General features: G+C 42.5%; 1 protein-coding gene and 1 pseudogene across 3 annotated transcripts; one reads left to right on the forward strand and one right to left on the reverse strand.

The window, feature by feature from the left end:
* Positions 1-8,326: 8,326 nt before the first annotated feature.
* Positions 8,327-9,301, reverse strand: LOC112611088 (annotated as a pseudogene).
* An 11,474-nt stretch (positions 9,302-20,775) lies between these two features.
* On the forward strand, positions 20,776-33,045 carry SPERT (spermatid associated). 3 transcript variants are annotated; one of them, XM_025364455.1, is made up of 3 exons: positions 20,776-20,967; positions 21,285-21,365; positions 31,668-33,045. In XM_025364455.1, the coding sequence occupies exons 1-3, from the start codon at positions 20,893-20,895 to the stop codon at positions 32,856-32,858; spliced, it is 1,347 nt and encodes a 448-aa protein (XP_025220240.1). In that variant the 5' UTR covers positions 20,776-20,892; the 3' UTR covers positions 32,859-33,045. The 3 variants fall into 3 exon arrangements, with proteins under 3 accessions (XP_025220240.1, XP_025220241.1, XP_025220242.1); XM_025364457.1 differs by lacking the exons at positions 20,776-20,967; positions 21,285-21,365 and adding exons at positions 20,977-21,013; positions 22,015-22,095; XM_025364456.1 differs by lacking the exon at positions 21,285-21,365.
* Positions 33,046-70,837: the final 37,792 nt, after the last annotated feature.

Below are 70,837 nucleotides of genomic sequence, written 5' to 3' on the forward strand. Positions count from 1 at the left end.
AGCAACATAGCATTCATACATGGATTAAATTAGCACCAAACTTTAAGAAATGAAGAAAGAAGTACATAGGAGGTTGCCAACCCATCACGCTAATTCCTTACCTAAATAGCTAAAACAATCAATAGCAAAGACAATCTGGAAGCCCACTTGGGAAACTAAGGTGATAAATGTGTTGTAGTCCCATAATGGAGGGGATGGGGCTGGCAAATGGAAGCCCTTCTCAAGGGGGTCGTTGGGGGGCTGCCATGGTAACCTCGGCATTGAACTCCTTGTATCTCTTGCTGGTAGGTCTGGAATGTATTGGGCTAATTGGTTGGAACAAGCAAAAGGAAGGGTTCACAGGAGGGTTGTCTGAGGTTCTTCTACAGTGGGTCACATGATCTGAAATCCATATGTGTTCAGGCCACATAAATTTTTCATTGATAGCAATAGCGTGTTGAGAGAGAGTCCCTGGTGGGCAAATGTGTATCAGGCTTGATTCAAACATGAATCGGATACATCCAAAGCCTTATTTCTATCTCCATTTTGGTCACTCATTATTTAGAGTGCCCTGAGTTTATGGCATGTTTTTAGCAGTATTGGACATTAAGGGTTCAAGTTTGCATGATTAATTGCATTGAATTTGGTTTCTACTAACTAATCAATCCATGCCGGCTGGCATGACACCTGGCAGTGGCCAGTTACACAAGGATAATAGAGGACAGATGGTCGGACCCTGTAGCCTATGCATTCATGTAGATCAAACAATTTAGAAAGAACTTTTCTTTTTCCTCAGAATCTTAGTAAGCTGCCCCTTAGAGACAGGTGGCTTACAATTTGTCATCCTTGGATTTTGCATTGAATGCCTAAGGTTGAGTGTGACAGCGATGGAGAGCTAGGGGTTCCTTTGAGCACACTGTCCAGAAAAGGAAGCTGTGAAGCGGTGTGAATATCACTGTATCGAAGCCAGAAACCCTGGTTTCAAACCTCAGTGCTAATGAATTCTATGTGAACATTAGACACATAGAATGTGTTAATTCACTTGCATTAGTCACTTGCATCTTTTTGACCCTAGTTTTCTCCTCTGGTAAGTGGAGATAAGGCTTCCTTTCTTAAAGATGAGATTTTGTGTTTGTATGTGAAAGATCTTGGCATATTGTAGGCCGTCAATCGATGCGTAGCTTGACTTTTAAGGAGGCACATGCCAAGTTTTTGTCAGGGATGCAGTTACACAGATTCTCAGGAGCATGCGATGCTGAAAGACTCAAGGGAAAGGAGGGCCATGTCTATTTTCCTGCATTGACTTAAGGAGTCTCCCTGTTGAATGAAGCATCCTATTCTGTTCCTTGTCTTGCTAATGATCCTGCAGATGGTCCTGAAGAAGCGTGTATCATTTTTACCCACATTGCTTTGGCCAGAACTCAGTCTCATGGCCTCTGCCTAGCTCAAGGTGGGTGGGACAGGCAGTCCGCCCCTGACTGGGCAGTCACTTCCCAGCAACATCTTCACATTATGGTGGCGTGGGAACATGCATCCCTGCTAATCAGTCAACTGTCACTGACACAGTGCTAAATGCAGAAGATCCGGGCACAGAGAGGAGAGGGGTCATGGGATCCTAGGAATTAAGGGGAAAGGAGAAAATATTGGTTAATCTATCAAAAAATTTTTTCTTGTTACAATAAGAAAACAGAACTGTCTGTCTCTAGCACCTGACCTCTTAGCCACTCTTGTGAATGAGTGCTTTAAAGTCACCTGCCTGAGAATAGTTAAAACACCACTTGTCAACCATTTGATTTCTTATTCCTTGTAAGCAGCATTTCAGTGCATTTAGGGACATAATCTACTGGATACAGTGGGACACACCAATACAAAAAGGGATTTTGAATCTGATAGGATTTGAAAGGTAGGTATATTTTTATTTTCATCTATCATGTGGGAAATTGATAGAAGGAGACATTTCAGGGTCTTGGCTCAAGCTTACATGGCAGAATAATAACCTGTCAGGGAACAGGACTCAGGAGTCCAGCAATCCCAGCCACAGCTTGTGGGACCCATATACTACATGGGTAAACCTACACTTTGCAACTCCTGCACTTAAATGCAGTTTTTTTGTTACTCTGGTCATGTAAGGAAATAAATATCTTCTGCTTTAATTCTCCTGCCCCGCAACCTCCTGCCCAAACTTCTTTTCAGGTTGGGTGCATTAACCATAAAACTACTTTTGTGGAAAACAACTTGCCATTTAACTGTGCTGTGTGATTGGAAATTATGACACATCTTCTCCATTTAATTCCCTAGGAAAATGAGCAGTTGCTAGACCTGGAACCTGTAGCAGCAGGCAAAGGCAAGGTCTGGATTAGGTACAGACCTCCTGTTTCGCCTTCCTGGGGTCCCAGTCTTCACAGTGTTTTGTATTCCTGGGCATGATACTTTTCTTCATGTCCTCCCTTTTCAGAGTTGAGTTAAAATGGAATTTTCCTTAATGATGGTAGGTGAAAGCAGTTTTCACAGAATCAATTTCAATTTTAAGAGCACCTTGAGGATTACCAGGAGTTTGTAAGTTTTATTGTATTGAATTGTATTAGATTAATAGGCATTTCTGAAGCCAACTTTCTAGAGTTCAGACTGTCAATTTTTTTTTTCCCTTTTGGCCTCTCTTGAATGATCATAATGGAGAGAATGATCTTTAAGTGAAACTTCTGAACGGCATGCCTTGTCAATGAATGGTCTCTGTGGAAATACAGTCTCCTTTAGCCATTGGAGCCTCATACCATTTCAGGTTGAGAGGTTGGCTTCCTGTGAAGCATTTTCAAGGTCCTTGAACTTGAAGTTTTCAGTTTCAGATAGAGTATTAAATAAAAAAGATAATTTCTAAAAGATAACTTCTAAAAGATAATTAGAAATTACTTAAATAATTTCTAAATCATTTTCTCTTTTTTACATTTGGTGTGAAACTCTCCTCAGGAAAGAAGTTCAGGTTCCTAATCCACCTTGAATAGCCAATTTTACTAAGAAGGCCACAAAGACAGGTAAAAATAAATTTTTTCTTCAGTTAGGTTTGGACCAGCCTACAAAAACAACTTAATAGCAATTGCCCCAGGAAAGAACATTATTAGCACAGTTTCCATTTTTTGCTAGTCTATAGGTAAGCCTTTAAAGTTTAACAAAAGACACTTGTTTTTTAATTTTTTCTTTTTTAAGAGTAGGAACTCAACTTGATCTTTCATTCTTCTGTATCACTGGGGTGTGTGAGAATCAGGGTGTTAATGGGAATTCTGTTCGCCCAGTAGCTGGGGCCAATCCTCATTCTGACATAGTAGCAGCTTTATTTGTCACCTTCTTTGACAGTGAAAAGGACCAGACCAGAGGCTGAGCCCTGAATGTGAGCTCCAAAGGATGCACAAGGTGATTCACTGAGATGTGGAAGAAAATATTGTATCATCTCTACAAAAAGTGAAAAAATTAGCCAGGCGTGGTGGTGCACACCTGTGGTCCCAGCTACTTAGGAGGCTGAGGTGGGAGGATTGCTTGAGCCTGGGATGTTGGGGCTGCAGTGGACCAAGATCATGCCACTGCACTCCAGCATGGGTGACAGAGTAAGACCCTGTTTCCAAAAAAAAAAAAAAAAAAAAGAAATAAAAAAGAAAAAGGAAATATTATAAGTTCTGTTTGTTTATTTTCTCTAAAAAGTTAGAAAGACACTAAGCTCTAAAGTCTGCTCATGTATAACGCATGGACAGGCACTGGGACCTTCATGTGGAGTGAATAGTGGTCACATTTTTGTTAGGGAAGGGGAGCGTCCTGAGAAAAACCAAATTCCTCAAGAGGTTGAGGGTGCCACCTTTCTCTTGTTGCACATTGCAATGAGGGATGGCAGTTTACACGTGTCAGGCAAAGTGGATTTATGGATGATGTCTGGTCTTAACTCAGCAAGTCACTGCAAAATGGACACGTGATTTAAGATGATCTCAGCAAAGAGAGGGTGGGTTGAATGTAATGGTAAGGCAGGCATGAGTATACAAGAGAAAAGGCCGCAGTGACAGTTTTGCTTTCAGAACTATCTCCTTTTCAGTGAAGTTGCTCAGTAGATGTATAAATACAAATTTACAGCCACAATCATTAATGACACCCCTCACCTAACTGTGTGACGTCTTGAGATATTGGCTAACAAGAATTGAAGCCATTATGCATTGAAAAAGACAATAAAAATATCTGCAATATTTTTTTAACTGACCTAAAATCATGTACTATTCAGTGTAGTATCTCTCAAAATGTTAATTAGTGTAATGGAAAGTGCTTAAATGCCTCTTTTGAGGTTTCTTAGTAGTGGGAAAAAAAAAAAAAAGGTACATACGACCACAGGAAATACTTGTTCTTCCTACTACAATAAATACAGCTGAAATAATGCATGAAAAAATATAGTGACGAGGCTTTTAATATACTGACAAGTCCTAAATTTGTATTTCCATTCCAAACGCCTCCCCTGTAATGCCTGACTCTTACAAGGGACTGGTTTCTTGACGCCTTCCTGGGATCTCTAGTCTTCTGCAGCTTCACGCATCCAAACTGAGCTCTTGATTGCTGCTGTTTGTCTCTCCCTCAGTGTCCTCCTCCACAAGTGGCTCCTGCCTTCCTCAAGTGTTTACGTTAAAAACCATGTGTGTCCTATCTTCTTTCTCTCTGATCCTGTATCCAAAGCTGTCAGCTAATTTCATGGGTTCTATGTCAAAATATGTCCAAATCTTTCGATGTCCGACTCTCTCACCACTAGCATTTCAGTTCATCTCTCATCTGGACAATTGAAATTGGTCCCCTGTTCCTGTCCTGCCATGTTGCAGTCTCTTCTCCACAGTAGGCTGGAGAAATCTTCTTAAACCTAAGTCAGACTGTGTTGCGCTCTGCTGAGTCCCCCACCCCGGTTTCCTGTCCTGCTCAGGATGAAATCTATCATCCTTACCCTAGTCCTCAAAGCCCTGCATGACCTCTCCCAGGCTGCCCTCTGTCCTCTGGTCCTCCCACTTCCCCATCCTTTCTGCTTCCAGTCAACTGGCTTCCTGTGGGTCAATCCCACCCAGGAAACTCCTGCCTGGGGGTCCGTCCCCTGCTGCTGCTCCCTCTGCTGGATACAGATAATCTACAGCTTACCCCTCCACATATTCAGGCCTTTGCTCAGACCTCACCTCCTTAGAGTGGTCTTCCTCATCATCTGAAATGTCTTACCCTATCACTCTCTGTCCCCAGAACCAGTTAGCTTTTCTTTGGAACACTCACCCCTGATATAAGTTAGATTTTTTAAAAAATTTGCTCATTGTCTGTTGTCCCTCATAGGAACATAGCTCCATGAAAACTTAATTTTGTTCATTACTTCCTCAGCACCTGTAACAGTGACTAGCTCATACAAAATACTCAAAATATCCTTTTTGAATGATTGAATGAAAATATCTTCAGCCAGCCAATATTGCTGATAGATGCAAAGAAAACTTTAAAGAAACAAGTATGGAAACAAATCAAGTAGTGCTTGCTTTACAGCTGGGTGAAGTACAAATGTAGCTTCTGCTTAGATAATAAAACATAACAAGTGCTGTTATTTGGTGAACCAGTTATAGAAAATATGCCAGAAAAGATGTGTTCTCAATTGTAAATAACTTCTCTACAAGAAACCATGTTCTCATGGAACAATTGTTTCAAATGACATTTGATGGAGTGGTAGCTTTCACTGGAATTAAAAAGAGGATGCTGGATAGCAGTATGGAGATAGCATCACTTGGGAAATTGATTTGCTGGGTGGTAACTCACAGGCAAACTATTGCTGCAGAGCAGTCGAAGTCGGAAGTGCAGAATGAGCTACAGGAGATCACAGATGCAATTAATCTGATTTTAAAAAGCGAGAGAGCTGGCTGGATGTGATGACTCATGCCTGTAATGCCAGCACTTCGGGAGGCCAGGGCAGAGGATCGCCTGAGCTCAGCAGTTTGAGACCAGCCTGGGCAACACAGCAAGATCTCATCTCTACTTAAATTCACAATAGATGTGCTGTTGTTATGCAAAAAATACTTTAAAACATGTAGGATGGAAAGGGTATCAAATATTTTTTACTTTACTCATTCCATTGAATAAATGTATTATTCCTCACCAATAAACAAATAAATAAAATTAATTTAAAAAAATTAACTGGAAGTGGTGGTGCACACCTGTCATCCCAGCTACCTCGGGGACTGGGGAGGGAAGATCACTTGAGTCCGGTAAGTCAAGGCTGCAGTGAATCATGATTATGCCATTGCACTCCAGCCTGGGTGACAGAGTAAGACCCTGTCTCAGGCAACAACAGCAACAACAACAACAACAACAACAGTGAGAGAGTCACATGAGAAGACCTTTGAAATACTTTGCACCAAGATAGAATGATCATGAAGATCTCTTGTTTGCAGTCATCTGTTTTTACAAAAAGACAAGTGTTCTAAATTTGCTGACCTTTTCTTATGGTGCCAAGTGGCTGTTAACAGCCTCTTATTTAGGAGCCATTTTGAAGAGAAAAATAAGGCACATTACTTTTTTTCCTTCCTAGTAAAGATGGTGTTTTAACAATGAGTGAGGGAGTTCGGGTTTTTTTTGGAAGAAACTTATTTAATAACAAGAATGTTTTGAAAATGGATGCTTAGAAACATTTCCATCATTCTATGCATTTATTGCCCAAGTGATATAAGAAGTTAACCTATAAAAGCTTTCATATCTTCATAGTGAAGAAAGTTGGAAAGATAAATTTCTAATCCGTTTTAAAATCTTCTAAAAAAAGTTTCACTGGGTTTTGACCTATTTGTCAAAAATCTTCTGATGATTATTTAAAAAATAGAGATATAATTTGCATATCATAAAATCTCCCCCTTTTCAACACATGCACACGCGTGTTTATAGCGGTACAATTTGCAATTGCAAAGATAGGAAACCAGCCTAAGTGCCCATCAACCAAGTGGGTGAAGAAAATGTGGTAAATATACACCGCGGCATACTGCTCAGCCATACAAAGGAATGAAATAATGTCTTTTGTAGCAACTTGGATGGAGTTGGAGGCCATTATTCTGTCATTATTCTAAGCGAAGTAACTCAGGAATGGAAAACCGAATATTGTATGTTCTCACTTATAAGTGAGGATGCACAGGCATAAGAATGATATAATGGACTTTGGAAACTCACAAGGGAAGGCTGGGAGGAGAGTGAGGGATAAAAGACTACATACTGGGTACACTCCTCGGGCGATGGGTGCACCAAAATCAAAGAAATCACCACTAAAGAACTTATCCGTGTAACCAAACACCACCTGTACCCCAAAAACTATTGAAATATAAAAATTCAAAATACCCCACCTTTTAAAGTATACAACTTAGTGGTTTTTAGTCTATTCACAAATTTGTGCAGCCACTACCACTGTCTAATTCCAGAATGTTTTCAACATCTCAATCAATGAGTATTGAAGAATAACCATTGACAAGAGGAAAGATAGAAATTTTGTGTGGAAATTTTAGCAAAAACCTTTGCATTGTTTGAGGAGGGGACTTAGAAATTGCAGTCAGTAATGTACTTTTCCATTTAAATCTACAGATCTCTGTGAGGTACCCTTTTCAGTGATAACAGACAGTCATTAAATCCAAAAATCCAGGTAAATTGAACTTAGAAGCTGACTTTTGCTTCACTGGGTTAAATTAAGATTTTAAGAGAGAACCACAGTTAATGACACTGTGTTCATTACAAATAGTACTACTGATAATTAATTTTTGTGAAAGCAAAAGATTTTGTATTATTAATGAATAAGATAACATTCTAAGATTATTTCATCTTTGTTTATTCTGTTAAAATTTCATTTTTGAGTATGCTTTATAATATGTGTACTATAATAATAATAGGAAAAGCATCAAATTTTTTAATTAAGAAATATACCTGTAGGAAGCTGTGCTCAAAATGTTGTGTTTTTTTTTTTTTTTTTTTTCACAAGAGCATTTTTATTTGAGGCAAAGAGAAGTCTTGCTGAAAGGATTACAGTTCCAAGCATCAAAACTCTACTATTAGTGGCACTATTTTGACTTTGTAGATCTTGCTTTTCCTTGGTCAGAAAAGGTTATTCAAGTTGTATTTTCCCCAGCTGGGCAAAAATAAGGGCAAAGAAAACTGGAAGAGACTTCTGCTCTGTGCGTACTGCTCTCCAAACCCAACATCAAGCTAGGCAAGCCCTCAATGGTCTGTCTTCAGGTTGCTGTTCCACCTCTGAGTGACACAGGCCATATATATTTGCAAGAAAAAATGAGGCAGGAAAAACAGGTGTAGGTCACTTGTGGACAAGCAAGCATCCACAGCCTCAAAATTCTTCATGGAAGAGGTAATCCTTGTGGGAGGCTCAGCTCACCAAGGCACAGAGCCTCCAGTTCCTGCTGTAGCTGAGTAAGGTGGTCATATCCTGGCTGCTCAGTTCAAAGTCGAAGACCTTGAAGTTCCCAGCGATGCATTTTGGTGTCACAGACTTGGGGATCACCACCAAGCTCCTCTGCATGGGGAACCGGATCAGAATCTGGGCTCCAAGCTCAGAATCTGGAATCCAAGCTCCTCTGCATGGGGAACTGGATCAGAATCTTTTATTGTGGTTGACTGTGATTGCCTTGATCCTGGGATCCTCCAGTAGGGAAGTGTCCTTGGGCTTGGCCCAGGGCCTGTCTGGAGAGCCAAGGCAGCTACAGGCAGTCACTGTGATACCTTTGGACCAGCAGAACTGGATTAACTTCTGAGTTAGGTATGGTTGACACTGAATCTGGTTAACTGCCAGCTTATACTTTGAGCCAAGCTTGTTTAAGATCCTCTCGACCTGCTGATGGTTAAAGCTGGAGATGCCAAAAGCTTTCGCCAGCTCCTCCATGGCTGCCCATGTGTCCATATGTCAGTGTCACTGGGAACCATGTTGCCTGATTCATCCAATGGGAAAAATTCCTTCCCAGGCTTAAAGCCAGTTGGCCAGTGAATAAGAGAGAGGGTCATATAGTCCAGCTTTAGGTCGCTGAATATCTTCTGGGAGGCTCCTTTCACCAGCCCCTTCTCATGGTATGTGCACCACAGCTTGTGACGATGAAGAGGTCCTCACCCTTCACCACCTGCTCCCTGAGCTTCTCCTGGGCCACTTGCACCTCATGCTCATTCTGGTGTAGGTGCAGTCAGTGTGGTGGTACCCAGTGCCGATTGCCACCCTCACAACCCCGGTGACCTGGCCTGGAGGGGACTCCCAGGTGCCCAGCCTCAGGATGGGCATTTTGGCAGTGTTGTTGGGCATGAGGTGGCTGGCCATGGCTGCTAAGCTTCCCAGACCCCCGCCTGGAACCATGCCCAAAATGTTTCACTGGTAAAATGTGTTATGAAAACATTTTATAGCCCACTGATTGTAGATTACCTTTGCTCATATACCTTTGCTCATATGTAATTCCCTGATGCAGTGTTTGAAATACACTGCAGGTCAATCCATTGCAGAGAGGGTCTGAAGCACATTCAGTGTCCAGGTTTTACCCAGAGAGCTCGGGGCATTTTTAGCTGGCAGAAGCTCTGGTATAAAGGGCAAGGCAGATTCAGACGCATCTAAACTTTATTACATGCACAGCACATGCCAGCCATAATGCAAAGTACTCTTACTCAACTTATTTCATGATTACCATAAACTGTGCTGTGGGGAATGTGAACTCGCTTTATAGATGAGGAGTGTCTGAATCTGAGGGGTAAGGTGATTTGCCTAGGGCTGCCTAGATAGTATCAATGATTCAAATCCAGGACTTCTGATTCCCCCTTCCCCTCCATACAACGGGCAATATTAAGGGTGCAGAATTGAGGCTCATATCCTAGCTCTGGCACTTAATGAGTGACCTTAGGCAAGTTACTTAACTTGGTGCCTCAGTTTCTATCTGTAAAATAGGGCTAAAAGGAATAGTCCTCTCTTATAGGATTGTGAGGAGTTTAAATAATGCCTAAAGAGCTTATGCTAGTGCCTGACACATAGGAAAAAACAATAAATATTGGCTATTGTTACCACGATACCTGTTTCCCCCAACTTTTGCTGTCTAATTAGATTATAGTCCTTTTGAGTGCAAGGGATGGTATCTGGTTTCTTTTCCTCTCCTCGTCTCTGCTACTTCCTTTTCTTCCCTTTCCTTCTTTATCTCCACCCCCAAGCATAGTGCCTTGCTCAAAGACAATGCTCAAACGCTTATTAATAATGATACAGTTCAGGCTGGGTGTGGTGGCTCATGCCTGTAATCCTAGCACGTTGGGAGGCCGAGGCGGATAGATTGCCTGAGCTCAGGAGTTCATAGACCAGCCTGGGCAACATGGTGATACCCCGTCTCTACTAAAATACAAAAAATTAGCTGGGCATGGTGGCACGTGCCTGTGGTCCCTGCTATTTGGGAGGCTGAGGCACGAAAATTTCTTAAACCTGGCAAGCGGAGGTTGCAGTGAGCTGAGATCATGCCACTGCACTCCAGCCTGAGCAATAGAGCGAGATTCCATCTCAAAAAAGAAAAAAAAAGGTAATAATGATAGAGTTCACCTAAAGTTTTCAATCAATCAATATTTATTGACTATCTTGTGGGTGAGGCCTGCCTGCCACAGCTCTAAAGTCCTTCATTTCCTGTGTTATTTCATTTAGTCCTCACCACAACCTAAAATTGGAAAAACTATCATGCCCATTTAATCACCAAGAAACTGAGGCTTAGCAGAGGTCACACAGCTAGCTGGGGTTGGCAACAGGATTCCAGCGTAGGCACCTTGACTTAGATTCTGTGTCTTTTCAACTACCTCTGCAATGGGGTCCGGGTGCGGAGGTGCGCATTCCTCTGACCTGGTCACCTGGACAGTTTGTCCTTCCTTAGCATAACGCAAGTCCAATCTCAGACCCATTTTTCAAAGTCCTGACCATACTATAACTCATCAAGGACACTGAGCAAATGGGACCCTTGTTAGTTCTTGAGGAAATGTTTTAATCAATTTATTTGGCACTATTCAGAGATCATATGCTATTTGGTAAGCATTTCATTATCATTAGGGAGCAACTAATTGACAATTAATTTACAGGATTACACACTTAACTAATCTGGTAATTTTTAATTTTGGTTAAATTGAAATGTACAGATGTGCATAAATCATTATTAGAGTTGTCCTAATAAACAATGCCTTTGAGTTTGCTGCTATTGGTCAAAATGAAGTGGAGACCCACCTGGCTCTTAATTTGGAAGTGTCCAATTCACTTCCATGGCTCCTGCCCTGCTAGGGACACAAGGCCAGTTATCATCTCAGGATGGGGGAGTGTGGAGGGGGTAGTGGAGGGGGCAGAGACCTCCCTAGTCACCTCTTTTGCCTTTTTTTCCAAAATAAAAGACCATTTTTTAGAGACTGAATATCTTTTTCATTGGCTGTCTTTTGATAGAGCCTCAATCTTGGATCAAGTAAACAAATTACCTAATATTGGGAGAATGTCAGAGCTTCGGGGCAATTTCTAGTGGCTCCTGGATTCAGAAGGAAAAGTTTTGCAAGGTCTTTCCTGACTTCACCAAAAGAGATTTACTCTCCTGATTACCTCTGGAACTTGGGAGGGCCAACTGCCCTACTTTCTGGCACCTTCCACCTCCATTGTTTCTTCCGATATTCCTGCAAATGTGAGTGACTCTTCTGTCTTATAACAACCACTCACCTTGGCCATGCTCCTGAGAGCTGCCATTCTATTTTTCTGCTTCCTTCCACTCTCAGACTCTTCCAACAGCTGGTCTTTCTTTGTTGCCTGATAGACTCACCAGCATCCTCTCTTGCGTTTTGCTGACTCCTGCTTCCTCAGAAGGCAAGAGCTATCGCCAGTCCTAACAGCAGCTTCGCCCAAGACCTTGCTGTACTTGGGCTGCCCCTGCGGCTCCAGGGTAGAGCTACCCTCTGCCCTATGTAGCAAAAATGACCTATGTTTTCAATTGCATCCTGCAATTTGGAGATGACAGGCATCCTGAGAATTTGCTACACCCACCCACCGTCCCATCCCCCTTTCCACAATGAGAATGAGAGAAGAGCCAGAACATAGAGCCCACATCCACCTCTGACTCCTGCACCAAGAGCCACAGTTTCTGTGATTTTTCTAGGGAAGGGCAGGGAACCCTGCACTCTGGAATGGGCCCTCCTGCTTGTTGAATTTCCCCTTGTGATTCATCATCAGACAGTTGCGGGCGGGAGAAGCCTGGAGAATCTCGATGCAGGCTTGCCCTTTCCTTTGTCTCTGCTCTACCTGTCTGTTCAGATGAGAAACCTGCGAGGCATGTCTACCTCCCTGCTCTGTGTAGTGCCCAATTGCAGATGCTCATGGAACGTGGATGATTGATGATGGTGTTAATCTCAGTAATAACAGGCATTTTGGGCATGATCTCAGGGAAACTTCTCAGTACTGAATTACAGATGTGCACCCTACAGAGGAGGAAGAAACCCAGCTGATGGGCAACTGCTGAGGTTGGGACCAGGTTGGCCCAGTTTAAGATGCTCCTCCCTTTGAAAACAAAAAGGAAATTAATCAAGCAAGTGAACAAGCCCTTACAGAAGCTGTAGTTTCAAGCCTTTTTAACAGAAGCACCAGTTGTGTGTCAGCTGCCAGAGATTTTGAGTCAAAGGGTAATTTTGTACGAGGGAGTCAAAACAATGAGTATTTGTCGAGAGGTTACTGTCAGCTTCTATTAGAATGTTGTGTCAACTTAGATATAATTTCCCCACTTTGGAGAGGAGGGAGATGAGCTTTTGAGAGGTGGGGTGACTTGCTCAAATCATAAACTACTATGGATTGAATGTTTGTGTCCTCCTAAAACGTATATGTTGAGCCCTAACTCTCAATGTGATAAATGTGAAGGTGTAGTCTTTAGGAGGTGATTAGGTTTTAGATGAGGTCGTGAGGGGCCCTCATCATGGGATTAGTGTCCTTATAAGAAGTGGAAAAGAAACCAGAACTCTTTCTCCCCACCATGTGAGACACAGTGAGAAGACATCATCTGCAAGTTAGGAAGTGAGCCTGGGAGTGATGGCGTCTTGATCTTGAACTTCGCAGTCTCCAGAGCTGTGAGAAATACATTTCTGTGGTTTAAGTTACCCAGTCTGTGACATTTTGATATAGCAGCTGAGCTGATGAAGATATATAATAAGTAACTATTTCTTGGTTTCCAGCTTTGCACATGGGTCTGCTGATGTACAGTGGCCATGACCTTGCTCTCTGTAGCCTCATTTATTCTTTTTTTATTCTTCAACTTTTAAGTTCTGAAGTCATGTGCAGGATGTGCAGATTTGTTACATGTTTTCTGCACCGATCAACCCATCACGCAGAAATTAAGCCCAGCATCCACGAGCTATTCTTCCTGGTGGGATTGTGGAACTGAGCCCCTAACTTATGGGATCTGATGCTAACGTTATTGAGCAAAAGGGGCTTGATGCCTCATGCGCTAGAAGCCAATACTATGACCTTCGGCTTTTGACAAAAGAAAAGCTTTATATTGAAAGTGAACTCCAAGAGATAGACCAGGGTCAGCAGATCCAGAGACACTATCACTTCCTGCTTGCAGTCCCACACCCACATTGCAAGCCAGCTTTGACTGAAGAAAATCCACTTATGGTAAAACAAAGAAGATGATTAATTACATTACCAAAGATTTTTAAATTTGAGTCAAGGAGTCTCTCTGTGCTGTCCTTAAGGTAGTATTTTTACTAGAAAAAGTTCAAGGGGTGGATTCTGAGATTAGCAGGTGATTGGTGCATGGGAAGTGGAGGTCTGGAAAGTCCTTGGGCATGCACAGTTATTTCTTCATGTTAGCTCCTGAGTTGCATGTGCAAATTCAGGGGGAGTTAGTATAAAACGACTCAGGCTATGACATCAGCAAGCTTATTCTGTGCAAACTCCAGTCAGCCATTTTGGTTCTAACCAATTTTAGCCAGGTTTTTCTTGATCTTAAAAGTGGAGGGAGTTCCAGCAGCTTGTTTCTTTTCTTATCTGTTATCTGGCAAACTCAAGAATTTTTGTTAGTTACTGGTTTCTTATGCTTTGGGGCACAGCTTCAGTTTCAGCTTTTCAGCAAGCTATTTTCTTATCTGTTATCCTGTAAGTCCAAGAATTTAACCGCTGATTTCTTTAACTCTTTGGGGCATGGTTTCAATCCCCCCTGTTCTATGTAAATTCCTCAATTGTGAGGGATGAGGGGTGACAACCACTCTAACTTCTTCCTGCTGACTAGGGATACAAGTCTGGGCCTCAGAAATGAAATTGTTTTGCATTAGATTGAAGATGTTCTTTAATATCTGGTTTAATATTAACATTTTGTATTACTAGTACGTTGGTTTCTTTTTTTTTTTGAGATGGAGTCTTGCTCTGTCGCCCAGGCTGGAGTGCAGTGGCACCATCTCGGCTCACTGCAAGCTCGGCCTCTCAGGTTCACGATATTCTCCTGCCTCAGCCTCCCAAGTAGCTGGGACTACAGGCGCCTGCCACCACGCCCAGCTAATTTTTGTATTTTTAGTAGAGACGGGGTTTCACCGTGTTAGCTAGGATGGCCTCGATCTCCTGACCTCATGATCTGCCCGCCTCATAGCATTGGAGGCAGAATTTGATTACCAGATATCCAACAGTAAGTGTTAGAAATAGAGAAAGTCTCATTTTTAGTATAAACCTGCAGCATATATTGGATTCAGTGTGTGATCCAGGAAACTAAACCTAAGAGTTGGCACCTGGTTCTTCTCTAGAAATTTGCTGTAACCAGTCAACTTGTTATCTTATTTTTCTACATATATTTCAACTTCAAGAGATGTATTCATGTAAATACAACATGATATGTTAGCTACTATCCAAACTTGTCCGTGCCCCATCAATATGTATTCTAAGGTTATTCTGTTATCTATTATGATCCTGGCTGAAGAGGCTAAAGATTTTTGTTGGTTGCCTGTGGCTTCAACTGCTTCATTTGCTAAGTTACCTAGAGTGATTGACAGATTTCTAATCATATATTCATGATTGTCTACTCCCCACCATGGCAAGAGAGTCCTGCCAAACATAGGCCAAACTCCATCTCCTTGGTTTGCAGGTAGGGTTTGTCTAGTCCTGGAAAATAATTTTAAGGAAATAGTCCTGTGTTGAGTAACACTGGCAATATAAATAGAAAGGAGAGTAGCTAGATAACCTAACAGACAAATGCCTCTCATGCACCAGCTGTCAGCACGTTCATAAGCCCGTGGGTGGTTGACACACTGAAAAAAAAAGTATATCCAGGAGGTGCACAGAGGGTCCCTGACAAATTATAGAAGTTAAAGCTTTGGCCCACTGGTCAGAGACAGGTGTGTTATAGTTTTCTTTTGAACATAATTTCTCTCTCTCCAGTCCCCCGTTTTTACCAAAGACAAATCACTGTAGGATCAATTTGTATGTAAAATAAGTTCTAGTCTCATTATACCTGACCTGATTATTTGCATAAAGTACAGCAAGAATAATGATTCACCATATAGGCTTTTGTTTTCGAATGGGCTTTGCTGGACCTTTTAAAATAAGGAATTTCTGACTTTTAAAAGCCTTGAGATCAGTCAATCCAAGGATTTGCCGTCAGATTGTGCCTGTAATATCTGCATGAATGGATGTGTTATTCCTCTTTTCTCAGGGTCCCAAAATAGGTTGCTGGACCTATCAGAAAGTGACATTTTTTACTTACTGCGAGGACAGAAACTTTGTAAAGGAAACTTACAGACCAGTTACCAGGCCAGTCTTTTTAAGGAGCTTTTTTTTGTTGGTGCTCTAAAGTTAACCTCCATTCTGGTCATACCTAAAAACATGTCATTCCAGTCAAAGCCTTAGTAAAATAACCAGTGTCTCCAATTGTGTTCTATTACCAAAGAAAATAGGTTTTTATTGAAAACTAATGCAAATAATATATTGCCATAAACTGAGAATACTCACAAACAGCTTCCAAGTTCTGGAGAGAGCAGAGAGAAAGGTAAATGCCTCAAAGTTTTGTTCACAAAGGTATATTTTATCTAATGTGTTGTAAGTTAAAAATAGTTCAAAAGGAAAATGTTTTCTTGACTCAGGAAAACAAAACATAAGAGATCATCAATGTTTCAAATAAAAATGTCATAAAAGATCTTTTTAGTCCTCTATCAGTTCAGTCCCATGTAGCTAGTTCTTGTTCTGTTTGATGTTGGGTTAGCAATTCTCATGCAACTTTTTTTTTTTTTTTTTTTTTTTTGAGACGGAGTCTCGCTCTGCCGCCCAGGCTGGAGTGCAGTGGCCGGATCTCAGCTCACTGCAAGCTTCGCCTCCCGGGTTCACGCCATTCTCCTGCCTCAGCCTCCCGAGTAGCTGGGACTACAGGCGCCCGCCACCGCGCCCGGCTAGTTTTTTTTTGTATTTTTTAGTAGAGACGGGGTTTCACTGTGTTAGCCAGGATGGTCTCGATCTCCTGACCTCGTGATCCGCCTGTCTCGGCCTCCCAAAGTGCTGGGATTACAGGCTTGAGCCACCGCGCCCGGCCCTCATGCAACTTTTTAATCAGAGCCCTGGAAGACTTTTCCTAGTCTGATGGCATTATCTCCAAAGTTATCAGAAATCTGTGTTTAAGAGTACTTATCAGAGTCCTTTCCATGAAAAGTAATTTCGGTTGTAACTGATTGGAAAGCTTTTTAGAGAAGAATTCAAAACAATAACTGTGGATTACAAAAACTTAGCCATGGCTAAAACCTGATAAAAGTTGTCAATTGTCAGGAAAATTTAGTTATTTCTATTATATGTAGCATTTTAAGATAACAACCAGAACCATGACTGACAGCATCACATCAGGACCACCTGATTTTTATAATAATGTAATCTTAAGAATATTTCTACTAATAATATATCTACACAAATATAACTTTTAAAAAGATTTAACATATCAAAATTACGACTGATAGCATGTGAGCCTTTTATAAATTCATGTAATTTTTAGTACATTTATATCAATAGCGCACCCATAAACATAACCAAAAGAAGATCTAGTATTATTTAGCATTTGATAATGTCTCCCATAGAACTTTACCATATAAATCCTACCAAAGATGTTAAAAGATTCAGAACATTTGATCAAAACAGAACTACAGGTCATTTTAAAAATAATAGTTATTCATTTAACTAGCATGACAGTCAAAGGACCTCAAAAGTAAGTAACAGAAAGTTACATGGGCGGTTTCCTGGTTATACGAAATAATTCAGACATATCATAAAGCCAAGAGTATAAGATTATATTACATTTGAGGAAAACATTGCTTTTCTAAACTTTAAGATAAATATGTTAGCATTATCCCATAAGAACAGCATTAGGGCTGGGGTAAAAAATTGTAGGAGTTCATGAAAAAGTTGAAGGAGAGTTATCAGTCCAGCCAAGCAAAAAGATATGTTTTTTTCAAGGGGAAAAAAACAGAAGATAATGAATGTGATCTGCAACTTATATGTAACAAGGTACAGGAAAAGTTGAACTTCTGAGATATAAATCTGATGTTTTAATTTTATAATTTAAAGTCAATATTTCTTGCAATATCATTGAGAGCAAATCAATACTTCCAAAAATTTTGTGGCTTTAACCAAAATTTTTAGTTTTGTATTAGTGCATTTTTAATATTACAGCTAATTTTAATAAGACCTTATAAACAAATCTATTCAATCTCAGTAAGTTTTGACTGCAAGATAAGGTTTCCGTAAACCTTTTATAACCTCTTCCAATTTGTTATATTTTCATTCTTTCTTAACTTTCTATGTTTATTTAGTTTTATCTATAATTTTTTTATTCCTTCAATTTAAAACAATCCTTTAGCACCTCTAAACTAGGCAAAATTACTTGCCCTTAAATGAAAACTATATTCCTGTCTTCCTATGTGTTTACCAAAAACACATCCATTTTTCTTATACATTCTGCATATAGAATTGTTTCTCTTGTATCTAGTAGTTTCAATTACATACATAAGTCACAATATTAACTCTTAGTAATCCTTATTTTAGGGAAGAACCTAGGAGGTAAGAACTCTTGAATTGTCTGTCATATATCAGTATTTTATAGATAAAATATTTTAATTATTTTATGTATTTTAAAACCATTTTTTAACCTTTAGAAACATTTCCTTATACATTTTCTTAATTGGAAGTGACCCAGCTGCTCAGTAAGTATGATAACTTCAAGATTTTCAAAAACATAAGAATTTCATTTATTACATTTATCTAATTTATTTGTTTTTAACAGTTTATCTAGATTAGTTATGAGAACAGAGATATTAGACAAAGCTAGTCATCATTTTAAGTTTTTTCCTTGTTAACCATTTCACACCTTGTGAATATCAGGTGTTCACCCAAGTAAGAACTTTGAAGTGAAATACATGGATATTTTGCTGATAAATCAGAGGATTTCATTGTTTTCATTAAACCAACAATATTAGCCTTATTTATCAAAAGAATCACGTAAACAAAGATTATTCTGTTTTGGCTAGGTTTATAATTTCATAACTTTTGTGCCAAACCTGGACATCTTAAAATAACTAGCAGATGCACATATCAGCTGACCAGTAAACACAGGCAAAATCACATGCTGACAATTCTGAAGACATATCTATTTTTATTTTATCAATAATTTTAAATTGTTTTTATTTTCCAAAGATTATTAAAGTCACATGAACTTGAAAAGCTTTTGGGCTTATTTATTTAATGTATCAGTACTCTTTTATTTATAAGCTAATTTGATACCATATAGAAACAACATATAACATAATGCATGTATATGCATAAACAAGACAGTTGGATCAAACTTATTTTCCTGATAAAATTAGAACCTGTTCACGTAGCTAAACTTCATTTGCCCTGATGAGCAAAGCAGTTTCCATGGCACTTTGATTTTAAAAGACCTCTTTCATTTTTTTTCTTCAGCCAGTAACCTTAAACTAGTAATACCGTGAACAGTAAGTTTTATCTCAACGCCAGTAGAAAAGTCAGCAGATTCAAAGTAGTCAGGAAGAAAAGACAGGCAAATAACTTAGAAGACTATATGGCAACACTTTAGGGACAGAAGAAGAAAGAGGGTTTGACCGTAATTTTTTCCATGTGCCATTTTTCCTTGGGTTTTCTAGTTTATGGAGTTGCTTTGTTCTAATTGAGTGTGCGGATAAACTAGTCTGGAGCTCTTATAAGGCTTCTGCTGTAGCCATCACAGTCTTTAACCTCTGTTAAGCCAAACATTGATACACAGACCAAAAATACAGACAGATCAACAAAAATCAGAACCAGACTAGATTATCTCAGTGGCTGCAGCTTTTTAGTATTGCCTTAATTCTTTGGGACTTGAATATACACCAGATTTGGGACTCTAACCTGACCAGAATCCCCCTTGGGTAGGACTGAAACCCACAATCCTAGACAAAGGTGGGACTCTCATCCATAATCCTAAACCACAGGGTGGGACTTGAACCCACAGTCCTTATGATGAGTTCAAAGACAATTAAAAGTACAGGTGCGTATTAACAAGGTACTCACCAGAAAGATGTCTAATCCAGAAGCAATTTCTTTTCCCAAAGGAAAAGTGCCAAGGGAGCCTGAAGTGCCATGGTAGAGAAGCAGGAACTCGAGAGTTGAGCCTCTGAACGCACTGGTCTAGGTGGCCACTCAGGATCAGTGCAGGGGGCCTGCACACCACTAGGGTCAACAGTACCTTGACCAGGCTGTTCGTCTCACCTGGGGTTCTAGTTTGTTATCAAGCAAAAGGGGGTCACTGCCCAATGTGCTAGAAGCCAATACTGACACCAAGTTTTTGAAAAAAAGAAAAGCTTTATATTAAAAGTCACCTCTGAAGGAGGCAGGAGTCAAGCTCAAATTTGTCTCTCTGTGCTGGCATTAAAGCAGTATTTTTATTAGAAAAGGTTCAGGGAGTGGATTCTGAGATTAGCAGGTGATTGGTACAAGGAAAAGGGAGGTCTGGAAAGTCCTTGGGCATGCACAGTTATTTCTTCATGTTAACTCCTGAGTTGCATGTGCAAATTCAGGGGGAATTAGTACAAAACATGTGGTGGAAATTCAGGCTACAACATCAGCAAGCTCCAGTCAGCCATTTTGGTTCCAACCAATTTCCGCCAGGTTTTTCCAGATCTCACAAGTGGAGGGAGTTTCAGCAGCTTAAATTTCTTTTCTTATCTGCTATCCCGAAACTCAAAAATTTCTGTTAGTTACTGATTTCTTACTCTTTGGGACTTTCCAGATCTCCCATTTCCATCTACCAATCACCTACTCATCTCGGAATCTACCCCCGGAAACTTTTCTAATAAAGATACTGCCTTAATGTCAGCACCGAGAGACCGGTTTGAGTCTGACTCTTGTCTCCTTGGGAGTTGACTTTGAATATACAAGTTTTTCTTTTTTAAAGAACGTAGTGTTTTAGTATTGGCTTCTATTGCATTGGGCAGTGAGCCCCTTCAGCTCTATCACACTAACTCCAGGTAGATAGCATCAGAATGAAATGGAATTGTAGGGCACACAGTTGATGTCAGAGAATTAAGGAATTGAGTAGTGTCAGAAAACACCTCAGACTACACTTTCTCGCTTGGTGTGGGAAGAGTTCAGTTTGTGTTTCCTTCTTCTTGAGTGACCGAACTCCAAGAAGATGCCACTTCTGGAGAGAAACTAGGGGTCTCAACTTAGCCTGGCAGTGAGAATACAAATGGCAGCTGGGATGACCCAACAGGGGCTAATGTTTGAGCTATTGTATGTCACACTGACCCTGACCAGCCAAGTAGTCACAGCCCCCACAGGCTCTTCCTGCCTGTCAGATGCCTCATTCCCACCTGTGATGCTCAGACAGAAACCATGAGCCCTGAAAAACACCCTATTGTTTTGTGATGTCACCTCTGGAATGTTCTGAGTGTTTTGGTGACCAACTTCTGCATAGGACCTATACCTGGCAACTCACATTGGTATGGCTTTTTACTTGAGATAGAAATAATCATCTTAGGCAAGCAGGTACAGTTATCTCCGCGTCAAAGACTTTCAAAAGTCTTTTACATCAACTATAATATCTAGCTTAATATCTGTTCAGAGATTGATAAACCGTCTTGCCAAATATCGTCTACACATTCTTCCAGACTTTCATAATTGTACATAACTGACAAGAGGGAAATAAATGAGTAGAAAGTTCTATGTTTTTTAGGTGAGCAATTGTTTTTAGGTGAGCAATTGAGGCCCAGAGGATGAGTTGGGAAGCAGCAATCTTCTTCTTTTCTCTTTTCCACAGCACTCAAGGCCAAATTTTACAAGAAAAAGAGATACCAGATCTGAAAGCCTAGAAATTCCAATCAATGTGGTTCTACCTCAGGTAGGGATAATCACAGAGGATGTAACCTGTTGGTGTTAGCCAGAATAACCCCCCACCTCCTCCTTCAAAACTCTAGCAAGATGTTGTAGAATAAGCAGAGATAGGGCTTCAGGTTCTAGTTTGGGTTGGCTGCCAGCAGGCAGCGTGCTGGGGAAGGCCACATAGCCCCTGTGGGCCTTGGGTTCTTTTTCCCACGAATGAGGTGGCTGGGTCAGATGATTTGGTAAGAACTTCCAGTCCTAACATTCCAAGTTTCTATGATACTCTGAAGTAACCCCCCTTCTCAAAACGAGACCTTTTGGTGCTTAGTGTTGTGCATTCACTTTGGATTTCTAGAGGAGAATTAGAACTGGGACTTGGAATCAAATGCATAAGAATGAATCCATGAGAAGAAAACCTCATTCATGGGCAAAGGGGTACAGAGTTATTTGGAGCTGTCAAGAGAATTAAGCCCTGCTATGCACCAAAGACAGATGTAGGGGCCATGGGCATAGATGCTTTTGCGGTCAATGAATTGGTGAAGTCCTCACAGGCTAGAGATTCTCAGGTCTCCTCCTGCCTGAAATCAGCTCTTTCCTTAGTGGAGTCTTCTTGATTGAATTGTGTCTACTGATGCTATGTCACAAAGGGGTGGCTTTGCTTTCTCCAGAGTCACCTAAGGCCTCACTGGAAGACCAGGGCCATGCAACCAGAGGGGTTGAAATGTAGGATGGAGGAATCCAAAGCAGAGGTAACTATCTGAGAGCTCTGTCCAGGGATGTGTAGGAGGAAGATTGACCACTGGTGAGCATTCCAGATATATAATTGTAACAATCTAGGCAAGTATGTTCAGTGGGAGGCAAACATATGGAAGAAGAAAACATCCTGGATGTTTATTTTCACATTATCTTTATAACTTTGTAATGAACAGTCACTTTTCTATGACTTGAATCTTAGCTAGAATATAAGATAACTTCCCCCTGATCATTCGACAGGATAACAAGCTGTAGGAATCTTTTTGGGCCTGATTCTTTCCACCTGAAATACGCAGGGAGTTGTGTTGGCCACTGCTTCCCCAAGAGTGGGTGTTACTGCTGTGTTGCCTCATGGCCCATATAAACCAATATTTTCTTCCAGAATCCTGGGGCTTCTCAACTTTACATGCTTTGAAAGTACCTCAGATGGCTGAATGTTCTCTGATAGTAACCCTCAGTAATGTTGGCAAAGTTGGTGTTTAAGAAACTTGGTCAGGCAGAGGATGCCAACCTAGAGGTGGGTGTGAAGGAGGGGATAGGATTTGAAAGAGTAGTGGTCATGTGATAGAGAAATTGGAATGATGTTTCCATCAACACCTACCATAACTTTCCCTCCCCAGCTCCCAGAAACAGCCCAGCAATCAAGGAGAAGAGAATGTGGTTTAAGACAGCTCAAGCTTGTCTTGGGGCTGCCTGATTACTGTTCTGGAGGACCTGGTGCTGCTGCTGGGGTCCTGTGGGGGCAGAGTGGGTGAAGAATGAGAGGATATCTCCTGTCTGGGCACGTGTACCTCTCACGGGAAGGTGTATACACCTGCCAAGAGGGCACAAGCCATGCACCAGGTTTTGGACACCTGTCAGGATGCTCAAGACTGGCACTCTGGGGACGGGTGTGGGTGTCTACAAGTAGATGATCTGAACCAAAATACCACCAGGGCTGCGAGAGGGACCAATGTGCTCACTCGGCCTCCCTAGATGAGATGGTGCATGGCTTAGGGGACAGGGTTGATCTGGGAAGCAAGGAGAGGAAGAAATATCGACTGAATGTTAGTGCGATCATGTGTTGAGCACGGTGCCAAGTAAGTGTGAGGTAGAGATTTTACAGGTACAGGAACTGGCAACCCCAGGAACCCCACTAGTAATGGCAGAGATGGAGGAAGGGGCTTGAACTCCAATCAGTGCCCATGTTCTCCGCTATACCAGGGCACATGCCACTAAGCTGGGCCACGCTGCATCTTAGCTCTGTGGTTCTTCTTTTGCTCTTTGGAGATGGAGTCTTCTCCCCGCATCTTAACCGCTCATCTCTGGGCTTCTTATTTTGTATTTGCCAAAAGCTACTCTATTCTGGGATGGAATCCACTTTCCATTTGTTTCAGAAAGGACTTGTGGCAGCAGCTCTGTCTCTAGAAAGTGCCTCTGCTTCCCAGCTCCCAGTCCTGCTGTGCGTTTAGGCTTCTCAATTACATTGCAAATGCCTGTGATCACTACTTGTTATCACCCTTAGGTCTTTTCAGGACTCATTGATTTCCCGTTTTTCTTCCTCACGTTAAATATTTCTGTTTTCTGATCTATTTCCCTCCAGCACATTAACTTGCAAGCCATCAATGCCATTTCCAGCCCAAGCTAGCTGATCTCCTGGTTCCTTTTGCACGTAATGATTCAGTTCTCAAAGACTTTCACATTTCCCCAATGAGCATGCTCTGTGAATTTCATTAAGGCATTGTTTACTCCTAGATCATTAATGAACGAGCTACACCAGGTCAGACTGAGCTCCAATAGCACACACCGGTACCACCTTCATCCTTCCCAGTTGCCTTTTCTCCTTCCCCTTTGTTTGGGCTTGTTCCTCAGAAGCAGTGAATTCCTGCTGACAGCAGCCAGATCGCCGCCAATTTGAATAACGGTTCCCAGGAAGATTTCACAAGAGTCTCTGTTAAACAGTATGCAAACATACTACATATGACATCTTCTTTATCCTGTTTGCTGTTAACGTTGTAATTCTATCAACATCGATCACATTTACCTTGTGAATTATCCTTTTACCTGTTAGTATTTATTAAAACCACCACTGACTTTGCTGTGGCACCGGGGAGGTGAATTAATTTAAAATAATGATAATGAGACTCAGCCTTGTCACCTCATATGAAAATCAGTAGCATATTTGGCTTTTCCTTCCAGAATCCTGGGGCCTCTCAACTTTACATGCTTTAAAAGTACTTCAGATGGCTGAATATTCTCTGATAGTAACCCTCAGTAATGTTGGCAAAGTTGCTGTTTAAGAAACTCAGTCACCAGGCTTGGACTCTATCAGCAGTGTTTGGACTTCTCTTCTGGGCTGTGGTAGCCACATTTTTTCAGAGGTAGAGAGGCGGCAGTGTGTCAGCTAAGCTTGGCTAGTTGCTGTTCAATCCCATCCCCAAACCCTTTGGATGGGAGACCACAACTCCAGTAATTCCACCTCAGAAGGTCCCATCCAGAGAGACCTATTGCTACAAGTCCTGTAGCACCAGTAAGGGATTTTGGTCCTTTCACTTCCCCTTTTCCCTTTGCCCTTTGGCCTTTGCTTTTTGCCTCCCTTCTTTCAATTGTCCCCTTCCCCCATGTTCTTCACTTGCCACCAGGTTGATGATCTGACAAAGACACAGTTGTTGGCAGATTTCAGGCATTTTCCTTCCAGGACCACTTACATTTACCAGGGAGGGTGCCAGACCTAATGCTAAGAAAGAATTCTAATCCACAGGTGGGACTTCAGGCTTCTGTGAAGGCAACGTTCGTGCCCAGGGCCCTTCCTGGATCCCTGGCACTAATGCATCATTGGGTTACAGCTGTGAGCATATTTCCCCAGAGGACAGAGTCTCTTGGCACCTTTCTAGCACCCGATGGGAAGGCATGATGAGCCCATTGCCAACTTATTCCCCTTCTGCATCAGCTTCATATCCCATTCTTCCATGAAGAAGCCAATCTTTTTCTTTCCTACCTAATGGATCTCTATGTGAGGGCATTTCCTAGAGACCAGGAAAGAAACAATCTTTTTTCTTTTTCATGGTCAGTTGCACCATGCTACATAGACGGTACCTCCCAGGCTTAGGAGAACATTACTGGGGTGTTCTTGGGGCTTGTATTGGCAAAGACCTCTTGTCAAAGGCTAAAGGATATCAGGGTAGGTTAGCTTGGCCCATGAAACCAATCCAGTAATACCACTGGTCAGGGAGTCCTACTGAGAAGGAACTGGCTTCTAACACAGGCCAAGGAGGTCTGGAATCCTGGAACTGCATATGTTCGCTGAACTCAGATGCTCAGTTTTTGGGTAGCCCTTTTGTAAAGAAATATACTCCATGTTGCATAGCACTTTAGGCTGGGTATGTTTAAACCTTACCAGTAGAACTTCCCATCTGTTTAGTTTTTATGACAGCTTGCCTACCACTTTCTTGTCCTCTTGCAACCCCAGGAAGTAGGCAGAGCGGTCATGTTTAGGCTTATTTTAGAGGTGACATTCAGAGAGGCAAAGTGACTTACTCAAGAGCAGTCAAAGGAGGGACTTTTGAGCCCAAAGTTACTGGAAATTTAGGGCCTTTACCCTCGTTGGATTATATATTCAAGATGATGAAATGGACCACTAGCATGCTTGTGTGCAGGGGGTGATGGGAGCTTCCTCTAAGGGAGTACATGGATGAACCTAGGGGTTTGTGAAATTCACGTGAGGAAAACTCCATGCTTATAGATTTTACATCATACCATAACAGCTTTGCCCTGGGACTATTTTAAAGTCTTAAAGGATGAATGGAAATGAGGACATAGCTTTATCAAATACACTAAATATATTAAGGCAAAAGAAATGGCCATTTTTGTAGGCCAAAAATGGTAAAATGTTAACAGTTTCTTATGGTTCAACCTAGTATTTCCTCCCAATCTTGCAGTGTATTTTGGTTGATTCAGTTATTGCCAAGGAATGTGAAATTTGCTTTCTAATTCCCAAGACTTGGGATGTCACAAAAACAAGGGATAGGTCACTGTGCTTAGATAATTGCAACTTAACTCATATGGGGAGAGGAGAGGCCTGGTTGTAAGAGAGCCATTGCAAAGGAATGATATTAGTACATGCAAAATAAAATGTCTGAGCATTGTGAAGTGCTAGAATAAACATGGAGTTTGGAGTCAAATATCCTGATTTTAAACCCTGGTTCCACTCCTTTACCAGCTATGTAATCTTATGCAGAATCATGCCAGTTCTTTTGGGTAAGATATTACATATGAATACAGAAATCAATTAGCATATAACCTGACACATTATAGTCACTTGGTGTTATTTTTTTTCTGGTTCTATATAATCTTTCTCTAAAGAAATGCTAAGCAATGTCTCTTCTAAAAGCAGTAGTCCTTCTTGCATGTCTGCAGCTCTTTATAAACAAAGAAAATGTTCCAAGTCTCCTTTTATTTCTGAACAATGAACCCTCTGAGAGAAGCAGGTCAGATGTTGATGATGATGTTATAGAGGGGTGTACAGGTTGTGCACTGCAGTAACTAACAGTGAATAGTGCCTTCTAGAGTTGGGCATTTCAAAAATATATGGGTTGGCCCTGATTCATGTCAACATCCACATTTTCTAGGAACTAAGGCACAGAAATGAAGTGACTCTATAAAGGTCATGCACTCATATAGTGCAGAGCCAGAACTCTCTTCAGATGTTATCATTTCTAGTCCCCTATTCCCCACACCTCACTGCCTGCATTAATGCTTCCTGCATTTTGACTTCTCTCATTTGCACCAAGAAATAATTGGTGCTATTCACTGATTCTTCAAATCAACTGGAAATTTCCTGAGGGCAGGGTCTGTGAGCTTGGAACACGTAGATGCCAAATTAATGTTAGTTGATTCACTGACACTAATGTAGGGGAAAAATTGGTGCAATAACATCTTGAATGGGTACATGACTAGGGTGAAGAATGTTCACAAGGCCAAGAGCTTTCCTTTAAGGATTAAATCCAGGTAGCTCTGATCAGAATCAGAGAAATACCATAGGAAAAAACAAGTTTGTTTTGGATCAATGTTTTCCCAAAGTTCAATCATGAACCTTCTCATACCTAAAAATGCCTGTATATTTAATATAGGTATGTTTTCCCATTACTTATTAAAATAAATATATGACTACTGAAAACATTTTAAATATTCTAAGAAACTAAGCCATGAGGAAACACTGTACTTGACCACTTTCTTGGTCCTGTCTGGAGATAGGAGGAAAGATAACAGGACTCAGATGTTGGAGAAGAATTTGGTTTCCTGTTGAGAAAGTAAAGGGGACTTATTAGTCCATCAGCATTTCCTGGATTAGGTGCTGTGGGCATGGAAGAAGAGAGGGCACAAAGCCTGCTCGGGAAGAGGTGGCCATTTAGGGGAGAGGACGGGATGCCAACTAGGTTGGTAAAAGAGGGCTGCTAGGGTCATAGTGGTGCCAATTTACAAATGCAAATCCCCTGGACCAGAGATAGGCCAAGAGAACACTTAGACATAATGACTCTTACCCTTCATTTTACAGAAGTGGAAACTAAGGTCAGAAAGTGAGTGGATATGAGCAAGGTCACCTGAATGTGTAAATAAGGACCAGGGCCCAAACACCCAGGGTGTCTGTGGCTAGGGATCCACCACGTTAATGTTTTATTTAGTGTATTTCTGTTGAGGGGTGGCAGAATGTTCCTTGGATACCCAGTTTGGAAGGTGGATGTAGAACACAGGCAGCTGAATGCCATGAGTTAAAAGCCATCATGGCCAAACATGGGCAGGTAGAAAGCATCCATGATTCTTCTTTGGACCCTTAGTTGGATCAAGAAGATTGCCTCTCTGGCTGAAAAAACATGATTGTTAAAGAGAAATGAGAATTGGGGAGATTTGAACATGGATTCAGCATTCGCAGATATTGAGGGAGAATTGTTAAATTTTAAAGGGATGATAATGGTATTGTGATTCTGTTAAAGAGACACATATTTATGTATTTGTGGATAAAATGACACAATGTCACTTTGCTTTAAGGGAACCTAGTGGTAGGGGAGTGGTTGTGGAATCAGGTTGAGGCCCGGAGAAACAAGTGTGGCCTTGATTTGATACTTAGTGAAGCTGAGTGATGGGTACATGGACATTTATTAGACTATTCTCTCTCTTTTTGTGTATGTTTGAACTTTTCCATCATATAAAGTGAAGGAAAAGATATAATGATCCCCAAAGTACTGTAAGTCTTTTGATAAATCCATGGTGGTTTCCCATGTGTGTACTTCACACATAGAAGGTCAGGGAGCCAAAAGTGGGTTTGTGTCTTAGTGAAGGAGCTAGTGCTGGTTATTTAACTTCTCTGGGTTTCAGCTTCTCCATCCGTAAAATAAGAATAGTAATAACATCTTACATGTCAGTGTAGTGAGGATAAATGAATTTAGTAGGTAGAATGCTCAGCTCAGGGCCTAGCATGAAATTGAGGCTCAATGTTTGTTTCCTTCTTCCCTTTCCTTCTCAGGACTGGGATGCACATGTTGACTAAAACCACATTTCTCCATGTTGATAGCTTCTGGAGTCGAATCCTGCTGAGATAAAGCATTGGTTCTAGTACAGGGATGGAGAGGACCTCTTAAGAGTCACTCCTGCCGGGCGCCATGGCTCACGCCTATAATCCCAGCACTTTGGGAGGCAGAGGCGGGCAGATCACAAGGTCAAGAGATCAAGACCATCCTGGCCAACATAGTGAAATCCCGTCTCTACTAAAATACAAAAAATTAGCCAGGCATGGTGTTGTGCGACTGTAGTCCCAGCTACTCCGGAGGCTGAGGCAGGATAATTGCTTGAACCCAGGAGGCAGAGGTTACAGTGAGCCGAGATCGTGCCACTGCACTCTAGCCTGGCAACAGAGCAAGACTCCGTCTCAAAACAACAACAACAAAAAAACCATTCATACCTTATTGGCTTTGACTAATCTTCCCAGAAATCCTGGATCTCAGGACCTTAAACCTACCAGAAAATGGTCCAGGTTATCCACCGTGAGGTGCATTCCGATGACAGACAGCTACAGGAGCCAATCTGCTTCCCCAATTGACAAATGTGAAAACCATGGAGGCTGAATTTTTTTAAACTAAATAAGATTCCGATTGCAGAATGCCTGCATACCCTTGCTATCTGGAAGATTGAGCATATCCTTACAAAGTTAATGACATGTGCTTATTGCGAAGTTAATGGCATAGAACTGCATCTTCTATTTATCTAGCTCTTTAGGTTTTAAAGAATTCTAACCAACTTTATATACCATGCAAATTGTATTTCTCTCTCTACATACGCATACACACATATATAAAATGTAGCTAGCCTGAGTTGTTTTTTATTTTCTCTATCTGTGCAGTTGTGAAAATAACCTAAGACATAAGGAATTGATATCTGGAGAACATTTTGATATACTTGGATGAAGCACTTTTGGTGTATTTGGAAGTAGCTATCATGATCTTTCTATTTAAATTCATTGCTGCAATCATCGCCTCTTCTCCAGTGTGCACTCCACTTGCTCACTTCTTTTTGAATACATCTTATAATTCTTGCATTAGTGGAATCTACTTTTTCTGATAACAATATCTTACGGTTCTTTGGCACTGTTGGTTTTAAAAATATTTTTGCATTTTCCCATTTAATCCTCACAACAGTGTTGTGAACTAAGCAGGGCACATATTATTTCCGTTTTTCAGGTATATTTCATTGGCTTTTCAATGTTGCAAGGTGCCTTTAAGATCATGGAGCCCAACTCCCTCTTTTTCACTCGTGAAAAGTCTGGGGGTCAAAGAGGATTAGAGAGCACTCTGGTTTCAAAGTGCCCATCAGTGACAAAATCAGGATGAAAATTCTTGTGACCTTTCAGTCTCTAATGCTGGTGCAACCCTCACCTAAGCAAATTGCTTATTCTACTTGACTTAGAACTGTCCTAACCACCTGCAGCCAGGATCACCTGAGGGAGCTGGTTAGAAATGCAGATTCCTGGGCCACACCCCAGTCTGAGTGAATCAGACTCACAATGGGAGGCTCAGAAATCTGCATTTAAAACTCACTGGGGTTATTCTTCTGTACTGGGATGTGTGAAAGCTACCAACTCATTGGAGTTAAGCTCTGTGGATCTGAACCCCATTTTATGCTGTGGTCTTGAGGTCTGTGGCCACCATCATGAATTCTTCAGGGTCCTTGGCTGGCTGTATCACCATATGTTGAATGCTCATTGCTCAGTGATATGTCTGGGATGGTTTTTCTTTCCTTCCAAAATTATTAGTTAGACTCTGCTTTGAGTCTAGCATTGCGTTGGAAGCTGGAGTGGATGTTTAAGGGGCTGCTAGCAGAAAAGACTCAAGGGTGGCTAAGAGTGAAGGATATGCCCAGATGGGCAAGAGAGAAGGCTGGGCTGATCAATGGCACCTCCATTTCGGACACAGCAATTTGGGTGGCTGTTTGGATGATGCATGCTGCTTCTCTGCTCATGCTAAGTGAGAGTACACACCTGTGGAGAGTGGCCCTTGAGAACAGTGTTTGTTCCTCCTTTAGGGTGACAGAATGTGCTAGAGCCCATGCTTAGTGCTTTTGTACATTACCTTTTTTAATCCTAAAAATGTCTCTATGAGGCCAGGAGTAAATGCAATTATCCCAATTTGAAATTGTGGAAATTAAAGCTCAAATAACTTGCCCAAATTCTTGTTAACTGGTAAGTAGTGAGGCAGAGACTCAAAATATTTGGTTGACTCTAAAATCAATGCTTTTGACCTCCATAATATATAACTGTTTCTCATTATTCATGGATTCCATATTTGTGAATTCGCCTACTTGCTAAAATGTGTATCCACCAAATCAATACTTACAGCACTTTTATGGCAATTCTCAGACATGCACAGAGAGGTGAAAATTTGAGTTCTGTAAGGCTGAGTCCCCAGCCAAGGAGCCTTCTTGTTTCAGCTCTCAGGCTAGAAAATAGGGTCCATTGCGCAGTCGATCTAGTGCCACTTTTTTTTTTTCTTTTTTTTTTTTTTTTTTTTTGCCTTCTTGTGCATTTTGTTGGTGATTTTGCTGTTAAAAATGGCTTCCGCGCCATTCCAAGTCAAGTGCTGTCTAGTATTCCCAATCACAAGAAGGCTATGCTGGAGAAAACACAGGAGAAAACACAGGTGTTAGAGAAGTTTTGTTTGGGCATGCGTAACAGTGCTGCTGACGTGAGTTCGATGTTAATGAATCAATAAACAATAAGCACTAAATTAGGTTATATATTGTTTGGTTGACAAAATTGTGACCACAGGCTCCCAGGAATGTAGCCCTCTATTGCCCATAGGAGCAATGGTTCTATATTTGGTAATTCAGTGTTGGAGATGACTTAATAGAATGGAGCTCACTGGAATGACAAGGATCCGCCACATTTCCTTGTGAGGACCCCAAGAAGCAAAAACGCCCAATGTGGCCAGGCCAGACAATCAGACGGGGTTATCCGGGGATGTCCTGGCCCCTTACTTTGTCAGCCAGCCCCGAGTGTGTCCGTCCCATCGTTAACGCTGGCCTTTCCCATTCTCTCCCGCAGACGGGCGCAGCCGAGCCCTTCCCGAGGCTCCACAACTTGCACAGCATCCCTCGCTGCGCGCAGCAGGCCGCCCTGCCCCGGCTGAGCCGCAGGATGGCGAGCCAGCACTCCTACCCGCTGAACCGCTTCTCCTCCGTGCCCTTAGACCCCATGGAGCGCCCCATGTCTCAGGCCGACCTGGAGCTGGACTACAACCCGCCGCGGGTGCAGCTCAGCGACGAGATGTTCGTGTTCCAGGACGGGCGCTGGGTGAATGAGAACTGCCGCCTGCAGTCTCCCTACTTCTCCCCATCCGCCTCCTTCCACCACAAGCTGCACCACAAGAGGCTGGCCAAGGAGTTCGTGCTGCAGGAGGAGAACAAGTCTCTGCGGGAGGAGAACAAGGCCCTGCGCGAGGAGAACAGGATGCTCCGCAAGGAGAACAAAATCCTGCAGGTCTTCTGGGAGGAGCACAAGGCCTCGCTGGGCCGGGAGGAGAGCCGGCCCCCCTCACCGCTGCCGCAAAAGGACAGCGCGTCCCTGGAGGTGGTGAAGAAGGACCACGTCGCCCTGCAGGTGCCCCGCGGCAAGGAGGACAGCACCCTGCAGCTACTCCGGGAGGAGAACCGCGCGCTGCAGCAGCTGCTGGAGCAGAAACAGGCCTACTGGACCCAGACAGAGGACGCAGCCGCCCCCGCCGAGGAAAGCAAGCCCGCCCCCTCGCCCCACGAGGAGCCCTGCAGCCCCGGGCTGCTGCAGGACCAGGGCTCCGGCCTCTCCTCCCACTTCGAGGAGCCCAGAGGGCCCCCCGCCCCGCAGGAGGACTCCAAGACCCTGCGCGCCCTGCGGGAGATGGTCAGCAACATGTCCGGGCCCTCCGGGGAGGAGGAGGCCAAGGCGGGCCCGGGCCTGCCTGACGGCTGCCAGCCCCTGCAGCTGCTGAGAGAGATGAGGCAGGCGCTGCAGGCCCTGCTCAAGGAGAACCGGCTCCTGCAGGAGGAGAACAGGACCCTGCAGGTGCTACGGGCGGAGCACAGGGGCTTCCAGGAGGAAAACAAGGCCCTGTGGGAGAACAACAAGCTGAAGCTGCAGCAGAAGCTGGTCATCGACACCGTGACCGAGGTCACCGCGCGCATGGAGATGCTCATCGAGGAGCTCTACGCCTTCATGCCGGGCAGGAGCCAGGACCCCAAGAAGCCCAGCAGGGTCTGAGGCCTCCGCCGTGCACCGGGACGCCGAGTTTGGGACACCGAACACTGGGCAAAAGAGAATCCCCTGCCTGCCTTTGTCGTCCTCGCCTTTCCCAACCAGTTCGTACCTATTGAAAAGCAGCGTTAGTGGCCTTCCTAAACTCAGAGTATTAATAAAGGTGTGAGGAGGCTGGGGCCAGTTGACACCAGCATGCTGCCTTTTTCTTTGGGTTTCTTTGTTTCCTAAAAGATAGACAATATTTTAGAGCAGTTTTGGGTTCACAGCTAAATTGAGCAGAAAGTACAGGGAGTTCCCACAGACTCCCACTCCACAAATGCATAATCTCCCGCATTATCACCATCCCTCCAGAGTGGTACACTAGTGACAGTCTTTGAACCTACATGGACACATCATAATCATTCCAAAGTCTGTAAGTTTGCATCAAGGTTTGCTTCTGGTGCTGCACATTCTGTGGGTTTGATTAAATGTATAGTGACATGTAGCCACCATTGTAGTACCATATAGAGTATTATAGAGTATGTGTAGTACCATATAGAGTATTTTTATCGCTAAAAATCCTCTATGCTCTGCCTATTCATCCCTCCCTCCCCCTCCAACCTCTGGCCACCATTGATCTTTTTTACAGTCTTCATAGTTTTGCTTTTTCCAGAATATCATATAGTTGGAATCGCCAAGTGTGGAGCGTTTTCAGGTTGGCTTCTTTCTCTTGGATATGCATTTAAGTTTCCTCCGTGTCTTTTCATAGATTCATAGACAGCTCATTTCTTTTTAGCACTGAATAAAATTCCATTGTCTGGATAGATCACAGTTTATCCTTTCATCTACTGAAGAAAATCTTGGTTGCTCTCAAGACAATTATGAATCTGACTTCTTCTCTCCTTTTTCCCCCTGGTCTCTTCTTTACCTCTGCCTTTATTATTGTCTCTGTTTTTCTCTTTCAGTTCTTCCTTTTTTTCCTTAATTTTTTCTTCCTCCTCTTCTCTTTCTCCTATCCTCCTTGCTCCCTCATCATCTCCAATTTCTGAGGCTATAGGAGTGGGGATAGGTCTATGGGGGAAGAAATTACCCTAAGCCAGGGCTTTTCAATTGTGCCATTATTATTTGGGGCTGGACAAGTCTGTGATGGGGGCTGTCCTGTGCATTGCACAATGTTTACCAGCATCCCTGGCCTCTACCCACTAGATGCCAGTAATAGCCACCTGGCTCCCAGCTGTGACAACCAAGTATGTCTCCAGACATTGCTGAATGTCCCCTGGGGGACAAATTTCAACACTGCTATATGTTTCTCCAAGTAACGTTGATTGAAACACAAGTCCTAGAAAAACACTGAGAAAATAAAAGGTTTGCACAGAGGAAATGCTGCTAGAATCCCCTCCGGCAGATTCATAATCGTACTCTGATTTAAAGGTCCTAACAAGTCCTACAGTGAAGTAATCTGCTTATCCTGGGTGAACCCATAATTACCCAATTTTATGTGATCTTGAAATCTTTTTCTGTGTTTTCTCTGTTATTCACCCAGTTTGGGAATGAGTGCCCTGTGCTCTCCCCAACCCCAGGCTCACTTCCCTAACCCTGGATTCCCTCTACTTACTCATGTTTCACACTTACCAGTTGGCTGCAAGAGAGGAGGGTGGTTGGCTGTCAGGTTTACTGGGGAGCAGGTGCAGAGATTCAAGATTTGTTGTCCTGGGCTTCAGTGTCCATTTCAAAGTTGGACATACTTTAAAGCCAAGAAATTGAAAGGTATCCTTAGGTGACTATAAAAGGGACTTGGGCAGTGGTTCCCAAACTTTGCTGTGTAGTGGAATCACCTGAGGGTCTTTGACAAATACACCCGGACCCCACCTTAGACATTATGATTTAATTGATATTGGCTGTGACAGGGCAGCAGGGCATTTAAAAGCTCCCCAGGTGATTCCAATATGTAGCAAAGTTTAGGAATCACTGTATAGGACAGTTAAGCCTTCTGATTCTCAATGTAATGCTCCATTCACTAATAATGAAGATAAATGAGTAGTCACATGTTAAGGAAAGTTTACCCATTTTGCTGATGGGAAAACTGATCTTTATATTGAGACAGACAAGAGTTTGAGACTGGAATATCATCACTCCTCATCCATTGTTCATGCTGGCTAAATTTCTGAGACTTGAACAAGCCAAAAGCGGTCACCCACACCCACAGAACTCTTTGCACCCCACTTTTCACTTGATATGACCTCCAGTAATCCTCAGAGCCATGTAAGGAAGGCAGTATCATTTCTTCCACAGAAATGGAAACAGGAACTCCAAGGGATTGCAGCTAATAGGAGCCAAACAGGGACTTCAATGTATACCAGATGACTGCAGATCTCAAATTCCTTCTATGAGATCAGATTGCCAAGTAACCCTGGTCTCTGAAAATTAAGTTTAAAAGTGGCTTTGGGACCAGGAGTGGTGACTCACCTCTGTAATCCCAGCACTTTGGGAGGCTGAGGTGGGTGGATTACTTGATCCCAGGAATTTGAGACCAGCCTGGGCAACATGGTGAAACCCTGTCTCTACAAAAAAATACAAAAATTGGCTGGGCACAGTGGTATGTGCCTGTAGTCTCAGCTACTCGGGAGGCAGAGGTGGGAGGATCTCTTGAGCCAAGGAGGTTGAGGCTGTGGTGAGCTGAGATCACAGCACTGCACTCCAGCCTAGGTGACAGAGGCTAAAAAAAAAATTGTTTTGGTGTCTGTTTCTCAGATTTAGGAACTCGTCAAGTCTTACTCAAAATAGCATCAGAAATTCCAAAGAAGGGAGAACAAAATGACAGGAGTATTTCTTCTCACTGACTACACACCTAATTTTCATACAGGGAAGGTAACTGATGTCTACACAAAGGCTAAATCATTTATCCCCTCTTGCCACCAAAATCTGAAAAATGGGAAGTTGCTGTTGATAGGCCTCTGGCCCTTTGCTATTTTTTGCCCTCCTATATTTGGTAAATTCATCATTCAGGGCATCATGATGTACCACACTTTGTTTAAGTCAGTATAATAACCCTGGAGTATAGGGTTCTTTTTTTTTTTTTTTTTTTTTTTAATGAAACCAAATTGATTTCTGTGATTCCAGACAGTGACAAGACAAAAGGCACACTCCCCATGTTTGTGTTACAAATATTTAACTTGGATTAATGTATATAACAAGAGTCTGATGTTTTCTCACAAGCTGACAGAACTCAGAGAACATACTATTTAACAATGTCAACTTTCTCTGTCAGGCATAATCTAAATGGGTGGAAAATTAGCAAGATGAGCCATAAAATATAATTTTTATGGAGTAGGGGATATTTACTTCAAAACAATGTTTCATTGTGTAATGCAATCTGTCATAGATTAGTTAACAGTCTAGCAGGATCTAACCTCTTGTGGAACGGAATGAAATTTCGTTCTTCAAGGAGAGTGTCCTTTAAGCATCTAGATTCCTTTCTCAACTTTTTCTTTGTCTAACTCCTGGTCTAACCTTAAGTCCTTCTCTAGGAACCAGAGTTGTTTCCTCTTGCAGGGCAGGTCTTGGCTTCATTCTAAACATTCAACTTTTCCTATCTTCTTCCATTCAGCCCTTAACTTGGCTGGCTTTCTTGATTGCTGGAGTAAACCCTCCTGCTGAGTTGGCTGAAACCTGTCGATAGGTCTATCTGGTTCTGTAAGTTGTGGATCAGGTCAAATAAAGAGGAACATTCAACAACAAAAATAAAATCCTAAGCCCCCCAGCCAACTGAATAGGCCTCCCTTTCTTAGCCAAGGAGACCTGAGAGGAACCTGAAAAACTGAATTTGCAGCCACAATGGGAAGGGAGGTCGCATGTGCCTCATAATACTGCCCCCTTTTGGAGTTTAGGCAGAACTGAGCAGCATTAACATTGAAATAGAGATCAACAGACTGAAAAAACAGACTCTGTGGCAGTAAGATACCAAATTCCAACCTTCTGGCATAGCATCATATGACAGCAGACCCCAGAAGAAATAAAAATATTTTACCCCAAAATATATTTCTTTGACATATTTTGAAATGGCCCTGAAAAACTGTCTCTTGAGGGGAGGAGGCAGAATTTGCATCTACAGAGAATTTTCATTAATGCAACTAGGCCTTCCCTTTCTAGGTCTTTCCCAGATCTAGGAGAGATTAAATGATAACCTGACACCTTTAAGGTCTGAAAAGAGACATTTAATATCTATTCTTGCTGAAGTCTGCTACTGGAAGCTTCACCTACATAATAAAAACCTTGGTCTTCACAATCCCTCTTTAACACAAGCATTTCTTTCTACTGATTTTGAATCTTTAGACAAAGCATAAATTTTTCAACCAGTTGCCAATCACAAAATCTTTGAATCCACTTGTGACCTGTAAGCATCCCTCCCATCCCACCTTTCATGCCACACACCCCCACCAGGTATATATGGGATGTATACCTTCCATGTATTGATTTATGATCTTACCTATAATTTCTGTCTCCCTAAAATGAATAAAACCCAAATTGTAACCCGACTGCCTTGGGCATACTTTCCCAGGATCTCTTGAGACTGTTCCCTGGCTGTAGTCACTTATATTGGTTCAGAATAAACCTCTTTAAATATTTTACAGAGTGTGGTTTTTCTGTTAACACTAGTTAATGGAATCTCCAGAATTAGTTTGGGGAGGAAATTTCAACAGGGAAATCATCTATGCAAGGATGGTCATCCAGAGCTTAGCAGAGAGTGCCAACAATAGGAAACAGAATCAAAACAACTCTGAAGGAAATGCTGTTGGTTTTTGTATGCCTCAGATTCCATTCTTGAACTCTTCCCTTTCTGAGGAATTTCCATAAAATAGGGTGACCTCAATCTGCTGTTGTCAATGCTTGCTGGAATCCAGTGTTAAGCTGGGCAGAGCAGGAAGCAGCTGAAAGGAGGGTAAACTGACACAATGTATCTGATGGAGGAAGTCGAGACTCCTAAATCCTTCTTAGTCTCTGTCAGCGTATTGTCCTCCATATTGAATTTCTGATTCATCGTGGCAAACATCTTTTACTGGGGAGCCATGTCATTTTCAGAATATTCTGGGTATTCCAAGAACAGCTGCTGGGAATCAGCTTTCTTTCCATTCATAATATTGAGACTGAGTTGGTCTCCCAGTCCTTTTGCAGCAGACAGAATGCTTGTGCTTGGAGTTGCCCACCTCCTTCCTCATTCACATGCTGGTCTTCTCCAATTTGAGCTCTTATCAGTTTCTCCGGGTAAACAGTTCTTTCCAGATTCGTTACCCTCTTTGTTCACTCAAACAATGGTCTTTGTAACTGAGAACAAACTTAGAAGCAGGTGACAGATTATTTTTAATGTTGTTAGGACAAGTGGCTAATTTATGACATTTTCTTTCTAAGCTTGCCTTTATTCTTTGCAGATAGGATGACTCAGAACTCTTCATTGGAAATCCTCACTCAGTGGGAACATTAAGTCCAAACTGTTTCCAGCAATTGGTCAGATGTCACTCAGGGGTGCTGTGGGATGGAAGAGTTTCTTGGTTGTTATTTACTTTATGTGGGGTTATGGTTTGATGGTTTTCACCTTTTTCCTCTCCTTTAATCAATCACTAGATAACTGTTGATCCTATCTCCTATATAGACCTTGAACCCATCTATTTCTTTCTAGTTCCATGGCCTCAATCCCAGTCTAGCCACTGTTGTCTTCTGGGTGATTGCTTCAACTCTGAATTGATATGTCTCCAGCGTTACTTCTGGCCAATTTTCCATGTTGCAACCATACTGGTTTTCTTAAATGTGTGAATGTAATCATGTTATTTTCTTACTTAAAATTTCTCACTTTCTGTTACCTTTAGAATAAAACAAAACTTTATGATGGGTTTCTGTCTTAAGTGTAGATGCTACTTAATATTCTTCTGACCTCCTGAATTGTTATCATATCAGTGCTTCTCAGGACCCCCACTGGGCTCCTTCACAAGTCATAACTTAACCAAATGTCATCCCTGTCTCATGGAAGTTACATCCAAAGAGGTTAGAGATTCCTCCTCCTGGGAAGGGCAGACAGAGTTTTGAGGGAGATGTACTTGGAGAACTGAAGACAGATGGTACCATGGACTGAATTTTGTCCTTCCCAAATTCACGTTAAGCCCTAACCCCCAATGTGATGGTATCTGGAGATGAGGCCTTTGGAAGATAATTTGATTTAGATGCGGTTATGAGGGAGGGACCCTCATGATGGTATTAGTGTTTGCTCTCGCTCTCTCCCTGCCTTGTGGGGACATAGAAGGCAGCTGTGTGCGAACCAGAAAGGCCTTCACCAGCACCCGATCATACTGTCACGCTAATCTCAGACTTTCCAGCCTCCAAAACTGTGAGAAAATAAACGTTTGTTGTTTAAGCCACCCAGTCTATGGTATATTGTTACAGCAGTCATACCTAAGACAGATTGGGATACTTAAGTTGCTAATGATTGTAATGAATCCACCCTGGACATTATTATGCTGCTGGGTGTCAAAAACTAATAACCTCTTACCCTCATCCTTACCTTTAGTAGAGATCATCTACTGAACAAGCTTGAACTGGCAGCAAGGACTTCAGGGTCAAGCTTCTGGAGATGGGTCTTAGCTCCACTGCTTACTACGTCACTTTGGGTGAGTCATTTTACTTTTCTGTGTTGGTTCATCAATCAAATGAAGAAAATAACAGTACCCTCTTATATCAGGTATCTATTATTGCATTACAAACCCATTCAAAACTTGGTGGTTTGAAATAACCATTGATTTTTGCTCACAGTTCTGTAGTTTGCAAATTAGGCTGGGCTCAACTGTGCTGTTCAGGTCTTGGCTGGGCTCCTTCATGCACCTGTGGTCAGCTGGCAGTTTCCTAGGTGGCTCTGCTTCTGGCAGTTGGCTGACATTTAGGACCCCTTGGCTCTGCTCCATGTGGTCTCTCATCCTCCTGCAGATTACCTCAGGCCAGGTCTCAGGGCAGAGGCAAAAGTCTAAGGGAGAAAGCAGCCGTGTGCAAGGCATCTTGAAGCCTAGGCTTGGAACAGATTCATTGTTACTTCTGCGGACCACATTCTATAGGTGAAAGCAGCTCACAATACTACCATAATTCAAAGGATGTGAAATATCTTCCACTTATTGATGGAAGGAGCTGGAAAGGACATGGATACAGACAGGGAAGTCATTGATTGGGACCATCAATGCCTTTAATCTACCATGCTACCGTCTAGATTGTTGTGAGACTCAAATGAGACACGTGGAAAATACTTAGAGCCTCGTACACCATAAGTACTCAGTCAATATTAGCTGTTATTATCATCATAATCACGTTTTTCTGTATATCTTTAAGAATATAGATAAAATTACAGGAATTCATGGAAAATTGCCTCAGAGACTTTTGAGGATTTTTCAGTTTGTTAAAATAGAGTGATGTTTTGTGGTTCCTGAAAGAACTGTCTGGAGTCAGTCTCTGGGCTCCTCTTTACATGCTTAAACACAGATTCATTGTGAGGGTTGAATGAACTAATGTATGTAAAATGATTAGCTCAGCCCCTGGAATGTAATAAACACTAATAATGGTAGCTATGATTATTATTTTCCTTCAACAAGGTCAATGATTTGGTAAAGAATCTCCCTTTTACCCAGCTCCAATGCATTCCTAAAATGCATATTGGCTTAACAGGATGCTGAGAATGCTTATCTAACAGGTGAAGGCAATAGATGAAGTAGAAGTAGAACAAAGCTTTATGATGGAAATCGCTCATGAACACATAGGTGTATATATGTTAGATAAGTAGATAAGGTTGGTACAAAAATTGTGATTTTTGCCATTACTTTCAATGGCAAAACTCGCAATTACGTTTGCAGCAACCTAATAGTAAAATGAACCCCTACACCTTCATGATGCAGCTTCCACAGGTCAACTGATGGCTAATCTTTGTTTATTTCCCCAACCTTTTTTTTTTCAGTCAAGTTTTTTTTTTTTAAAAAAAAGCAAATTCTATATATCACCTATAAATGTTTCAGTATGTACCACTGACAGGCATTTTGTTTTGATTTTTTATATAATCACCATGTTATCATCACACCTGTCCAAATTAACTGACGGTCCTGAATAGCATCTAATACCCAGAGCAGAATAAAATTTCTCCCAGCGACTGTCTGATCCAAACAAGTTCCATGCATTGCATTTGTTGTGATGCCTCTTAAGTTTATTTTTTAGAAGAAGAATTTTTGTGCAGTTCTAGGGGCATCCAGAATTGGCTAGTGATATTTGAGATCAGGTGACAGGAACATAAAAGAGCCAGGCCCTGATGTGCTCACTGTAGATGTGCCAAGATGGTTTTCTGAACCTTTTCTGCATCTCTCAGGAAATACTGATGATACCCACTGGGGTATCGAAAGCTACATTGATTTAGAACTATTCAGAAAGCTGCTCCCTAGAGCTACGGGGTGATATAACTAATATTGCTCAAGTGGTGAGGCTTTGTTTATTTTAAGGTCATTTGAAAGAATTGAGATCCACACCATTATCTTGGGATCTGATGCCTTGGAAAGAAAAGGGGCAAAAGAGCTACTTATGCTGAGAAAGGCTCCTTGCAGTGCTCGAGCATCCAACGGATGACAGGGTGGCCCCAAATGAAGGAGACTTTAATATCAGGCTGTCACACAGGAGACCAAATTGATTGATTTTCCTCCCTTTCTCAGTCCCTTCTTTCTTTCATTGTTTCTCTTTAAGAATGTTGGCTCTAGTATTCAAATAGGACTTTGGGAGACAAGAGAAGATACCAGAAGGCTTCAGTGTTTTCTTTGCTTGTCAGAAGCAGGAAGCCTTTAAAAACAAAACAAAACAATACAATAACAATAACAACAAATAAACCGCTCTCTAGTTCAGTATGTGTGGTGTGATAAATGAGGAAAGATCTCAATCTTTTGAACAAAATGGATTTCTAAATTTATACATTAATTCAATACCTAGCCCAGAAAGCAGAGAGCTGCCCTGGACTCTGTTTTCTTATTTCCTGCAGGTTTTAAATTACCAAGTTTGGCCAACTTTACCTGCTCATTGTTTCTTGAACTTGTTCCTTTCTCTGTCTGACTGCTGGCCCAGTTCAGGCCTCTTCAGTGCCTAAACAATTGTGGTTAAATCTTAAGTAAATCCATTTTCCACACTGCAGCCGGAGTGATGAGCAATTTAAAATATACTGTGACACTATGTTATAAGCCTCCTTTCAAGCTTTTAGTGGCTCTTTATTTCTTTTAGCAGACCTTGCCCACTAGTGTGCTGGGCTGGATTATAGATGTGCAGGAATATTGATCCCTTTAGCTCCAAGGGTGGCCAAGCTGTGAGCAGCCTTATTGATTTACCCCCATATTCCACACAGATAAATTTACTACATGTACTATGATGTAAAAACAAGGCTTATAAAATAAAACCCAAGCTGCTCAGACCACTCTCCTCTCACCAGCTCTATCTTCTGCTCCTCCCTACCTTGTAGGTAGTAATATGGAATCACCTTTAGACCCCTGGAAATCATTCTTTGCCCTTAGAGTTCTCTGTATCTGGAACACTTTTGTATCTTACAATTCTTATCCCTTCAAGGCTCAGTTCAACAATGATCTGTTTCAATGAGCTTTCCTGGAAATGCAAAGTTAGGCGAAGGGCCCTTTTTTGCTTTGCCACCCCCCTCTACTTCCCATACCAATCATAGGGGTTCTTCTAACTGATCATTCACCATATTACCAAGAAGTAGTTTGTTTATATATTTGTCCCTTCTTCCAGCCTGACGGTTCCTTGGGGACAAAGTTAATCACCTAGAAATTCCTTTGCCCAGCACAGTACCTGGCATGTAGTAGGTGGTCAGTAAATAAGAAACTCCAGGAAAAACATTGAGGACAGTTATGATGCTAAAAACCCAATGCTTCCATGCCCTTTGCTAATGGGGTCTGATTTAAATTGTGTACCAGTCCTGGATGATGAGGCTTTAGGTCCAAAATATTGGAAGTCAATATCATCAAGAACAGATATAGTTGTTCTAACTCTCAGCAGTCTTTATTGTCTTTAACAGCAGCTGATGAGAAAAACGTCATTTCAAGCAGAGAGAGACAGAGAAGTGAAAGTTGCCGTGTTAGAAAGGAAATGATCTGACACCGGGATGCGCAGTAACTTCCATTGCCACCTCAATTGCTCTGAGAGTGTATTTTGGTTGCCAGAATTTGTAGATTATCGGTTGGTGAAAAATAACCATTTCCAAGATTATATGTGTATGAACAGACCAGTACAGAGTCAATATTAGAGAAAGACGCTGTCAGTTGTAAAGACCAAATATGTGTAAAATTCTCACATCTTGATATTGAGTGCATGTAAGCGCATGCGTGCGCATACACACACACACACACACACACACACACACACACTTGAGGTTGGAGGATGTGCTCCTTTTAGAAACCCGATTTGTTGGAGCTCAATAGCTGTGAAGCTTTCACCCAGGGCTCTCTGTTCAGAAGTCTTCAGAGATGTCTTCCATAGGCTTCTTGAGTAGGAAGGACACCAGGGTTAGGTCACAGTGTCCTCTTTACTTCACTGATTATCTTTGGTGGGACAATGGCTGGGGAGGGAGGCAGTGATGCTTTGAGCATTTGAGTAAGAAGGAGGACAGAGAAGTTCCAATAGTGCATTTTGTGATAAAGGGGCTTTCTTGGTAGGGAGGAATTAGCTTTGACTTGATGTGTGTGATATACTACAGGAAGGTATGATCCAAGAGCATGACTGTATACCATCTGCTAGGTACAGGAGATCCTTACAGTGTGTATTAGGGCTATTCAGAGCCAGGAAGTCCCATCATCTGCTGTCTGACACCAGGAAAGCCAGCGATATAACTCAGTTTATTCCAAAGGCCTGAGAGCCAGCTGGGGAGTGGGGAGGGGCGGGAGAAAATGGATGTCCCAGGTCAAACAGAAGCAAATTCACCCTTCTTCTATTTTTCCATCTTTTTGTTTTATTCAGGCCCTCAATGGATTAGATAATGCCAACTCCCATTAGTGAGGATGATCTTTACTCAAATGCTAGTTTCTTACAGAAACGCCTTTACGCCCAGACATAATGCCTACAGATGCGCCCAGAAATAATGCTTTACCAGCAATCTGCACATCCCATGGCCCAGTCAAGTTGACACATTAAAATTTAACCATTACACAGTGTTAGAAACGGAAGATGTGATCATTGAAACCTCATTCATTTGTCTGATTTCAGGGGCTCCAGGGACTTTCTGACATTTCAACTAGCTAGTGATTCTCCATAATGTCAGTATCCAAGAACTGGCATACTATAATGTAGAGGCAAAATCTGTCTTATATCAAGCAAGTTGAACATGGCACTATGACAAATAATATGTTATTATGACTATGTGGGCGAAAATAACCCACAGTCTTATTCCAACCCTAAATCAACCTAAGCCACCAAAGTTCTGCTTTCTTCATTCAATGTGTGTCTGAGAGACTGCCAGTGACCATGGCTGACATCCTTTAATATGGAAACACTTTTGATGATATGTATATGCATAGCTATATTAAGTTATTCATCATGAAGAGATTACAGTTGGAATATATACACATAATACATATTATATGTATACATACATAGTACATATACATAATAAAACGTAGTACATATACACACATATGTATACACACATTTTATACATATATACATATATACACACACATCTATACAAGAAAAATGAAAAGTACTATCTTAAAGAAGATTTAAAACTAAGAAGAGTAACTGATCAAAATTTATGTCATGAGAAAGACATGCTAATGAGGGATATACTTTTGCATTTATTTATTCAATAATTTACCAAATATTGAATGGGCTTGCATGTATGTAGTTATTCAGTGATTTATCAAGTATTTACTAAACATTCTACTATGTTCCAGAGCTTTATTATAGGTATTGGGGTTCACTGAGGAATAAGGCAGACATGAAGTTTACGTTCTAGTAGGGGAGAAATGATAAATAATCCCATAAGCAAGGTGATCTTAGGTGGTGCTAAATGCTATGGAGAAAGTAGGAGGAAATGAACTGCTAGGGTGTGTCAGAATTTTAGATAGGATTGTCAGAAAAGGCCTCTTTGAAGCTTCTTCTTAATTAATGTCTGAGCTGTTGTCTTAGTCTGTTCAGGCTGTTATAACAAAATACTTTAGACTGGATAATTTATAAACACCAGAAATGTATCGCTCACAGTTCTGGAGGCTGGGAAGTCTAAGCTCAAGGTGTCAGCAGATTTGGTATCTGGTGACAGTTTGCTCCCTGCTTCACAGATGGTACCTTCTTGCTGCTTCCACACATGGAGGAAGGGGCAAGGCAGCTCCCTTCAATCTCTTTTATGAGTACAGTTTATGAGTATTGTTTGAGCTGGGACATCCATTTTCTCCCTAAGCGTAACTGGATCACTTCCCAAAAGGCCCTATCTCTTAATACAATCACATTGGTATTAGCCTCCAACATACGAATTTGGGGGGACATCAACATTTAGACCACAGCAGACATGCAGTTCCGTAGCTGTATTCTCCTGCTGCTAAACAGGATTCTACTGATATGATGGGAAGGTATGGGGACTGGGAAGTGTTCTACAGTCCTCTAGTCTCAGTCCTTCAGTGAGCCTGTGCCCCTGGGCTGTGACCTTCACAAGTGCTTCTCAGTACTACCTCCTCCCCTCTAGATGGGACAGGAGGCTAGAGGGGTTAGAGTTGGATATTTCCCTTCTCCCAGGTAGGTTAGGCTCCAATAAAACCCTAACAGTTTGGGGTCTGGTAAAATAGTTTCTCCCGAGGGCAGACCTTGTTAAGAAGAATGCAATTCTCTGGTATATTTCAAAATGGTTCCTTTTCCCTCCTCCTGCTGGAAGCACAGGGGGATTGTTCTGTCATCTGTCTTGTGAGAACATGGAGGTAAAACTCCTGGAGGTAAAACTCACAAAAGCCTGACTGGATGCCCCTGAAGTTTTTAACACTCAGAATTGTCTATACTGAGCCTCTTGCAGTTCGTCAATTACAATTCAGATTTTCCTGCTTAGGTATTGGTTCTCTCGAAGGTTTCTGTCCCTGTAAATTATGATTGTCTGTGTCCACCTGTCTGTCTCTATAATTTTGGGGCAGAGGTTTGTCCTGTGACTTCAATTCTGTGATGGATCTAAGAAGAATTGTTGATTTTAAGTTTTAAAGTTTATTTTCTGTGAGGATGGAAATGACAATGACCAAAGTCCTTATGTGCGTGACAGGAGACCAGGAGCCGAAAGGCCCCTGTGAACATCTGAGATCTGAATGAAGAGAAGGAGCTGCCATGTGAGGAATGGAGGAGGCTTTTCCAGGCACGAGGATGGCACATTCAGAGGTCCTGGGGTGGGTCTAGCCCAGCATGGAGGCCAGCGTGGCTGGAGCCAACTGGTAAGGCAGAGGTGAGGGGAGACAGGTTCAAGACCAGGACTGATGCAGGGGCTGGAACATGGAGGAGCAGCAAGGCCTTGTGGAAAGACTTGGAGGTCTTATAATTGAAATGACTCATTTTGGAAAGATAAGCAAAAAGGATGAAATAGCAAGCTTCCGATTACTTCTCCATGTGTTATGGAGTCAGAAACATTACAGTAGAAATGTCCCACATGTAGGCCAGACACGGTGGCTGATGCCTGTAATCCCAGAACCCTGGGAGGCTGAGGCGGGTGGATCACCTGAGGTCAGGAGTTCAAGACCAGGCTGGTGGTCTTGAAATTAGCCATGCGTGGTGGTGGGCACCTGTAGTCCCAGCTACTTGGGAGGCTGAGGCAGGAGAATTGCTTGAACCCGGGAGGTGGAGATTGCAGTGAGCCGAGATTGTCCCACTATACTCCAGCCTGGGCAACATAGCAAGACTCTGTTTAAATAAAAAAAAAAAAAAATCCCACATGTAATTTCCTTTTCGTATGTGTCTCCTATCACGCTCTGAGCACAAGTGATAGGAACAAGCAGAGTGGAAGAGTGAGGGATCGCTCATTCCAGTGAAAGAGCTTGTGCAAAACCTGGGTAAAATCTGACTCATGCAGCAGGTGAAGCGCATGCTCCACTGGTTCGGTGACTCCACAGGGATGGGTTCATTTGAGCAGCCACATGGTGGCCCTCAGAATAGTCTGCCCCATGTTGTGGTCATGGGGGATGAAGGGAAATGAAGCTGAGGGTTAGAGATGGGGGTGGCACAGGAGCCATGCGACCTCTAGGGGCACCTAGAGAAAGGACCTCTGAGCTCCAGAGATCAGACATTGGAGCCTGCTGAAATTGTTTTATTCAATTCAATTGCTTGTCCTGCCAGCAGAAGATGTTTTCCTGACCCTGACTAGGTACATTTAAAAATGTATACAAGGGGCCAGGTGCAATGGCTCACACCTGTAATCCCAGCACTTTGGAAGGCTGAGGCAGGCAGATCACCTGAGGTCAGGAGTTTGAGGCCAGCCTGGCCAACATGGTGAAACCCTGTCTCTACTAAAAATACAAAAATTAGCCGGGTGTGGTGGTGCGTGCCTGTAATCCCAGCTACTCGGGAGGCTGAGGCAGGGGAATTGCTTGAGCCCGGGAGGTGGAGGTTGCAGTGAGACAAGATGGCACCACTGCACTCCAGCCTGGGTGACAGAGCGAGACTCCATCTCAAAAAAAAAAAAAAAAAAAAATGTGTACAAAGAAGTAGACGATTGAACAATTGTCAGATAAATTCAACTCGAACAAAGATCAAGTGTGGTTTTTTCAGATGAGAGAACTATTTTACTTCAACAGTAGTTTTTTTTTCTCTCCTGAATTATTTGTGTGATGGCTCTTCAGATGGAAATGATGTATTTCCCTTCTGCTGTGTGTATCCTGCAGACTGATTTAACTTTAAATGTTCTGAGGAACAAGTCTTCCATCCTTTACCTGCAGAAATCATCTTGCAGACTGATTTTAGTTCTTGCAGCTGCATATATGTCTAATATATATTATGTCTATATATATTTCTTTTCTCATTTTAATTTCATTATTTCTTTATTCCATCACTCCTCTTTGTTATGTTAAACCTTTCTCCAATATTTTAGGAAGTTGTGCCATTTTTCTGTCAAGCATGTCCTGGCCCTATAGCTCTTAGTCCTTTGAGTTTTCTTCATGATCCAGTTGAGGTCTCAAGAATGTTGCCTTTCTCCCCACCTTCTTCCCAGTGTAGGCAGGTGTGGCTGGTGGGGATGTTTGCCACACAGAAAAACAGGCTGCAGTGTGGGAGACAGCATGACCAGAGCCTCACAGGTCCACAAAGTCTTTATTTTATTTTCTTAGAAAGGGGTCTCACTCTGTCGCCCAGGCTGGAGTGCACTGGAGCCATCACGGCTCCCTGCAGCTCCCAACTCCTGGACTCAAGTGATCCTTCTGCCTCTGTGTCTAGAGTAGCTGGAATTTATGGGCATGAGCCATTGCTCCTGACACTAGTCCTTCTTCTTAGAAGCCACAGAGAGGTGGGGGGAAGTGGCTCAGGCTGCTTCTCCAAGTCGGTGCAGAAGTTAGGGGAGCACCTGTGTGGATGCAGAAAAGTCTTCTCCCCACGGTGGCTGCGTTAGTGTCTCAGGGCGGGACTGTGTTCCCTCTGAAGGCTCAAGGAAAGAATCCCGCCTTGCTTTTCCCAGCTTCTGGTGGCTTCAGGTATTCCTGAGTTTGTGGCTGCATAACTCCTGTCTCTCCTCCATCTTCACGTTACTTTGTCTCTGTAACTATATTTTCTCCTCTGTTGCTTCTCTTAAGGACATTCGTAATTGGATATAACCCAGGATGGTTTTATCCTGAGATAGTATCTTAATTATATTCTCAAAGACCCATTTTCCAAATAAGGTCACCTCCACAGGTTCCAAGGGTTAGAACGTGGGCTTATGTTTTTGGAAGCCACCTTTCAACCCTTGTCAGTGGCCAGCTCTCTCCCTACTCTCTGTCTTGGTACCATGTAGAAACAGAACTGAAATTTAAACACTGTATCTCTAGAGGGCCCTTATGAAAAAGTAAAGTACCTCTGAGTGAGATCATCTGAATATTCAGTGCCCATTAGTCCAGGGCAGAGAGCAGGATCCTAGAGCAAAGCGACAGAGGAGGCCAATTTAGTAAAGCAGTAAGAGGCAGCAGCAGACTGAACCCATGACAAGCCACCCCAAGCGAGAAGTTAGGAAGCCAAAGGTAGAGTTTGACCCTTCCTAATTTTGCCTTACATCTGTGCTGGACTCACCTTCTTGGACTCCAGAGGGAAAAGTGACCACCTTCCTGCCCTCTTCTGTTTGTTTCTGGATTGTCCCAGAGGAAGTGGAGAGTTTGTGATAGAAGGGAGTTGGACTGTTAAGCGTGAACAGGATGTCACTGCCCATTTAGCCTGTCATGAAACACAAGCTGTGAGCTGAGGATCACATGCCTGATGCCAGGTAGCACTGCAGACCCCTCAGTTCCAGTTGAATGTTTCCTCTACTACATTTGGTTGTCTCTAATGATCTCAGTGAATTTAAGGAATATGTTTCATGTATACAATGCACCCTGCTAGGATTGGAGTTTATTTAGACAACCAGTTGGCATCCCCAAATCCCAAACTTGCTGAGATCCCAGTTACGTACATTGCTTGCTCTCCATGGGGTATGGATTTGATCTCTCCATTATACTTAACTATAGCTGCCTGGAATAAGCCACTCTGTAATGAATACATGAACGTAAGAATGAATACATAATTTAGATCAGCTTTCCCTTTAAGGATTTTATGTATTTGCCCAATCTTCAAGGTTAAATAAATATAGCCCTAAGGAATAGAAGTCTCATTTTAAGCACCCTTTTGTTTCTATTTGTAAATGGGAACACCAGGTCTACGAATAGGACAGCCCATGCTGTTTGCTCTGTGAGGCCCCGTGCAGCATAGCGGGTAAGTGCTTTGTGTTCTGGAGCCAGACAAACCAGATTCAAATCCTGGTTGTTCCATTTAATTAGCTGAGGGACTTCGGGCTAATTACTTAACTTCTCTAGAACTCAGTTTTCTCATCAGTAAAAAGGGCAGGTGAGGGGAAGCAATGATAGTTGCTATCTCTTAAGGCTGGAGGGAGGATTAAACAAAGCAAATTTAAAGAGCTTGAATTTTTAGGTAGTGTTTATTATTATTTCTCTTAGAGGAAATACTGTTCACTGGGGAGTTGGTCAGGATCAGATGGGTTAGAAGGATAAAAGGTGTTTGATCAATGCACTACCCTATAAGCTGAGGTAGGGATAAAATGTAACAGTTTTTTTTTTTTTTTTTACTTTAAAGAGATAGGATCTTGCTATGTTGTCCAGGCTGGAGTGCAGTAGCTATTCACAGGCCACATCTCACTACTGGTCATCACAGGAGTTTTGACCTGCTCCGATTCACCCCTCCTTAGGCAACCTGGTGGTCTCCCACTCCTGGGAGGTCACCACATTGATGCTGAACACTCAATTAGTGGGAACACCTAATTGGCATAGCACACTGTGAACCAGAATCCCTAGGCTCAAGTGATACTCCCACCTCAAACTTAAAAAAAAATTTTTTTGTTTTTATTTTTTTTTGAGACAGTCTTGCTCTGTCGCCCAGGCTGGAATGCAATGGCACAATCTCGGCTCACTGCAACCTCCGCCTCCCGAGTTCAAGTGATTCTCCTGCCTCAGTCCCCCAAGTAGTTGGGATTACAGGCACCCACCATCGCACCTGGCTAATTGTTGTATTTTTAGTAGAGACGGGATTTTGTCATGTTGGCCAGGCTGGTTTTGAACTCCTGACTCAGGTGATCCGCCCGCCTTGGCCTCCTAAAGTGCTTGGATTATAGGTGTGAGCCATCATGCCCAGCCCACCTCAGACTTTTGAGTATCTGGGATTACAGGTGGCTGTCACCACACCTGGCAAGGTTACAGTTTTTAAAATTAAGGATCCAGCTTTGGTAACTCAGCTCCCCTTAGCCCCCACCCCAGCCTTTACTCCATCTACCCCTCCAGGCTCTACATTCATCTTACCTGTGACCTGCTGTACTTGCAGACCAGCTTTATGTATTACATAGTTATAATGAAATTCATCATTAGAAAGGTTTTGTCCAGGCTCATGAAGCACACCGTGGGGCACATTGGTAATTATGTGTGTTGTTTGGAGTATGAGGCGTTAAAAAAATAGAAATGCCATGCATTTTATGAAGCGAGGGTGAGTGTGGAGATTATCCAAGACTGTGATGGTTTCCAAATGCAAATTGAACATCTTTCTTTTGATCCCAAACTGTGGCAAGAAACTAACATGAATCTTTGATCCTATACCAGTGTCTAGAGAAATTATGAGGTCTCCAGAATGGGATAACAGATCCTCATCAAGACTTCCAGTTTTAGGAAATTGTTTAATCTCCATTCTCAGTGGCTACTGCTTTGAGGCAGCTGTGACAGAAAGGTCCCAAGTGCTATTGAAAACAGCTCATCAGTTCGGAACAAAGCTGATTATGTAAATTGTGCATTAAGATGCAGCTCCAATTTAATTTTACTCAGTAAATAAATATCCCATTAACATCCATCTGTTGAAAGTCAGGTAAGGCATTCTCTAAGACTAGAGCCCTAATGAATGTACCTGACGGGAAGGATTAGGACACCCAAATTCACTATGTAGAACTTTATTTTTTTTTTCTTGAAATGGCAAGTCAGCTATAAAATCAATTTAGAGCAAAAAGAAGCTATGATTGGCTGAGAAAGACACTGCATCTATTTCTGGCCCTGCTTGTTGTAGGGTACGCGAAAGCTTTCTCTGATTGCTGTCACAGAGATCAATAATAATTATAGCTTGCCAATTCCCTCCAAAAATAAAAACATTTCAGCTGATGAGAAGTGAACACTAAATTAGCACCAGCTCTTTTTGCTGCAGGGCAATTTACCCAGCCAGAAATGCCACTTGCGAGAGCAGTCTTTGCCTAACGGGCACAGCTTCCCTCTCCAGAGTTGGCAGTGGTGGAAAATTTCACCCAGCCTCTGGACTGGCAGGGGCCGGAAGTGAGACAGGCTGCCTCCAGCGCTGCCCTCTCTCATTTCAGGCCCATAACTACCAATGGCCCTTGAGCTCTAGGAAAAGCTCTTGATACTTCTAGAGTAGCCTATTAATATGAGGTGCATCCACGAACATCTGCTTTGTCATTATCTGCCCAGGTTTTGGTAGGGATGAATTGTCAATCAGCCGCAGTAGGATCGCTAAGAACCTGTTGTGTTTCTGGATGGCACAGCTGCTGATGTGAGGAAGAGATGAGGAGTGGGATTAGCATGGGGCTGGGGACAGGCTGAGGATGACCCATCCTGGACTGTGCGCTCTAACCCTTAACGCATTGTTTTCCAAACTGTTGATCACTCACGTGATAAAAGTGACCATTACAGCTGACTACAGACATCCCTGGAAGGGTATGAAGCAGAGGCCATTCAGCCAAGGCTATTAGACCAGATGCCACTAGCACAAGCTTTTGTTAGTGCTTTTATTGCAAAAGGGAGAACCCCTGGGCAGAAAAACCTCAAAAAATGCCTCTTTTTCCCAAGTGATGAAGCCCTGAGTCAAGGCCCATGGATTTAGGAGAAGAAGGTACATCTCTCCTCTGCCCTATCCCCCTTTCTCCAAACTATGCCCCCTCCCCAAGTGTGAGGTCAGAAGCTTGCTCCTCCTTTTCTCCTCTTCTTCCTGTGTTGAAGTTGGGTAATGCCTGGAGCTAAAGCAGCCATTTCACAACCATGAGACAACACAGCAACCTGCTTAGGAGGGCAAAAGGAATGATGAGTGGAGCTTGGGTCCTTCATGATATTGCTGAATTACTACACTAGCCCTGGGTTGACTATCTCTAAACCTCTTATTATGCAAGAAAGAGAAATCTCTATTTGAAACCAATGTGAAGAATTACAGCCAAAAGACCTCTAATCAAAACAGAGAATAAAAGAAGTAGCAGAGCTGTGATAGGCAAAGGGTAGAGAAGGCTAGATTTCTGATTCTTGGCAAACTCACCTTCAGAGACACCACTCACACTTCTGTCACAGGTGGACTTTAGGATCTCCCTTCCTTGATATTTGTTGAAGACCAAATGACTAAGTCCATCCCTGCATTGTGCCCTTTTACAGAATATCCTTCAGCTGTTCACTTCCAGGATTGCCTTGTTCTGCACTGTCACCATGAGTCCTGAGTGAATCAAGGATGTAGGTTGAATGAGGCATCACTGTGACTGTCAGCCCTAAAACTAAAATATCAGAAATGGCTTCATGGGCAGGAATGAAATGAAAACATGGCAGCATGTGCAGGAATGACACAGCCAAGCTAAAACCCCCAGTATCAACTATCCCTGTAAGCCAAGTTCTCTATGAGACCTGTGCCACCTCATCTAACACTGGTGGTCTGAGGTGTCACTGGAGTGAAAAAGAGCATTTCAGGTTCTATCTCTTCCTCTGTAGGACACAAACAGGGTGTGTGTGTATGTACACTCATGTGCATGTGTGTGCAGGAATGATCATAGGCAGGATCATGATACAGGCAATGTCTACTCCTCTGTGTCCTTTTCCCATTGTATGTCTTACCCGGCTCCCCCCAAGACTGGCTCCTTGTGTCTTCATTCTTGTATCAGTTAGGTTAGCTTGGGTCATGCTGCGGTAATGAACCAACCCAACTCTCATTTGCTTAGACAAATCAAAGGTGTTTTTTGCTTGTGCTGCATGTCCTTTGAGGATAGCTGAGGGTCTCTCTCCACATCATTGTCATCCTCACCCCAGGACTCTGGCTGTCAGAAGTGACCTTATCTGGCACATTCCCAGTTGCAATAGCAGAGGGAAAAAATGCTGTAGGGCAGCTCTGTGTGATAGAAATGTAATGTGAGCCACAAATGTGAGCCACATATGTAAGTTCAAGTTTTCTAGTAGCCACATTAAAAAGGTAAAATTAATTTTAATAAAATATTTTATTTAACCTAATATTATGATTTTAACATATAATCTATCTAAAAATTTGAATTTGTCTCTACATGCGCACACACACACACATACAAACGCAAACCACATACGTGCACACACATTTTTTAGCACTAAGTTTCTGTGATCCAGTATGAGTATTTTGTGCTTACAGTGCATCTTGATTTGCATCAGCCACATTGCAAATGCACAGTGGCCACATGTGGACTGCCATATTGGATAGTGCATCTCTAGGGTTTCACTTCAACAATTACGTGTTCAATCTAGCAATGGCCAACACATGTCTTCTGCTTACAACTCATTGGATAAAATTGATCACATGGCTCCACCCAACCCCAGCAAGGGCAATTCTTCCTTGTGCCTTAACATGGAGAGGCGGGAACAGTTGGTGTACAGCAGTCATGACCCCTAAACCCTACTCAGCTGATACTGCCCTTCACTGGGACATCCCATTTCATGCCAGAGAGGGTGGTCCCTCCTCTGGTATGAAAACCTCCTGGACTAGCAGTCAGTGTTGGCTTGACTTCATTCTTGCTTGGCCATGAGGAGTGGAAGACAAATATGCCAAATCTTATAGTCAATGACCCAGAAGATGCTAGTGCCACATTCTTTTTTAAAAAGTAAGAAATCCCTGAAATTGTGAGGTAAATACTAACAAATGGAGGTAACTGGGTGGCCCAAAGGCTGGAGGTTCAGGCTGCAAGGGGAGGAATACCTTCTGCTTGGAATACCAAGCAGAAGGATTTTCCATTAATCATTTACATTGGCTGACACATTTAGCTTCCTTTTTGGCTGCCTTATTGCTGAGTCTTTTGAGCTCTTCTCCCCCACTGCTTGTGACATCATCACTGGGAAGCAAGTAGCACAATGACTGCCCACCACTCTCTATAGACCAGAAGGTGATGCACAGGTACTATTTTTTTTTTTGTAGTAGTAGAAGCTCTTAGAGGTCTTGATCATGACTTATTCTTCTTTGAATACCTGTGAACCAGATAGGTACTACCTGGTACATGGTAGATAGCTCAGTAGCCATCTAAAGGAATGAATTCACATTAACTTTCACAAAACTATTCCTAAGTTGTTTATATTTTTAGTGATGCTGTGACTGAGAGTCAGAATTGGCCCATGCGTCCGCTGTTATTGAAGAAAATGAGGATATTCACTGATGTGCCTCTTGATGAGAGTCCTCCAAGTAGCTAGTCGGACTTGTACATTGTAAAATGTGCATAATATGTGAATGTGCATTGTTTTAGAATGTAGATGTTATTATTATTCAAGTATGGTGAAGCCAACAGATCAGGAGATGAACTAACTGATGAGGAGACAGTTTGTTGCTCACAGTTCCCAAGAGGAGGGGGCATGTCATACCACACCAGGCCACCTTGGGAGGCACCAGGGTCCAACAGGAGGCAGAGAAGTGGGAAGAAAGCATGACCATGAGCTTTCATTGTGGTTTCTGTGGGGAGGAACAGGTGAGGCAGGGTAAGCAGGCTTAGGATTGGCTAGTTCGAATAATTTCATAGCAGGCTCTGTGGTATAAGGTAGTATCTGGTACCTGGCCCTGGGGTCATTAGGGCAGAGAGATAGTGGCTCGGAGTGTGAAAGTCCTGTTAAAGCCCAATAGAGGAGGTGGTGAAGATGTGGGCTTTGCATTGGTTAGTTTGCATATGAAAGGTATACTTGCAGCTGTTCTTCCTAATCTCTAGAAATTGCTATCTCTATAGCTGTCTCTCCAGGGTCAGCAAGGCCCCAGATGTCAAAGCATCAGAAAGACAGTAAATTAAAAAGCATGATTAATCCATATATAAATTACTCCGCTGAGTTGAAAGGTGCCATTTCAGTCTCTTAGGGCCTAGAAAGCTGGGGCTTATGTGCCCATTACTGGTAAGTGTTCAAAGTGGTTTTTGTCACTTGTCATTGGGGTATTAAATAGTGAGAATGCAAGTCTAGAAGTCAGAGGCCTGAGCTACATTTGTGGTCTTAAGCAGATTCCCTGGTATCCCCACATGGACCCCATGAGAAGAAGTTTCTGAATCTTTGGATTAAAAAAACAACACAGCCATAATAACTGTGTACTTTGTGAAAGCTTAGTATGCCTAAAACGGATATTGCACTATAGAAATTTCAGCTCAATAAATTGAACTTAAAAATAAGTAACAGAGCTGTCCCAAACTTTCCAAGGATTAAATAAAGGTTAATTTGTTCTCTTCCCTTTCCCCTGGAGCAGACTCACACTTGGGTGAGAGACCAAAGCTGGGGGGCAGCCGAGTGGGACCAGGGATACAGGGATGACTGACTGCCAAAGCTTCCTAGTACAGCTCAGACCGTCAATGCTCCATGTTTTAAGTGCCATGCGACAGGTCTCTAGCACATTGGAGAGCAGCTGGAGGGCCAGCAAGAGACACCTGATGTTCTTGATGCATGCTGGTGTCTGGTGTCTATGAATTCACTGAACTCCAGGAGTCCCTCCAAAGTGTATTACATACTTTAGCAACAGGCACTTGGAAAGTCAAGTGGGACCCAGGGTTACTTAAAAAATGTTGACGCACCATTTGGTTGCCCCCTGAGCTTCCCTACGACTCTTAAACTTATGGTTCATTCAACAAAATGGAGCAGAGTTCAACAAAGAGTAAAAAATCAAGTATCTGTCTTAAAAGGTCTGCATACCTCAATACATCCTATAGACCTGGGGATCTGTGGGCATTGTGCAGCAGGGAGACCTCTTAAAATGATGGCGTCTAGAGCCAAGAACAATGGCCATTTTATTGCTTCCTGAATCACAGAGCACCAGGGCTCAATGCACGTGTGCCATGGGTAGCAGCATGGTGCTCTACAGAGAGGTCTGCCAAGGGATTGTCATCTGAATGTTGGCAGCAGAATGGCCACCAAATTTCTCTGGACTGGAAAAAATATATCCAAAATTCACGTTTTCACTTGAAAATGTTTTTTATGGTTTAGAAAAAAAAATTTATATGCATACTCAGGTTTGCCAATCTAATAAAAAAAAAAAGATACTGATGAAGGAAAAGTGAACTAATGATAATATTACCAAAAAGTAATGATAGCTGATACTTACATGGTACTTTCTATGTGCCAGGCATTGGTCCAAGCTCTTTATTTAGCAACTTGTTTAATCCTTACAACAATCCAATGAGGTAGGTAGTAGTGCTATTTCCTCTTTACTGATGGAAGCAACGGAGACTGAGCAATTTGCCCATAGAGCGTGCAGCTAGTAAATAATGGAGCTGAGATTTGAACCTAATCAGTCTAGCTCCAGAATGCATGTTTATAACCCCAAACCATGTTAAAGGAGGGAGCACAGTTACAAGGGCAGCGTTATCTCTGCCCCAGTTTGCTTTTCAGTCTGCATTGGTGTCTATTGAGTATCTCTGCAGGGAGTCGTGGCATTTATCAGGTCCCGAAAGTCATACCCTTCAGAACTGTGAGATGACCTTAAAGTCAAAAAGGCTTTAGTGGGGCTTTAGGATCTTCATATTGCATTTCTCCAGAAATGGTGGTCCTCAGGAAACACCCAGAGTCTTAGGGTATCCGTAATTCCTTAAAGGTGATGGTTGGCAAAGGCTCCTTGCAATCTCAAATCTCCCACTTTCCTTACTTAACAACTTGTTTAATCCTTACAACAATCCAATGAGGTAGGCAGTAGTACTATTTCCTCTTTACGGATGGAAGCAACGGAGACTAAGCAATTTGCCCATAGAGCGTGCAGCTAGTAAATAATGGAGCTGGGATTAAGCTTGTTTGCGGAATCAGTTAGGATAGGCTGGAGTATGTTGCAGTAACACAAACTGCCAAATCTTAGCGGCTTAAAACAACAAAGGTTTATTTGTCATGCATGTTACATGCCCACAGCTTGTGAGTGTGTAGACAGACAGTGACATATTACATGCCTATTCCAAGTTGCCAAGGGGTCTCAACTTACAGCAATCATTCAAAGGCCCAGGATGACAGAGCAGCCTTCAAGCTATCATCTTGAAGTGGGCAGCTGCCATGCCAGAGGAAAAGTGCTCTGGAAATTCTTGCATCTGCAATTAAAGGTACACCCTAAAGCAGCACAAAATCCATAGGTCCAAACTGGTGACCCAGTTTGCCCACTCAACCACAGGAGAACAGAAAGTATAATTCTAACATGTGCCCAAAGAGAGCAAAAGCAAGCAATCGCTGGTAAACCATAAGCATCAATCTTTACCTTGCTCAGTCTGAACAACTGTGAGAAAGAGGATTTCAGACAGCACCCAAGGCCGATGCGATGGCTTTCATGCCTATAATCCCAGCACTTTGGGAGGCCGAGGCAGATGGATCAGGAGTTTGAGACCAGCCTGGCCAACATGGTGAAACCCTGTCTCTACTAAAAATACAAAAATTATCCGGGCATAGTGGCAGGCACCTGTAATCCCAGCTACTTGAGAGGCTAAGGCAGGAGAATCGCTTGAACCTGGGAGGTGGACGTTGCAGTGAGCAGAGATTGCGCCAGTGCACTCCAGCCTGGATAACAGAGAGAGAGTCTATCTCAAAAACAAAAACAAAAACAAAAAAAGAAAAGAAAAGCAAGAAAGCACTCTACTAATCTGAATCTGCTGAGATCCTGGTAGCATAGTGAATAGGGATCAGTGTCAAGCTTTACTGAGTCTGACTTAAATGCATTAGATTAGAAAATCCTCAATTTAGCTGGTTGTTTTCCTGATTTCAGTGACTGCTCCATCCATTTCTCTCTGCTTCCCTCCTTCCCTTATCCCCCATCCACTTGTCAGGTCCCGGGATTGTAATGCTGTTATGTTGGCATGAGGCAATTTTTATTTGTAGTAATTTAAAGGGTTGAATGAAGCCATGATTGCAAAGGGTGAAGAACAAGAATATATTTGTAAACATTTTATGTACCATCTCCTGACTCTGCTTTTACAGAAGGGAGCTCTGTGGGACTCCTTTCCTCCCTGTTATGCAATAGAATCACTTGGTTTTGTCTGTACTACTTTTGGTGTGTACAAGATGCAGTTCTTCACCAAACAGGGACTTCCCATCAAATTAGATTCTGGATGATCTAGGGAAGAGGAGGCAAGAGACCTGTCAATACTTCTTGGTCTGACTGATTGTGGGGAAAAGGCTAAATTGAAAACATGGTTGATCGTGGTCTGCTCTCTACAAGGAAAAAGAGGAAAGGGAGTTGATTCTGGAGTCACACAAACCTGGGTTCAAATTCTGAAGGCACCACTTATTAGCCCGTGATCTTGAGTAGATCCATTTCTTCACCCTTTGTAAACTCACTGTCAACAAGTGCTCAAGAGGTTGGTTTCTTTAAACAGACATCAAATAAGGAAAGCAGTAGTCTTTGATTCTGACACGCCAGAGACTGTAGAAAGGTTTCGATGGCAATGAACTCACAGGGCTCTGCTTAGGTTCAATCATGGAGTCCACATGCATACATAGATTTGTCATCTCAGTCTTCAAAGAACCATAATTAATATACTTCTACGTTTGGTTCATATCTAGGGGGCCAATAAATACACGGAGATCACCAAGGTAAAGGATGTCAAAATAGTCCGTGATAGAGACAGACCTTGTCATCTTATGTGTAGTAAGCAGCCTGATTTTTAAAATGACAACATCCAAAAGGCATCAAAAGCAGGAAGGGAAGGGAGTCCGACCCAGGTGGTTACATTTATTTCTTCATTATTGAAGAGAAACACGCCTCAGTGCTGGGTGAGTACACTCCATTGCGTTTTCCAGAAAATGGATGTAAGCCGTATTTCTTGTTTTCTATTTCATTCAAGTGAAAGCATGATAATGATATGTGGTTGAAATAGAGGCCCATGGGTTCTGAGAAAATCAACACTAAGAATAAGATTACTACCAAAGCAAAGGCCTCTTAAATTCTGTTGACTGCCGTCTCCCTAAATCTAATCCTCAGGGACCTGGCAGCCTCCTGCTTATTCCCATTTGTGGCTGCAGTGACTTATTATTAGGGTAACACCTCCCTGGAGGGTGTTTACTCTCAACAGAGACTGGATTTTAGTCTATCAGGCTTTTTTATTAACCACCATAGGAATGCTGACCATAATGCCTAGAGAAAGGTTTCTCAAAAATCACTTAATGAATTAAGAAGATTCCTGGAGATGTGGTTTAAGAGCCTGAATTTTTACAAGGTCTAAAACACTGATGTTTGAAAACCAGTGACTTACTGTCCATGTATGAAATAATTCCTAAAATCCATTATCAGTAAAGAGGAGCATCACATCTTTTTTTTTTTTTTTTTTTTTTTTTTGAGACAGAGTCTCGCTTTGTCACCCAGGCTGCAGTGCAGTGGTGCTCACTACAACCTCCGCCTCCTGGGTTCAAGTTCAAGCAATTCTCCTGCCTCAGTCTCCCGAGTAGCTGGAACTGCAGGTGCACACCACTATGCCGGGTTAATTTTAGTACTTTTGGTAGAGATGCAGTTTCACCATGTTGGCCAGTCTGGTTTCAAACTCCTGACCTCAGGTGATCCGCCTGCCTCAGTCTCCCAAAGTGCTGGGATTACAGGTGTGAGCCACTGCGCCTGGCCTGAGCATTACATCTTGGAAGGCTTACAAAAACCAGAGATGGATGGTTCTGGAGCTGGACCACGGACAGAGAGCATCCTAAAATCCAAAGAGTTACCCATTTCTGAGATTTTATACTCACATCCCCAATAAGCATCCTAAACAAGTCATTTGCCTGGGATTTTCTCACTTTTATATTACCTTAGTTCTTTGCCTTTCTAGTGATTTTTCATGGATTTCTCCTTACATTTGTATAAGTCTCTGTCTTTCCCCTCTAACTACAGATGACTCCTGGCTGTCTTGGCACTTCTTTGCATTTCCTCTATTGCCCAGCGCATAAGTTGTACTGTAAGGATATCTATGAATGTGTTGATATGGGTGCAGCTCAAGGGTCAGTTCAGCCGGGAACTTAAAGATATCTTGAAGGAGATGTGCCTGCCTGAGTCTCCTGTTTCATCCCTCGTGTGCTTGGAACTGTGATGCCACATGCAGGTGCCCAGAAAACACATGCTCATTGATTGCTGACCTTTGACTCCCTATCTCATTTTGATGAATGTCCTTATATCCTTAGGGAAAGCTGCTCCTGCTGGCAGTTACCAGACATGACTCCAGAATAGCTGCATCTCAGATGGCTTCTGCAATAGATAATGCCCACTGCCTAACTGCCTCCCAGATGTCTAGTGGAAGTCTCCAACTCAACATGCCCTGAACAAAACTCCTCATCCTCCCCCTCCATTCTGATCTGCCCACCACCTTCTCCATCTTGGGAAGTGACACTTCCAGGCTTCCAGGTGCTTAGGTTCAAAAGTTTGGAGCAGCCTATTATGCCATTCTTCCTCTTGCACCCCATATCCAATCTGCAGCAAATTCTGCTCAATCCATCTTAAATATAGATTCAGAATCTGACTGCATGTCAACCCCTGGGCTGATACCACCTTGGTCTTGGCCACCATTATTCCACTCCTGCAGTTCTGAAATGGCCTTGTAAGTGGTGTCCTTGACTTCACCCTTGCCTCACTCTAGTCTATTCTCGATACAGCAGCCCAGAGAATCCTTTGAATCAAGTTAGAGCATGTCACTCTGTTGCTAAGCATGCTAGAATCCTTCTCCACCCCTCTATCCCTCAATTTCTCCCAGAATAAAAGCTGAAATCCATAATCAGACCCTTCCGTATCTCTGTGACCTCATCCACTATTCCTCTTGCTTAGTCTGCCCCAGAGACATTTGCCTCCTGACTATTCAATGGTCATAGCAGGCACTCCCTTCCCAGGATGTCTGTTCTCTGCATTTTTCTTAAAGTGTCTAGTGAATAACTCCCTCGATTCCTTCTCATCTTTGCTCAAATGCCATCTTCATAGCAATTGCATCCCTCACCACTAAGTTTAAAACTTCACCGTTTCACCAGTGCTTGTAATCTTCTTACCAGTCCTCTTTTTCCCTCAGTTTTTTTTTTACCACGTTTTAGCACATTGTGTACATTTCTTGTTTATTATGCTTATTGGTCTTGTTTTTTCACAACTGGAATGAAAGTGGGGTTGGGATTTTTTTTGTCTGTTTTGTTTGCTATTTCTCTAGTGCCTAAACTATTAAGTCAATGTTTGGAAGGAAGGCAGGGAGGAAAGAAAGAAGGAGGGAAGGGACTCCATTTTTCGGAAGTCCTAAATATTGGAATAGAGGTTGTTAAACTGAAATTAACATTAATTCATGCTGAGTAGAGGAAAGAGAACCAAATTTTTGAGAACTGGTACAGGAAGCATTTCTCACACACTGATTGTTTCTGATTGAAATCTATATGAGTGGTCTGCAGCACCTGCACAGATTGATTAAATGGCTTCCTGCCTAATCAGCTCTCCCTCAGTTATTATCTATGTTCTCATTTGTCAGCCATATTGAATAAGGGATGGCTTCCTCCAGCTCTGTTCAGGCTCTCAGAGCTATGGGGTATGTGACATGAAGTTCCGGGGTGAGGCAGAAGGAAATTCTAACCTAAATACAGGTTGAGAGAGTCTTTTTATTGGAGACTAACTGTCCTTACTGAAGGCGTCCCCTAGAAAGCAGGCCTTCCTGGGAGTACTGACTTGTGTGAGCCTGATGTGCAAGCTTTCATTCCATTCTTCCTGATCCCGTGGCCTGGAGATGGATCCAAGAAAGATGTAGATAGGTCAGAAGCTATTTCTGCTCGTCAGCAATATCTTCTCATTAGCATTGCCAGCAGGGCTGGGTGTTAATGGGGGAGAACCTGGGTCAGTGCTGGTTCCATGCTTTGCTGTAAACACAGTTCTTGGAGCACTCCCCAAGGGTGGGTTAGAGGGGAGCTCACTCTGTTGATATCTTTCAGTCACTCAGTAACTCACTCTCTTGGATGGGGTCCAAGTAGACCCACGTTGGACTGTGGATGTCCTCTGACTGTTATTAAAAGGGCTGAATTATTGAAAGGCTTCCATGTGGTTCTAAGAGGCAAGAACTACTTATTAGGTTGGTTCTTGTGACAGTGATGTGGTGATTTTAAAATGTAGTCACAAGTTCCTTGGCACATCTCTTATCAAGAGATGGGGGCTGCATTCTGCCCTTGCACCTGGTATGCTCTGTGACCAATGAATGGACCATAGAGGAAAGCACAGTAATGTTACATGACTTCCAAGGGTGGAATGTATGTTCCATCTTCTTTATCAGAAAATTCACTCTAGGAGCCCTGAGCCACCATGTGAAGAGCCTGACTTTCCTGAGACTGCTTTGCTGCAGAGGCCACATGGAAGCACTCCAAGTGACAATTCCAGGTGAATACACATATCCCTAAGCCTTCCCAACCCAGGTACCAGATGGTGAGTAAGCAAGCCTCCTTGGAAGTGGATTCTCCAGCCTCACCTGTCTCTCTCTACCTTCTGCCCACCTTTGAGTCACCCCAGCTGAAGCCCCAGATATCTTGGAGCAGAAAATCTTCCCAGCTGTGGCCTTTCTGAATACCTGATCTACAGAATCTTTGCATATAATGAAATAGATGTTATAGGCCACTTAGTGTTGGGATAGTTTTGCAGTAACAGATTATTGGAACAGTGATGTGTTTGGAAAATACTAGCTTTGGAGTCAGTTAGACATCAATTCAAATGCCAACTCCCACTTGGCTATCTCTGTGATCTTGGAGAGTGTCTGATACAGCTTTAAAAAGGGGATAATATAACCTGTATTTCAGGTTGATATGAGGGCTAAATGCGGTAATATGTCCAAAGCCTATTATGTAAGAGTTTTTAAAAAATCTTAACTTTCCTTTTCTTCTCTTTCCTTCCACTTAAGGAAGAATAAAACAATAGCCTAGTTATGTCCACGTTGGAAATGCAAGTATATCTGATGCATTTCGTGACTCCCATGTGGGTCAGCCTGCATTAGAGCTGTTGGTTTACTTCTCCCTCCACCCTGCCTCTTTCCCCTGACCTGTGAGCTCCATTCAGCACAGCTCTGCTCTTTATAAACTTAAAGCTTAGCCCAGGGCCAGTTCGAAGTAGTCGCATGATCAATGTTGTTAAAGAAATGTGTGAAGAAATGCCTACGAGTAGAAAGCTGGGCCTGCATGGATGACTTCACAGTAGGATAGGGGAGTATGAGAAATTGTATCTACAAGAATTAAATCTGATGTTTTAAAAGTCAGCTCTCAAAGGGACCCAGACTTTGGCACTCACTGCCTGGGGTCAAATCCTGGTTCTGTTCCTTATTGGCTATGTGACCTTAGGTGAGTTACATAACCTCTCCATGTCTATCTTTTTCCATCCACAAAAGGGGAGAAAAATAATGGTACTTACCTAAGAAGTGTATTGTGATGAGTAAACGCTATACAAAAAGCACTCATAACAGTGCCTGGCTCATGGTAATGCTATGTAACACTGCTCCTCCTTGTTCATGGACCAGGAGCATCTACAACACCCACGAACTAGTGAGAAATGCAGGAATCTCAGGCTCCAACCCAGAGTGACCAAAACAGAATCAGCATTTTAATAAGATCCTCAGATGATTCATATGCCTATTAAGACTGGAGAAAGCCTGCTTTTCTAGTAAGCCTTAACTAGTATGATGATGTGGAAAAGCATTGTCATACATTTGGAAAACATGTTCCTAAAAAATTGATGCAGTCCCAACATGCAGGGTTTTTAAAATGTCATTGACTTAGGAGTTAGGCCAACTGAAGGACAATGCCGGGGGCCACGCCACTGTACACTTGTCCAGCAACATCCTCTTCTCTTCCCTTTGCATTATACTCCATCCTTTAGCACTTCCTCTCTTGTGACTTGCAGGCAAACACCCACATGTTACCACATGGCTCCTGGTTTATTCCTGGGCCTGAATGCTCTCTGCAGTTAAGTGTTGTCCATCACCCAGTGCTTAGTCCAGGTAAAGGGAAATGGTATTATCTGCAGTATTCTGGAAAGTTGCTTTGCATTTGTCAGAGGCATTGTTCTTTGTTTTTGTTTTTGTTTTGGAGATGGAGTCTCGCTTCGTCATCCAGGCTGGAGTGCAGTGGCACGATCTTGGCTCACTGCAGCCTCCGCCTCCCAGGTTCAAATGATTCTCCTGCCTCAGCCTCCCATGTAGCTGGAATTATAGTGCCCACCACCATGCCCGTCTTTTTTTTTTTTTTTTGTATTTTTAGTGGAGATGGGGTTTCACCATGTTGGCCAGGCTGGTCTCGAACTCCTGACCTCAAGTGACCCACCAGCCTCAACCTCCCAAAGTGCTGGGATTACAGGCATAAGCCACTGTGCCCCAGCCCATTCTTCTTTGTTAACACCTGTAAAATCCACCTGCAATTTTATCCCAAACTAGGAACCCATTTAAAAAATGCATTCCTTTGTGTAAAGCCTTAGACAGATTCGCCAGTTAACACTTCTACTACTCTTAAGCAGAAATAACCATTGTGGTCTATTTGTGGACTGGTTTTCTTAGTAATACATACTTTTGTTAACTACATGCATCACTGTGGTGACAGTTAATCAGACGGTTTTTGGAATTAAGATAATCATTACTTGTAAAATTACAGCAAGCTGACTTCTCATTAAAATTCCATTAATGTCTTCTCTGAGTTTTTAAATTTGATACTTTAGAAAGCATATCACTCTATTAAGCTTCCTTTCATGTTGTCCTTTGTTTTAATAGCTTCAGAATGTTTTAATGTCTTTTTGCAATTAATGCGAGAAAAAGCAATGTAGAATGGTTGAACTAAAGTAAACATTCTGATGCAGTGTTTTGCATACCCTGTCCCATTCCCACACCTTGCTGACTCTCTAGAAACCAGTACTACAAGCAAGAGAGCTTTAGAGCAAGTTCTGGGAAAACATCAGGAAATCAATGGATCCTGCATTAGGGGTCCTTGGGTTCCTGTGCTGTCATTCTGCTAAGAAGGACCACCCAGAACTGGGACTGTACGGCATCTCTTTCCTTTCCTGCAAGAATTACCTGAATGGCAATTTCCTCAGTGGCTTGTGGTGGGTGGTGGCTGGGTCTTCCCCAGGTGCAGTAGGCAGACTAAGGCTACAGAGCTCTCTGGACCTTGTGACCAGGGGGTCAGGGAGGCAGTGCCTGGGTGGTAGTAGAGTCGGGCTCCACATCATCTATTCTGCGGAAGCGCTCCAATCTCTCCCACCCCCAGGTACTCAGCCTCCTCTGCCCCACACAGACATAGCCTCCTAAGACATTGCAGACTCCAGATGTAAAATGGTTTGGAACAAAAGGGAGGAAGAAGTGACAGCCTCACCAAGGCACCTGTGTTCATGCTGCCTCCTTCTCCTGCTGTGGTTTAGTAATTCAGTTGTGGGCAAAGAAAGCTGGATGGCTTTATGTCCCCGAAGGGAGTCATTCAAATTTGCAAAGCCTCTATCCCAACTCGTGGGAGTCTAAAGGTTTTCTGGACCAAATGATCTCCCTCAATTCAGATGTTATTGTTTTAATATAATGACAAATGCAGTGACATCGGCGGCTTACAATAGCCTCCATCATTCATCCTTTCAAGCTATGCAAGTATATTTAGTAATCAGGGAGCACAAGGCAGGCTGCTCTTTATCCAGGTTATTAGAGAATCGGCAATGTTTGCTTTCTTATTACAATTTTCCAATTAGTGGGAGAGCAATGGCGATAGGCCAGCTTGGGATCTCCAGGGAGATGCCTGAAATTTTACACGCAACTTAAAGAGATAGGAGTTAACAGGGCTGCAACTTGTGCTAATCTCCCCTTTTCACCAAGGGATTAGGTGGAGAGATGCGGATTTGTGGTTTTTAATCAGAGGAGCTGCTGGAACTTTCATCACGGCCTTTGAATTGTACCCGTGGCTCCTTCCATCCTCTGATGGAACAGGTCACCGGATCCTTCTCATAGGATTTGAGATGATCAGGGCTTTCTGGAATTGGCAGTTGTGTGGTCGGCTGCTTCCCGCTTTGAGCCCAGTGAAACTTTCCTCCACTCCTGCACCCCTGTGTCCCCTTGGCCCCCCCACTCTGCCTGTGCTCATCACCTTCCCTGGAAAGCTCTCCTCACCTCCCTCTTCAGCTACCACACTTGGCCAGCTCTTCCACTTCAAGGACATCATCCTACACTAACCTCCTTCCTCTCAGGACTCTGGAGCACGAGCAGTCTATAAATAGGAACTTGCTTCTTAAAAAAAATTGTATGTTAAGATTTGATCAGAAGAGCAATTCATTTTAGAAAATATTAATACAAAATAGAATATATACTACTAGGTAATCATTTTTAGCCCTTTAGTGACAGTTTTCATAGATACATATTAAGTTACTTTCCTCACTTGGCAGTGTGCCATGAGCTTTTCCTCACATCATTAACAATTTTTCTACAGCATAATTTTAAATGGCAGAATAATATTTTATTATATGGATATCTTGTTATTCTTTTTAAAACTATTCTTTATTATTGACCATTTAGGGGGTTTTTAATCTCTCTCTCATATAAACTGTGCAATCTTTTTACATATCTGTTATTATTTCCTTAAGTAACATTCTGGAAATGGAATTGCTGAGTTAAAAAGCACTTGTGTAGTGTCAGGATGGTCAAGTGGTCTAAAAACCATTTGTGTTATAGGGGAGAAAAAGTACTATCTTTTCTTACTCATTGCAAGGTTCAGGGCCAAAAGGGAAAGTTCACTGAAGGTTCACTGAAAATAAACTTACAATAGGCAGACTAACAAGAGAAAAAGGCATATGAAATGTATATATGTGCATGGCCCAGAGGAATCACAGGAGAGTGATTACCCAGTAGGGTCCTGATGCTTATGTAACCTTCTTCAAAGGGGAACGGGAGTTGGGGGTGTAGGAATAAATAATTTTAGGAGGGAAAAATGGATTCGAGAGGCAGACATTTGCTTGTGAATGATTCTCTTTGGAAATTGAAGGGACCCAAGAATAATCGTTTGGGACAAAGTGCAAAGTTCATCTGAGTTCTAGGTGTGGTGTTTCGTTTGTAGTCGCTTTCTCTGTGGTTTGAGTTTTAATCTCCTCCGGTTAGTAAAACTTCAGGGAAAGAATTAAAGGAAGTCTAATGGTATTAAACTAGGGGGTCTGGTTTCTAGGTAGATAAGGGCACTTCAGAGAACAGCTCCATCCTGTGCTTGGGGAGAGACAGAGGATTGAGAGACAGGAGGCAGGGGTGGGAGAGTCTGAGAGACCTTGAAGCTGCTTCTCTACTTTAGCTGTCAAGTCACCATATATTGGGGGATCATTTTCTGAGCCCTAACACATCCCTATAAGAAAAGGCAGATTAACAAGAGAAAAGCATAACATGTTTATTTAACCAAAGTTTTATGTGATGCAGGAAGTCTTCAGAAATGAAAACCCAAAGACCCAGGATAAGCTGTGTATTTTTATTTTAAGTCTGATGAAAGAAGTGGAGAGTTGTGGAGATATATGATTAGACAAAAAGGGGTATGATCTAATGGTATTAAACTAGGGGGAAGTCAGCAAGGCCTGCTTGTTCAGGGTCTTCTTGACTTTCAGGTGTAGAGCAGGACAACTGTTATATGAGGGTCTTAGCACCTACTTTCAGAGGAGGAAAATCAGACAATTCCTCTGGGGCCATGTTTCAGGGGAGAAAGGTGAAAGAAAGTCAGAGAGTGGACTTCTTTTTCTACAGTTCCCTCCATTTCCTTAGTATAAAATACTTTGTATGCCAAGATGCCATATTTTGGGATATTATATTCAGAGCTCTGACAATATTCTGAGAGGTTTTGACCAATACTACCATTTTAACCTCCTTAAATATTGCTCCAACCTCCTTAGGCCTGGCAAGCAATTATATTCTTATGGCTCCTCCCTAGCTTCACCTGGGTAAACCTGTGAGTTCCTGAAGGGCGAGACCCACATGCCGTCTTTTCATCCCTATACTGCATATCAGGGACTAAGTCTCCTGTCCATGTGCAGCTAATCAAGGTTCGGACAAGAAGTGAATGAGAAACTCACTGTCAAGCTTATGCAAAGTACAGGATCAGGTTTATTCTTATTTACAATTTTGATACCTTTTCATCATGGATTTTTTAGGGATCAATTTTGACTTTTTAAAAAATATTGTGTCTTCATCCAGTCAGGCTCTGATAACAAAATATCTTAGACTGGTGATTTACAGACAATAAAGGTGTATTTCTTAGAGTTCTGGAGGCTGAGAAGTTCAAGAGCAAGGCGCTTGTGGATTTGGTATCTGGTGGGGGCCTGCTTCCTCACAGGTCACTGTTTTATCACTGTATCCTCACAGAGCAGAGTAGGGAAAGGAACTCTTTTGGTCTCTTTTACAAGGACACTAATCCCATTCATGAGTGCTCTTCCTCCTAACCACCGCTCCATTTCCTCTGATCCTTGGGGGTCAGGATTTCAGCACACACATTTGGGAAGGGGGAATATACATATTCATTCATTGCTATTTAAATATTATTTGATTTTTATTTATTGCATTAAAATATTTATTTCAATTTATCTCGATGACAAGTCTTTGACATCCCCTTAAATTTTGTGCCTGAAGCAAGTGACTCACTTTTCTTATAGTATTTCTGGCCCTATGCCAGCTTGCAAGGCCTTCTCTAGTTCACTGCCACCTGCAATCCATTATTTTGCCTGTTTTGTACTGCATGAGCTGAGCAGTTGGCCACTGAGGCCACTGAGCAGTTGGCCATGTGTCTCTGGTCCTCTTCTGGAGGCCACTGAGCAGTTGGCCATGTGTCTCTGGTCCTCTTTCAGTAAATGTGTCCCAACCCTCATAGATGCATGTCATGAAAATGATGACTGAGGTTGAGCTCAACTTTTGCCCCACATGTCACTTCCCTACTGAGTGTCTGATGCCTCTGGGAGGGGAATGACTGATTTAGGGCAAATAATTGGGATAACACTTCTTGGTTTAGGGCTTTGTGTGAACAGGGTTAAATTTGAACTGGAGATTTAGTAGCATCCCAGCAACCCTCTCTTCTTCCTCCTCCTCCTTTCTTTTTTTTAATTTAATTTAATTTAATTTTTGAGATGGAGTCTCGCTGTGTCACCCAGCCTGGAGTGCAGTGGCACGGCCTCCCAGGTTCATGCCATTCTGCTGCCTCAGCCTCCTGAGTAACTGGAACTATAGGCGCCCGCCACCATGCCTGGCTAATTTTTGTATTTTTAGTAGAGACGGGGTTTCACCGTGTTAGCCAGGATGGTCTCGATCTCCTGAGCTCGTGATCCCCCCACCTCGGCCTTCCAAAGTGCTGGGATTACAGGCGTGAGCCACCACACCTGGCTCTTCCTCCTCCTTCTTTCTAAATCCCACAGGCAACCTCCCTCATGGTCTCAATAACTTTGAATCTTTCATTTCATTATTATTTCATTTAACAATAATCACCACTGTTACTGAACACTTAACATATGCTCAAAAGAACATAGCCAGGAAGGTATGAAATCTTCATTTAAGCTCAAGACACCTGGCCATGGCAAATTGATTACAAACCCTGACCCTCAGTTCAGCCTACTGCATTCAAACTGCATTCAAAATCTAATTTGACCATTTTCAAACTAGGTGACTTTGGGGAAATTGCTTAAGCCTCCCTAAGCCTCACTTCCTGTATTACTCCGATGTCATACTGCTGTAAAGAACTGTCTGAAACTGGGTAGTTTATACAGGAAAGAGGTTTAATTGACCTAGTTCTGCATGGCTGGGGAGTCCTTGGGAAACTTACAATCATGGAGGAAGGCAAAAAGGAAGCAAGGCACCTTCTTCACAAGGCGGCAGGGAGTAAGTGCCAATCAAAGGGGGAAGAGCCCCTTATGAAACCACCAGATCTTGTGGAAACTCATTATCACAAGAACAGCATGGGGGAAACCACTCCCATGATTCAATTATCTCCATCTGGTCTTTCCTTTAACACGAGGAGATTATAAGGATCATGGGGATTACAATTCAAGATGAGATTTGGGTGGGGACACAAAGCCTAACCCTCTCTCTCTCCCTTCCCCTCCCCTCCCCTCCCCTCCCCTCC

This window comes from Theropithecus gelada, chromosome 17 (assembly GCF_003255815.1).
Source record: "Theropithecus gelada isolate Dixy chromosome 17, Tgel_1.0, whole genome shotgun sequence".
Classification (NCBI taxonomy): Eukaryota; Metazoa; Chordata; class Mammalia; order Primates; family Cercopithecidae; genus Theropithecus; species Theropithecus gelada.

What these genes read in the sequence shown, in the direction of transcription:
- SPERT (XM_025364455.1), top strand. Translation starts at nt 20,893, where the DNA reads ATGTCACCTCTGGAATGTTCTGAGTGTTTTGGTGACCAACTTCTGCAT. An exon ending in ATACCTGGCAACTCACATTG is followed by an intron (nt 20,968 to 21,284) that starts GTATGGCTTTTT and finishes TCTTTTCCACAG; the next exon opens with CACTCAAGGCCAAATTTTAC. An exon ending in TCAATGTGGTTCTACCTCAG is followed by an intron (nt 21,366 to 31,667) that starts GTAGGGATAATC and finishes TCTCTCCCGCAG; the next exon opens with ACGGGCGCAGCCGAGCCCTT.